Source organism: Triturus cristatus, chromosome 6 (genome assembly GCF_964204655.1).
Source record: "Triturus cristatus chromosome 6, aTriCri1.1, whole genome shotgun sequence".
NCBI classification, from domain to species: domain Eukaryota; kingdom Metazoa; phylum Chordata; class Amphibia; order Caudata; family Salamandridae; genus Triturus; species Triturus cristatus.
Window position 1 is genome coordinate 341,188,558 of NC_140589.1, and position 72,089 is coordinate 341,260,646.

Genomic DNA, 72,089 nt, shown 5'->3' on the forward strand with positions numbered 1-72,089 from the left:
GTTATAGTTAGGAATTAGCATTTAAAAAACCTTAGAAATTCAGTGAAAAAACCATAGGTTTCACACATGTTATAGTTAGCTGGACATTTTACTCGTAAAAAACCAATGAAATTGCCCCGTTATAGTTAGTTCAGCTAACTATAACTCGCGCGCCCGCAATGCACTGCTGATGACGTCACATATTACATCACTCATGACATGGTCAGTGACATCACTCATGACATCACTGATGACATCTCAAATGACATCACTGATGACATCACTGATGACATCATCCTTGTGATAGAGTGGCAGACCTCCTCTCACCCTAATATAACCTTTGACACACACATTCAAAAATAGAGACTAAAATTTTCAAAACAATGGACATACCAATACCAGTTACAACAACCTCTTCAGTAATTCTAAGATCCACATACACATCCACTCATTCACCAACAGTCCAATACAGTCACTCATACATGTACTCACTCATCATATGTACTCATACACCTATACATCCTGTTACACAATGCCACTCATCCATAGAGTTACTCACACACATAGTCACTCGTACTAATAAAGAATCAAACATACATTTACTTGCATATACAGTTATACACACACCACCATACTTACTTCTACGGAAACTTACACATACTTAGTCTTTTAAACAATCACTTATAGAAACACATACTTATTCATACAGGAACTCTTCCAATCTCTCACCCTTGCATATACTCACATATATACACCAATAGTCACATATACTAGTTTTAAACATATGTAGTTACTCATAAAGACACTATTGAGACAGTCATTCACTCACTAACACACCCATACACACACTCATCCACCCATGCAGTCCTGCACACATGGTCTGTTCAACACATACAAACAGTGAGTCACTCATTCATGCACCTATGCACTACGTAATACCCCCCACCGAACCATGCAGACACTCAGACTGATACTCAAAAAACCAACTAATAACCTATATAGACACCCATGTAGCTACTCACCAACCCATGCAGCCACTTATACACAAAGTGAGAGACTGATACAGATATATACATATTTAAGCATTACTCACTAAAACATGTATTCACTATGATACACTTAATCAGTCAGTTAAACAATCAATTTTTCAAAAACAAATCATCCATTTAGACACTTATATACCCATTTATTCTTCCATCGACCTTGAGATATACATATATAAAACATATTTAATTTTCAGAAAAACCCACATTCACTGGATGATGTCATCAGTGATGTCATTTGAGATGTCATCAGTGATGTCATGAGTGATGTCACTGACCATGTCATGAGTGATGTAATATGTGACGTCATCAGCAGTGCATTGCGGGCGCGCGAGTTATAGTTAGCTGAACTAACTATAACGGGGCAATTTCATTGGTTTTTTACGAGTAAAATGTCCAGCTAACTATAACATGTGTGAAACCTATGGTTTTTTCACTGAATTTCTAAGGTTTTTTAAATGCTAATTCCTAACTATAACGTGTGTGAAACCTATGGTTTTTTCACTGAATTTCTAAGGTTTTTTAAATGCTAATTCCTAACTATAACGTGTGTGAAACCCATGGTTTTTTCAGTGAATATATATATATATATATATTCACTGAAAAAACCATAGGTTTCAGACATGTTATAGTTAGCGGAAATTTTACTGATAAAAAACCAATGAAATTCCCCCGTTATAGTTAGTGCAGGCAACTATAACTCACGCGACCGCAATCCTCTGCTGATGCTAATACTGTATTTAGACACTTATTTGCCCATGTCTTCTTCCATAAATTTTTAGCTATACATATATTACAAATATTTTTTTTTCATAAAGACACATATGTCATCAGCAGAAGATTGCGGTCGCGTGAGTTATAGTTGCCTGCACTAACTATAACGGGGGAATTTCATTGGTTTTTTATCAGTAAAATTTCCGCTAACTATAACATGTCTGAAACCTATGGTTTTTTCAGTGATATATATATGTATATATATAATACATATATATATATATATATATATATATATAAATATAAATATTTATATATATATATAATGTATTTGAAAAACTATACATATATACATGGACACAAGCACACACACACACATATATATATTATAAATGAGTACCACTATTTATTTTAAATTATATAATTCTTTACTATTGTAATATGTTAAACTAATTGATTATAAATAAATATTTAATAAAATACATTATTCTTACATTTTTGACAATATTCTAGTCCACAATATTGTTGACACAATATTTTGGTACTTTACACTATAAGTATATAAACACGATATGTTTGTAAACAATATTTGTGGCATGATATTAATTTCAAACTGTATTGCTGTTCATGATATTCGTTCAGACAATTGGCATTCAAATGCTTGAGTTTGTGCCACCTCACCGCCGAGTAGACTAAACTTTGGACTGGCGCGCCACTATCAGGACCTCTTAACCCTTGCCCGTCTCTCACCATGCACACCACTTGAATTGCTCCTTCATTTTTGTGGCCTCTGATGGGGCAGTCCTCCTTTGCAGGGGTTCCCAATTGTCATCCCATGGCTTCTTCTCCAGTCGGGTTCACTCTGGATATTGTACAGAGGGCCTGTGCACACGTAGTAGTAGTCTGCAGAGCAAATTCTGCGTATCTGAAATTAATGAACTGTTTGAAAGACACCACAACAGTAGTCGAACATGTAATATGAAGGAACACTCCAAAAGTCGCGTATTCTCTGTATTTCATGTAGATCGATTGCCCAGCCAACACGTGTTTTGTCAGGGTGGAAAGCCCACGACTTCTTCAGGGCTATTGGACAAGGAAGCTGAGTGGTTATCGATCTCTCCGCTGGTTGTAATTCCGTCCCGGCTGGCGTGGGAAAGGTGCTCCAGAAGCTTGGTGTATAACTTGATACGTAGGGCCGTGAAAGCTAGAGTGTCACTCTAAAGTGTAGCATGGAAAGATTGCAGCGTACACAATAGAAGGAGCCGGGTAATGCTCATTCTTGGGAGCGCGGTCCTATATGCAGTCAGCAAGGGGGCAGCGAGTACGCTGCTGTGTCCATAGACATGCAGCAATACCCAGAAGTCCCTCTGTACAATAAACTTGGTGCCCTTGTGTCTGTCATGTGGGTTTAGGGTTATCCCCCTGCTTGTAGCACCGTACTTCACTGAAGAACTTCCCAATACTGACGTACACACGAGTAGGCGCCATCGCATACCGCATATGACTCGAAACCCTTCCTTGCCTTAACCCATGGGTTCACTCTGGATGTTCAAGATGAACACATGGCTGATCTGCACTGTTTCTGTAGAGTGTTGCAGCAGATCCGACATGTACATAGGGGCCTATTTACGAGTGGTTTGTGCTGCGTTTCCACCATGCAACATGGTACATGAGCGACTCAAACCTTAAGTTAGATTTATGAAGCTACACAAGGCCACTTTGTGTGGCCCTGAGTGACTCTACTCAGCACACATAGATATAGGAATATTCCTTTCAGGATTCTTTTTGAGCAGCAAGTTATCCCTTCCTGCACAAAACAATCCTGCATGCACCGCAACCATGGTGCAAGGGTGCATGTGTTGGTGCTAGGCTGCCAAAAGGTCGCCAGGGCAGAGGCAAATTCTCACAAACACAACCCCTTCTCTGCCGACGTGGACCAGGGTTACTAATATTTGAATACAAACAGCGTCCACTGTGGGACTCTTCCAAATAAGGAGCAACCCTCTACCCTCCATTTGGGGAAGCTCTCATTCAATGCATATACTCATAAATTCCAAGTGGAACTGTTGTTGCGTGCCTCGTGGGGGACTGTCTCGATCCCCCCCTTAACTGGTATGACACACAGACGTTTGGTGAGTTTGGATGTCTCTTTTTATTTATAAATGGCAACTGAAATAGAGTTTCTCTTCTCCTTGCTAAAGGATAACTCTAGACCGTCTCTTCGCCCCTCCTTGGCTTCCTTGTCTTCTGCTGGTACGAATTTCTGGTCCAGGTTGTGGCACTCGGGAGGGGAAAAAGAAAGGAAATACTTCAGGCTACTGCCTTTTACCACACAAAAGGGGGGGGAGTGCACCTCCACCAGTGTCCCTAACGGTGCAGTGCCTCGGTAAGGGATGTTAAGGTGCTGAGCTTGGTGTGGCCCCACTGCCCACCAGCCCCTTAAAGTAAATGTGCGCAGCTGGCACTTGCCTGAGCCGTCGCCCCTCCGGGGCCATGGTAGGGTGAGATCCCACCTCCTTGTCCCTCCTTGGAGTGCCAGTCTCGTTTGCGGTGCTGTGGGGGTCGTTTCCTGAAGTCTTGGGTTTCTCTGCCTCTCCGCAGTCGTCTCGCGCCTTGGGACGTCCTCGGGTGGATCACGTCTTCTTTCTTCTCCCTCGGTCGTGCTGTTTTCCTCCTCACATTGTTCCTCGTCTGCTTCATTCACCATTCGCCAGAGACGCCTGTCTTCTTGCTTTCGCGGGTTTTGTCTGTCCTCGATGGGATTGTTTCCTCGCGTCGAGTCGAGGAGTCTCTACTGCCACCGTTGCTTCCGGTTTGGGCCACCTCGGTGGCTATATTGGAATAGCCGCCACTCACGTGGTCGGAAAGGGGCAGCACCGGGAATCCATCACAGGTACCTACACACTTCGTTTTTTTTAAATCCAAAAGCCGGTGAATCAAATTGGGTAAGGAAATGCTCACAAAGGTTTCTGTATTATTTAGCAAAACACATTTCTTTTCATATGCAGATAATAATATAGTTAATAACATAAGTGCAGGCGATGCAGTGCTCTAGTTTGAAGAACATATACAATATATTCACATAAGACACAAACAAACAAAAAGTTCACTGGTTCTGTGTATAGCAGACACAGCACATGCGCATATCACATCACAGCATGTCACCTAATTAATAATTGAAGCAACTGAGTGAAACAAATATTGACGTTTCGACCCCTGTTGAGTCTCGGGGTCTCCTCATGACAATAGTCATCTGACTTATTATCAAAATTGAGTGGCCACCCATCCACAGTCCAATGTATGTGGTTAAAACTCATCCGAGTTAACCACCTCTGTTAAGTCGTGATTTTAATCTCATCAACAGTTCCAAAGCGGCATAAAGCAATCTGGCTAGGCGTTTGTCTTATTTACGAGGCTGCCTCCATAAGAGAATGTCCAGCTTTCTACACATTGAGATTCATGTGTGTCTCTCTGTGCTAGGTATTTTCATTTGTTAACCTTATTGTCAGGTAACTAGCGGACTCCCAACCTACATCTGTGATATAGATCCAGTGGCGAGGAATGTGCTGTGCATCTATCCATCCGGAGTGACCGTCAGTGACTAGTCACTGACAGTCAATCCGGATGTGTTTTTTATGCTTTTGGCTTTTTCATCCTGATAAAGTTGCATCTTCTTGAGGGCACTTGCCTACCACATGTTACAGTGTGTGGTACGCTTCCAGAAACAGTCACCTGTACATTGGACGGATTGCGGGTAAGTGTCTAGACCTGAAGAGAGATTTCATGGCTAAAATTGACCTTTATTATTTTGTTGTGTTTATGGGAGAAACTGGCAATTATGAAATTTCAGAAATGAATATGACCTTTTGAATCTGAAACCTGCAAAAATATTTATGTGACGTTCAAATTTAAAAATATTAAATGAGTATAAATTTACATTTAATATGTTTTCCTTCTCAAATAGCAAACAGGTCAATTTTAAGTCTCTGCTACAGACAGCTTTAGCTGTCTGTTGACCAGTAGACTTTGAGCTAGCCCCTTGTTCATGACTGATGGCTTTCTTTTCTAGCTCACTTCCCTGCTTCTGGTTCTAAAGTTTTACTCCCTACTCTTGTGGTTGTCCTGTCCCAGAGCAATTTGGTCTTGCATTGGTCTGATTGGATGAGTTATACTTTTCCACCGCATACATGAGTGGACTTTTTTTTATTATGTATGGAGCACTCCATGGGAGTGCAAGTGTTTCATTTTTCTCTTTCAGTTTCGGACTGCAGTGATTACTTTACCTTGACTTCAGAGCTGCTTGATGTTAGCACAATTCCTTCCTGTACCCATGGTACCACATGCACAGAGTAAACAATGCGTGGTAAGCTGTTGTCCTCAAGAAAGGTACAAGGAAGGAAAAACACCGCCCAATGCAGAAGAATTTGGAAGATGAGTATCAGAATATAAACACCCAAGACCATGTTGAAGAATTTGGAATAAGGAGATTTGAAGGAGGGAGTGGCAGAGGGTCTTGAATCCAAGAAAAAACAATGGGACAAAAATAAAAAGCAAGTTGGCAAAAAACGAGATAAATAATATTGGCTGTGTTGCAGTGCACCTTCCCTTGGATTCAGTAGCCTTTTATACTAAAAGACAGGAAGTGGCATCCAAGGAAGAACAGTAGCCTTCTTAGATTGGGAAGCAGCATGGGAGTTTACTTTACCCACTATCTTGAATGAACTGGGAATGATGACACAGTTCAGCTCTGCCTTTTCCTGGAGAACTATGGGACATAGAAGATTCCAGAAAACAGGACGTCACATCTACAGGAAGTACAGAAACTATCTAGGATTGGGAAGTAGTTATAGGAATCCACCGTGGCCACTATCTTGGATTAGGAAAGATGATACAGACCAACTCCTTCTCTTCATTGTGAACTCTGGGACATATATGGAAGATTCCAGAAGGTAAGTAAATGGCTTCCTCAGACAAATACGCTTTCACAAACACGTTTTTGTTCTAAGATATTTCTTACAGAAGTGTAGGCAAATAAATGGGTTGCACAAATTTGCAAATCTAGATTGCCAACATTACTTTCTCAGTGCCCTCAAGTCAAAACAGTTTCCCCTTTAGCCCTCAAGCACACTCGCTTGTTTTACATCCCCAATTGCAGCCGCCAGCCCATTCCACTCCCCATGTTTATGGGCGGCTCATTTTTTCATCTCCTCCCCCCCCCCCTCCTGCTCTCCGATGCTGCCCAGCCCACTCTACTCCTGCTCCCGGTAATGCAAAGAATATTTATGTATTTATTAACAATGGCTCATTAGCTAGAATGGAATTCTGGGCTGTTGTTTTGCGCTTTGCCCTATTTTTTTCAATTTTAATTTAATGGTCTAACATAGCATCAACCATGTTAGTCCAGTAAATTAAAAATGACCACATTGCCAGCCGCTTTGGAATGGTATTCCAAGATTGCCAGCCATACGTGCACATATGTCTTGACGAATGCAATTGGATAATAGGCATTGACAAAGTCAGTAGCTCGCCATTTTAGAGCGGAGATCTGCTGCTTTGTCGATGCTTGTTTAAAGTTATTGTTGAGTCTGAGGGCCTGATTTACAAAGGTAAATTTACACTTTTGGGTAAGTTTACGATTGTTTGCTAGTCACAAAATTATTTTACGAGTTGTATCTTTATGACTGCGGAGTCTCAGCACATGAAAAGACAGAAATGCACTATCTTTTTATGTGTCGCGACTTTGTACTCGTAAAGATACTATTCAACAAATACCTTTGTGAATAGCAAACATTTGTAAACTTACATAAACGTGTAAATTTAACTTTATGAATCAGGCCCTAAGTGATTAAGTTGCACTTGAAGGGTTTATTAAGGCATGCCTGAATTCTATGAAGATGACTGCCTATACAATTGTGTATTTAGAGAGATGGAAACATGAGTAAAGGGTGTATATTCGAGTTATAAAGGACCCAGATCAATTCTTTAAAATACCTATTCTGGCAGACCCCACCCCCTGCATTTGGGTGCAGTATACCTTTCACCTAAAACACAAAAAGCTTGGCACCAGCCCTGTCCATGCTAACCCAAAATCATGCACATAAGCCTTGCCCATTTCTCGAATTTGTTCCCTCCTCAGTCCAAATGATAAGTCTTCTTCCAAAGTTATAATTTCATTGGGTTTGTCATCCGAGACGACCAGTTACATCTGTAGCTTCTTAGCATATGAAAGTCGCCAATGTTACAAAAGGGGCCATTACCTGCATAACAATGTGCCTGGCATAATGACATGATCTGATTTGGGTATCCTAGCCCTAATCTTGCCCCCCTTTCATAATGGTGACTATCTTGGAAATATTTTAAGACTTCCTGCCCCAGTTATGACTACAGCTTTTTTTTTTAAGAACAGCATTAAGGGCCTTATTACGTTGTCGGGTGGACGCAAGTCTGCCCGACACCGTATCGGTATGGGAACCGCCCAACCATGGGTCGGCGGTTCCGCATACCTAATTACAATGCTACCGCACATCGTGCGGTCCCAAACTCCCATTTCCCTATGGGAGTTTCTGCTGCAGCCATAAACCTTCTATAGCACAAGCTCCCATAGAGAAATGGGAGTTTGTGTGAATCCCAGCCACATGGTGCAGGGATTCACCGGGGAGCACCATAGGTGCCCCCTCGACCCTAAACCAGAGGCCGCTGGGTTAAGGGGGCCCTAGCTTTCCGACAGGCTTTCCATGTCCAAATGCACGACATTGAAAGCCTGTCAGAAACCGACATCGTAATCCCAATGGCAGAAACGACGTCCATTGGTATTATGTGCCGGTCTCCTTGAGCCTGTCGGAATCCAGCCGGAATCACCGGTTGGTTTCAGCTTCAGCCGCCTGCATTGTAATGTGGCGGTAGAAACTGAAACCGCAATGAGGCTCAGAAAGCCTCTGACTCTCATTTTTATCGGGCCCTTTGTATTTGTTTTATTTATCAACATTGTCTGATACAGAAGTTTTACAAAATGCATTTCAAGTCTGTACAATCCTACATTTACAACAATTTTACATTAAGGGTATAAGTGAATAACATCCACATGCAGATTGTTCTTTAGTTGAGATGCTGCTGATGATCGGTTGTTGGGAATCAGCACAATCAGGTTGCAGTTTCACGTCGGTGCAAGCAGGCTAAATAGCAACTTTGAAACAATTTTTTTTTTTTAAACATTCCAGTTACAGCTCGAAAAGACAAAAATGGACACGATGCATGCAGTTTTAGAACTGAAGCAAGACCGCACACATGTTTAAATATTTAAAAGCAATGCCACCATATGAATGCTCCCATTTGTCCAGCACCTGTTCACATTTCCAAGAGTAGAAATGGTTGTGTTAACATTGTGGGTAAATGCTTCTTTTCTGGTGAAGAACGTACAGCCAGTTTTACTGTGCAAGGACACGTGATCACATTACATCCACATTTGAGATAGCACCAACATAGCACAAGGATCAAGTAATAAATGGCCGATGTGTTAATCTCAATGAATAAAAACTAAGGAGCATATCAGCAAGGCGAGGCGATAGAATTATCGCCGCTTTAGCGTCCGTTTTCGGACGAAAGGCGGCGATAATTTTATTGCCCTATCAGCATGGACACGCTAACGCGTGAATCCATGCCTTAGCGCCTATTTCCGGAACGCCCAGCTTCGCATCTCTAATGAGATGCAAAGTGTGCGTTCCTCCTCAAAATAACTGGAGAAATGTCACTAACCAACATTTCTCCAATTATCAAGCTTCACGCTAACAAGCAGAGCGATAAGAAAAGTAGCGCTAACCGTGGTTATCGCTACTTTTCTTACGCCTGCTTTTCTTCTGAGTTAGCCATGTAATCCAATGGGAGGTGAATTACATGGCTAAATCCACCTTGCCCTATCAGCAAATTATCGCCGGTCGCAGTGCGATTATTGCTGGATTTCCAGAGATAATCGCACTGTTTTCCAGCTACGCATGGATTTCTATCGCTTTGGAGATAAGCGTTGCTGATAGCACGCTATCTCCGCAATAGAATCCAGCGATAGCCGGCGATAATAATCCTAGCGCTAAGTGCACTTAGCGATAATTATCGCCTCCCCTTGCTGATATGCCCCTAACATTGCAGTAGCTGCGCTGATTAACTAAGAGCTTAACCACACAATAGCTCCAGTTAGGCATTCTGCTTAACACCCCCTACATAGATGTAACATTTTCCAGCATGTCAAATTAGGATGGATTGCTGAGTTTCGAAAAAGCCTAGGAACTTCTTTGTAATATCTGTCTTAGCCAATAGTGTTGTTCTGATAGTTAATCTGTTGCTGCCTTTGAATTAAAACATTTACATCTGTTTCAAACTGTGCCATCACAGAAGACTCTTTGGAATACAAAATTCCAGACAAACCTTGTCTTTCCCGCCAACAAAATCATTGATCAAGAGTTTTCTTTTGCACCTTCCAATTTCAGCATTCACATTTGCCCACATGTTTTCTTCCTCCACAGAACTTCCCCAATCTGCACTTCTGGAGATCGGCCTTGGGGCTTCAGGTGTAGTAAAACTGTCCAGCATTCGCCTTTCCTCGGTCTTTTCTTTGTCCTCTAACCCCAATCTGCCGGAATCGTCATTTCTTTTGCGACTGCCATCGGAGTAATGCTTTCTACCTTCACACCAACGTGATCATGGGAGAGACTTGATCTCCTTGCCACGAGGCTGAGCCGAGCCGTTGTTGGAAGGCCAGGGCATGGAAGGCGCCGGGCTCTGACGTTTCGCTTACGCTGATGTATGCTCAGTGACCTTCCGTGTTCTTACCGTCCTCTCTCCCAGCTTTAACTCCAGTTGTGACTACAGCTGGCATAAAGATGGCCATCCTTGCCATACTGTAAGCGTCCGTAGCATTGCCGTCTCCGTCTCTGGTATACTGCTAGCTTGTCACAGTAGTGGCCATTACAAGCATCCTGGCTTATTGCAAGTATCCTTGGCCAGATTGTGACCACATGTAGCATAAGGGTTGTCATCTTTTAAATACAGTGTGCATCGCTGGCCTAATTGTGGCCCTTCTTGACATATTATGGAAACCCTTGCCGTTAGGGTGGCCAGGCATTCCACAATGATGGAGAAGTGTGGCTCAATGATTAGAGCGGCAGACCCTGATTCAGAGGTCTAGCCCAGGACCAGGGTTCAATTCCCCGCCTCGGCGGGTCTTGGGCTCAAAAATTCCACAGACCTGATAATTCTTGCCTCGGTGCCTATTCCAATCATGGAGTCCCACTCTGCAACTCTGGGCAATAGCTTGCTTAATCTCCACAACGGCCCCCACAACGCTAAGGATGCCTGGCCTCCACCTTGGGGGTGCCCAGGAGTGGACGCCTCACAGGGAAAGCCAGGAGGGGTTCCACAGCGGTATTCGTAAAAGCGCCTTGAGACCCTTGCGGGTGAGTAGTGCGCTATACAAGTATCAATTTACATTTTACATGGCCCTGGCATAATGCTGGTGATATTGGGCATTTTGTGGGTATCTGGAAGTTTATGACCCCACCCCTAGCAAAATGGTGGTCGTCTTTGCCACACTCTGGATACCCTTGGCATTCAAATGTCTCTCCCTGGCATGTGATTGTCATGTGACTTAGAATCCGTGTAAGTGTGTTAGCCATACATGCTAATACTTGATAAAATGGCAGGCTAATGTGTGGGGACCACATTTGCATTTAGCTTAAATGAACACTGGTATTTCAAGGCAAAAATTGAGTTTTCTCAGGACAAGAATAGACGTTAGGGGGTGGGGTGGGGGATTTATGAGGTTTACCCAACATGAAAAGCTAAATGCTGATAGCAAAATAAGGGCTGATGTTTGGAGACAAAATTAGCGCATTTCCACATCAATTGTAAGGTGAAAAGCTATGGGACATATTTATAATGTCCTTGCGGCACTTATACGCATCGGAGCATCACTTTTGGAGTCGCAGTGTGTCGGTCCAGATTTACAAGGCCACGCAAAGCCACCCTGCGCGGCTTTCCATGGGCTTGTAAATATGGAGTAAGTGATGCCTTATTTTGCATGAAAGGGGCGTTCAAGGAGTGTTACTGTGGGTGTTCCCATGCAACACCCATGCTTTTTAACACTGCCCCAGATTTACAACATAGCGTGAATTTGGGACAGCGCCAAAACTAACGTCTCCCCAAAGCAGGCGTAACGAGGAGAAATATTTACATTTCTCACTGTTTTTTCCTCTTTCTACGTGTGCTGCATTCTGCAGCACACATAGAATGAGGAAAGCGCCTCCTTTGAATGTTTTTTTGCAGGAAGGTGTGCCTTCCCGCACAAAAACCAGTCATGCCAACAACATAGACACCCTTGAAACATAGTGCAAGGGTGCGTGTGTTGGCACTCGGCTGCAATGTGTGCCCCCTGCAGAAAGGACAGGAATGCATCATATCTTGTAGATACAGCGCTTATGATTCATGCTGAGTTGGTGATACTTATTGCTGATGTTATTTCCCTTGATGTCAGAAGACACAAGTTGTTATGTCTGTTATTTCATTACTCATAGCGAGGCATTTCATACTAACAAAGCTTTTATGACATTATTGTAGGTAACCATGGCTGCTGCGCTAGAATGTTCATTACTTTGATTTACTACTGGAGTGGTCACTATCGTAATCTTGCCCAAAAGGATGGCAAGTGGTAACACTGAGATTATTTGGTAGCAGATTGGAATGATTTTCATTGATCAAAAGTAGCTCTTAGAAAACTTTGGATACCCCTGGTTTCCTCAGCTGCTCTTGACCATCTCCAGCTGTTGATTCCTTTGTCTTTCAGTGAGGTATCCTCACTTCCCTGAGACACTGCATCATTTGGTAAGTGCCATTGTTTGCCCTCATAGACAGTTTAACAGGTTCAATGTATATAAGTCCATGTGTGTCATGAGGTGCCCCATGATGGTAGGGGTACAATGCAGTGAGATCCATGTTGCAGGGGGTGGTGCGGTGTTCTGAGATGCAGGTTCTTCAATTGATGAGACGAGTTTCATTATGAAACCATATCCAGCTTGTTGTGAGTGTGCGAGCAAATGATTGTGTGTGGCATTTTGAGTAAAAGCTGTTTTGACTCATGTCACTTCCTCCTTGTAGGATGAATCCTTGCTCCATCTCATCATTATGATCTTTAGTCTTCTATTTTCGAGACTAGGCACTACTTGTTTAAATCCAGTGTTTAATTTGAGCCGGCGGGTTCCCGTGCTCGGCACAGGCACTTAATTGTCAGCACCGTCTCTAGTGACAGTCACCTGCATGGTGGTGCTGTCTGAGATGTGCACAACAACTGTGTTTATTAAGTCAAATAGCATTGTAAATGAATAATACCAGCCTGTCACGCCATTATTATAGCTTTGTGTGGACTGAAATAGTCTGAATTGCCACACTTGTAGGAGTGTGATGGTTAGGTGTTATGTTGGTACTGTCCTACCTTCCGAGAAGGGCCCTAGCACTTAATTTTTTACAAATGAAGCACTGTTTAAATCCATCCATGTAATCAGGAGGTCTGCGTGTGTTTCGGGAACATCGGTATAGCATGGGCACTGAGTTAATTGCTCCTGATTGCTGGATGTCTACTTTCATTTCAGCCTTTCTTTGCGTGCTTTCCATGTTGCTGCTAGGTGTGTGCTCTAGGCACTTGCAATTTCTCCTTACTGGCTGGTGTATCATAGTGGTGTCTTACCCTGCTCGTTTTCAAGTGTGTGAGTGTGTGTGTGAGAAAGAGAGAGAGAGGGATGTATGTACTGTTCTGAATTAATGTATTCTGAACCCTCACTGGCGTCACATCTGTGAGATGCGAATCACTGACAGAATATGGAGGACACAAATATCTTGTGGACAGAATATTAGATCAAAAATATTGAGGATCAAAATATTGAGACAGTAAGTGCAATAGGTAAATACATATTTACTATTCTTAACTCCACATCTGCGTACCTTGGGGATAAATACACCCTCAAGCTACATAGATGCGGAGGTAAGTATACTAAAACTTTGCATAGCCATAGAAACTTACCTTTATAATATTCTTGTCCTCGATATTCTTGACACAATGTTTTATCCACACGATATTTTGGACTCAATATTTTGTCTAGACACTGTGAGATGTTCATACAACAACTACCATAGATAGCTGTATTGAATGCATAGTTGCATTGATATTTTTGCATTGTATTGCTCGCTCTTTTCCCATCACATTTCCAACTGTAGGCACCTACTATGGCTTTTTGTTCCTGTTTCCCATCACCTCTTCCTTTCATTTTTGTAGTGCTATCCCATATTCCCTCTCGACTCCACATTGTCTGCCTCTGATTCTTTCACTACTGCTGTTTACATTTTCTCCATCAATCTTTTGCATTCTTTCACCTCTGTGCCTACCATAAATTACTCCTCATTGATTTAGTTATTTAAAACACATCAATGAAGTCTGTAGATTTTATAAAACATGACCAAGCAATGATCTCATTGCGCCATTGAGAAGGAAGAAAGACAAAAGTGAAACGCATTTCAGGGTCATAGATGTGAGATGGGCGCAGGTGTAGGAACTGCAAAACAAAAATCCAGGGATGTCATGGTTATGGATTCCCTTTGCTCCCTATGCCGGTTTTCAGTCTGTGGGACTGACCTAGTCAAGTGCTCTGATGACCAGAGCTCCTGGTAGAGTGCATGGGCCTGATCATAAAACTGGGGACACAGCGTTTACAACGCTGTTGGTACAAAGTGGTGCCATTACAACACAGTCAGTACAACGACTGTGTTGTTACCACGCATACAAGGTGTTGGATTTTCAATCCAACACCTTCGCTACTGTTGCACAGACTGGAGTTGGAAAAGTAAATTATACTATTCCAAACTCCAGCATCCCGCCTACAGCAACTCGTTTTAATGACTTGCGTTGTAATGGTATGCGTGGTAACAACGCGGTCGTTGTACTGACCGCGTTGTAAAGGCATGCGTTGTAAACGCATGCATTGTAACGTCATATATTCGTAACCAGGCTACTTCAGATAAGTTCCATTGATCCACACTTGCCTTTGTGTCAGTGAGGCATCCCATTTCTAATTGGTGGCTCTCTCAAGTTGTGGTGGACTACCTCTTTCCTGAACAATGACTCCTATTTGTGGATGACCATGAATAATCCATGACAGCTGTTATTCATGGTCATCCAGAATTGCGAGTCATCTCTTGCTAATCGTGTTATGACCAAGGACAATGACATGCAGCAGGTACTATGACTTCAGCATATGATTGCACCAAGTGCTTATAGATGCCTCAATGAAGGTACTCAAAGTGTTGTTTAATATCCCAATGGCTTTCTCAATCAAGCATCCTGTCTGTATGAGCGCATGGTTATAGCTACTCTGATCCCTGGAGGTGTTCATGTGGTTGTTCATGATCACTCTTGTTTAGGGTGCAGCCACTCTCAAGCGTACAAGGGAAGTAGGGAGTGATGGGTGGTTGTGTTGTGAGTATGCAAGATGTCCTCTGTCTTTTCCTTTGCATCCATCTGTAGAAATATCTGTCATTAAAGATGGGCTTACCATGACACCACAAAGGAAATTATTTTAGAGTATATCCTACATTTTAGATTGTCCCATCAACATGCCAAATCGATACTGCTGCTGGTGGGCCTCTTACATTTGAAGTATACAAAGGGCATCTGTCAGGTTTTTTGTGGCAAGGTGTGCTCTGTGAATAATCTATAAGAAGAGTGGAAGAAACATAAGTCATGGACGTCTCTCTAGGCTAGTATGAGCTCCCTTTGCTGTGTGCTGAAAGGAGGGGTGATGTGGTTTCTAACAATGGAGGTTGCGTTTGTTGGTGACTGGCTACACTACCGTGCACCTAAAGGGCTATGAAATAAGGAATGTCTCCAGAGATTCTCTGAAACTCTCTGAGGCATTTTCATATTGGATGTGATACAAAGTATCACCATGAATTAGTCTGTACATGTACAGTGGTTGTGCTTTGTGTTTTGGAACCATTAAGGAGAGCTGAAGAAACACATAGACTAACTTGGAACCTTGGTTCAGTAAATGGATGCCATGAATGGTTTGGGTGAGTATACAATAGACAAACCAGTAACCCTTGAGAGCTGGGGTGTATACATACATAAAAAAGCAGTTGCCCCCAAAGGAATTATTTGTACAGCTAATTATGGCAAGTATTAGGCTGCTTCTACAAAAGGAAGGTGGAGTAACCCCACACCTCATACACTGCAATGAATGTAGAATTAATCCAACATCATATATAAATAAATAGATTGTGGCATATATATAAGAAAATGGTAATTATTTGCACTCATGTTATTTCAATGCTTAAAACATGAAACATAAGGAGGGGTTCAATTAAAGCATATGCACATGTTTGTACAGCAATAGAACATACTTCAATGTACAACCTTTTAAGTGCATATATGTGGTGATCCACTTGTGTATGTTATGCCGTTCATAAAGTGTACATGCGTTTACTTGAGTTGTAGGAAAGTTGGCTTGTAAGTATGTGCAAAGCAAGATGGGGGGGGGGTAGTGTTGACTTTTCATCCTATATACTAATAAACAAGTGAGACCATTCTCAAGACTATATGTTTAAATAAAATGGCCAACACCAGAATAAATAAAATAAAGAAAACGATCGTCCAAAATAATCTATCCAAACAAAAAGCAAAATATCAGAGTTCAAAAGCATCTAAGTAGCTGATTAAATCAATAGCAAGCGGAAATTGTAGCAGCCTCTGCAGAACCTAGGGTCCTGGAATCCCGCAAAATCTTCCACGGTTCCCCTTATGTTCCACGTTTTAAGTATTAAAATAACATGATTGTGAATAAATGAAATCTTCTATGTATGCCATAATCTATTTATTTATATATGATGATGGATTAGTTCTACATGAATTACAATTTATGAGGTATAACTCCACCATCTTCTTGTAGATTTACTCAAATATTTGCCATAATTAGTTGTGCAAATTCCTTTGGGAGCAACTACTTATTCGTGTATGAATGTTTACAGAGCACAAATGAATAAAGCTAGGGTCTGAGACAAAAAGAAGTCATGGGAAAGTCCATGAACTAGGACATTTTATCAAGGAACAATGCCACCTAAGGTGATTCAATAAAGTAACAACATGAAGTTTGACATTTTAATGTGTTGTCAACCCTTGATCCTCTGAAGATGAGCATCAAATTGTACTGTTGCATTTGTATAGTCCAGTCCCTTATACTCATATAAGGCCCTAAAGTTCTGCAGGGTGGACAAGTAAGTTTATTGTTCGTAGCCTGTGCCTTTATAGAGTGACCTATATGGGAAGAGTTTTTGGGGCATATTATCAAGAATGGCGTTAAAATTATCGCCGCTTTAGCGGCAGGAAACTGCCGCTAAATTGGCGATAATGGGCTTGATAATATGCCCTTGAGAATTCCAATAGAAGCCCATGTTCTGGTGTGAACCTGGGCTTCTATTAGAATTCTCTGTGGCATATTATCAAGCCCATTATCGCCGCTTTAGCGGCAGTTTCCTGCCGCTAAAGCGCGATAATTTTAACGCAGGTCTTGATAATATGCCCGCTTGTGTTGCGCTTGAGGTTCAATGGGGTACCCCAAATGAGTTGTGGAGAACTAATATCTGTGCTTAAGAATGGAGTGCAGTGATGAGGTGTGAGAGGATACAGTTGTTCTTTGGGTATACTTAAATTCATGAAAATGAGGCCATTCGCTCATTGTGCCTGGATAGAAGCAGGGGCATATCACAGGCCCCCACAGCCCCCGCTGTGCGGGGGGGCCCCGCAAGTACTCTCACTCTGGAGGGTGCCCCCATCCACTTCTGAAGCCCTCTCACATAGGCTGCAGGAAAATACACGGTAGCTGCTGCCTGGCTGAAGCTTGTTGTACGGGATGGGATATCCCAGCAGAGTGAAATATATATATCAAACTTTCAAAATCAATTGTTGGCAGAGGCCCCAGGGAAAATGGGCCTCCATGTCTTTTTATGTCAGCGGAAGGAACCACTGCAGAGCCCAGGGTGAGAGTCGGAGGCATTTGTTTTGGGTATTTTTTTTTTACTATACTCTTTCCATTTATGACTGTCATTTTTTTTGTCAGACTTCTTCGTGAAAGGCCATCTCTCCTGTTTCATCTGGAAACAATGTAGCAGACTCTGGGCCTGTAACAAGGGTGAGGACTTTTAACATCCTATATTTCCTGGGGCGGAAGGGCTATAATGCTGCTAGAACATACCAGCCTCAAGGGTAGAATGTTCCAAATTCAAAAGGGAGAAACAAAACCCAAGCGTTTGAATGTTTGACCAGAAGGCCTTTATCAGCCATTATCGGCCCTCAACCATTCCACTATCCTCAATACGGCTCCCAACGTTCCAATAATAATTATGCATATATGTAGCACTAAACAACAGCATTAACAAAGCAATAGGCGTAACAGTCAGTGGGTCCAAATCTATGCTACTCTCATCTCTACTTTGGAAGTATGAACGGGTGAGTCAGTCCTGTTTAGTTGTCCGCAGGTGGTGCACTATTAAAGTAAACTAATTTACATCAATTTTTCTTCTATTATGTCACGTCATGCATGCGAATACTACAGTTTACCTGCCAGGTGGATGGAAAGCAGCCAGAAGCCCAGAGAAAGAGGCAGAGGCGCTGCCTCCAGCCGCATCTCTTCATGTTGGCACGGCGCCGCTCAGCTCCCAGGACCCATGCCTTGATGGCAGCCGTCTGCGGTGGGGCACTGATGACAGGGGGTGAAGCCCTTCCATAGACACAGCCCAATGTGTTGTGAAGTAGTGCCATTGGCTAGCAGAGGTGCTGGTAGGGCTGGGGCCATTTCAGTCGCAAGTCGGACTCCACACAGCAGTCTTACAGAGGCATGTGGCAGCTATGAAATCACTCCTTTTTGCTAGAGGCAGTCCACCATTACCCTTTCACACTTCTGACTGATATTCCACTTTGTATTGTAATTGTGATTCCATTTCTATAGCGCTTCCTTCCCCTGACGAGGTGCCCCAAGAGTAGTATTTAATGTATACTGGTGGGTCCGGGCGGTGGGGACCAGCTATTCAGGATAACAAACCGGATTTTACATCATCAGACTTTGCCCCTGGGTTTAAAATGGACATATAGAAGTGTAGGTACTCACTCTCCGAGAGTACCTGTTTCCTACATAGATAAGTGCTGATGCTCTCATATTAAAAGTGTTGGACCTCTGCTGAGAAGTGCAGGTGGGTGCTCGCATTTTAAAATGAAGGAAGTGCAGGTACTCTAGGGCTTATTTTTTAGGCCCTTGCTACACTTTTGCATCGACGTTGCATCACTTTTCATGACGCAGCGTCGGTGTAAATAATGCGCCACGTTGTGCCATATTTACAAAGTGACGCATCAGGCAGATGCGTCACTTTGTAAACCCCTGCGCCACATTATACCTGCCTACAAGGGATTTGTTTATATAATTAATTTGGACTGATTCTTGCTTTTTACTTAAAGCAAGCTCTTATATATTGCTTGCAAATTAATTTCTTTATGAATAGTTTAAATTGTTCATGCACAAACAACCCATATACAATTTTAGTTTTCTAATGAAATATGAAAACATTAGATTATATCAGAATTTGCCCGAATATAATCTGATGTTTTCATATTTCATTAGAAAACTAAAATTGTATTTGAGTTGTTTGTGCATGAACAATTTAAACTATTCATAAAGAAATTAATTTGCAAGCAATATATAAGAGATTGGGTTAAGCAAAAAGCAAGAATCACTCCAAATTAATTATATAAACAAATCCCTTGTAGGCACATCTACCTGTTCATATTACATTGCCCAAGCTGTCAGGGTCGATTGGGTCCACCATTGTATTTGATACATTATACCTGCATCAGGTACAATGTATGCAGGGTGGGCGTTTCCCCGCAAGAAAGCCTCGTAGAATTGGCGCAGTGAAATCTATCAGGTATCACAATGCCACTTCTAGGATGCCACTGCGTCAAAACCTTACGTCTGCCTCATAGCAGGTGTAAGGGTGACACAGTGCAATAGGTATAGGCCTACTCCATGTATTGCTGGAGTTTTGTCATGCTTACGACACAATTCCAGCAATGTGTGAGTTTTGCACCGACAGATACGTACAGTAAATACGGCGCTTCCATGGTGTTCAAAGGAGGGCGTAGTGAAGAGTGTTGCATCGCTGTTTTAACACAGCGATGCAAAAGTTTTCCTAAATATGACACTCAGTGTGTGACTGTTGTTGCAAATTCCAAGCACTGCTTTGGACCAGAGCAAAAGAGGAAGGCATAAAAGTGAGGAAGAAGGGGAGAGAGAAAGAGAAGAAAACAAAGGAAGGAAACAGGAGTGAAGTGAGAACCTGCAAGAGTGAGAAGAAGAAGCAGGAAGTGTGGAGTGGTTCAAGGAACAGATTTGTTTTAATTGGGCCAGTACTCTGCGGTACTTAGTACCGGCACATCTACATTTTCTGTGCCTGTGTACCGGAACTTTTCCTTGTCCAAAGAGATTACCGGTACTCATGGGGCAGCAAGGTAAGCCCAGTGAAATGGGTATGTACAGAAAGAAGCGTAACACAGCAGACAAAGAGTCGATCCGTTTTCGTGAAACACTCTAATAATCGAGTGCCAATCTACCCTTACAAAGTGCTAATTGAGCAGCGCCCATATGCATTAATTCAGAACTGCAGGGAGTTTGGGAGGGGCCCGAGAAACACTGTGGTAACTGACACAGTGTCCATTCAGTGTACAGTTCCTGGTATATCAAAGAATGCCAGCATTTTTTTCGAGCCACATTGAGGAGGAAGGTGGTGAAAGTGAAGCTGAGACAGAGCAGGTGGGAATCAAGGTTTAGTAATGTGGACAGCAGCAAATGTAAGCATTTCTAAAACACATGTAGTGAGTGCCCTGTCTGCGTGCACCAGTTCTTCTATGTCCAAGTGCGTGTTCTTGCATGAGTGAGTGTTGTCTGCAGTGTCCAGCACGGCAGATATATACTTGGAAGCCCGTCAAGCCCTGCATTACCACACTCTGCCCCAATGACGTCCGCCACCATAAAGAGGTGGTGGGGTGGGTGGAGTGGGTGCGCGGGAGCACAGAAGGTGGAGCACGCATGGGGGAGCATGCATGGGGGGTTAATAAAAATAAAAATTAAAAGCGAGACACTCACCTGGAGCTGCCGCCCGCCTCCCGCCTCCCGCGTCGCGCTGGGCCTCATCCTTCCGGGTCCCAGCAAGCACTGGGGCCACGTCACGGGCTCCCTGCAATCCCTGCGTTGCTCTCATGCGAGAACAGCGCGGGAATTGGTCTGAGTGGGCTGGAAAGACGTTCTGCTCAGACCAGGGAGTCTCTGAGGGTCTCTCCAGCCCGGCTGTTCAATGGAGAAACCAAAATGCACACGTGTTCCTCCATGTGCAAGCTGGCTCAGAGCCGGCAAATGAAAGATAAAACAATTATATTGTTTTATTTTTCATTTGCCGGCTCTGAGCCAGACAGTGGAGCGACGCCCCTCCGCCATTGCGGCGGAGCCGCTGCTGCTCTGCCCATGAAGTGCACGAGAAAAAGTTTGTTTGTAGCAAGTGCTTGCCGACTCTAGTGTTTAAACACAATTGTGTTTCGATTTTTAGAGGCCTTTTTCTCTTGGATTATTGGAGGGGCTCTTGGAGGGGTAGAGGTGGGCGAACCGACAATTTAACAAGGAGAGCCCAGTCAGAGCCGAACCAGTAAGCCTGGCTTGGCCTTAAAAGCCAGTGCATAAGTCGACCATTGAAAACATTAACAGTGAAATAAAAGTGCATTCTCTAACACATGGAAGTATTTCACCTTGGTGCATTAGCTTATATCACAGCATTGAGAGGAGTTTGTGCTACCACCGTGACGACAATGCCACTAGTGAACTAGGAAACAAGTCACTATTCATGTGTACATTACATATGGGCTATTTTTTCATGATGAAGCAACATTATAGTGTAGTAAATCTAACACACAATGTGAATGTACAGCACACATCCTGAAATTGTGCATTTGAATATACTATCATATGTGCTAATGAAGAAAAAGGAGGTTTGGTGAGGTAAAATATTAGTCTAGAATCACACAGTTTGGTCAAATGGGGAAGCCGAGATTGAGCCCAGAAATTCTGCTTTCACGTTGTGCAATTCAGCCTCTACATCGCTAAATGTTTCTTTCTCTACTGCATTACAACAAAGGTCACTATTTTGTCTTTATTCTTTGCACATGAGATTAGAGTTTGGTAGGCAGTCAGACGCACCATCAAAGTTCAGTTCATTTTGGGTTTGAGGGTGCAAGAGGACCTGGAACTGAGTTATAGCCCACCTCCAGAAAGAGGGAATCAGACTTTACAGCAGGTAAGGAGCTTTGAGGCAAAGCTGTGCCATCTAGGAGGGGCTGGGAGATGTCTGCTAGGTGGCAGTGAGACAAGAGGGTTAACCATTGTGAAACATTTTCAAAAATGTTAAGGAAAATCGCTTGTGCAAGTCATATGTGATTTAAGGTTTTTACTATAAGAAGCCCACTTTAATTTTAAATGTACCCTTTTGTACGTATAAGGACAAAAGGAATACGCAAAATATACCAGAAATGCATTAGTATTGTTATGCACATCTGCACACCAATTAAATCTCAATCAAATTAAATGTGTGCTCCTGGTAGGGTCCCTTAGCACTGCCCTTAGCCCTGTCCCCAGACCCCAACCCCTAGTCCCCATCTCAATTTGGTGAGCACCTGCACTTCGTTTTTTCCATTTAAAGCACTTGACTTGAGGCGCCCCTGGCATTTATCAGCACCGGTAGCAGTCCCTACTGGACTAGCCCAGTGGCAGAAACACAGGGCAAGCTTCAGGGTCCCCCCTCAGCACAGTACCCTGGCCGGAGAGCTCCTGATCCTGTCCGGAGGGGGCCCCTCCACGTAGCTTGCAGAGGCGCCCCCTCAAGTTTTGTTACGCCACTGGATAGAAGAGTGTCTGTTTTTAAATTGTCCTATGTGGGAAGAGTATCGGTGTCATGCTGGGGATCTGGAGGAGTACTCCAAATGTGTTGTTAAGAGCCAGTGGTTTTGCATTGAGTGAAGTATAAATGTAAAACTACTAGATTGTGTTTTGCAAATACTTACCATCTTTCGGTTAGAAGGCAAGTAGGTCTCTATAGGTGTTTGGATGGTAGAGTGTGGGTATGCAGCCTGGAAGTAGTGAGAAGAGATGAATGTGTTGTGTGGTATTTCAAAGGGCCCCAGTCATGACATGCAATCTTATAGATACATCTGTGCCGCTAGTGTGGCGGTGAATGTGTGATGGATGGAATGTGATGATGCCAATCATGAGCTTGGTGAGGCACAACTCCTGTAAACATTTTGGTTCCCACACACAGTGAATGTTTATATTTTTTGGAGTATTCTTTTACTAAGAGGGCTCTATCTGATGTATTACATGTGGTTGGGGTCCAAACTGAGACGAATGGCAGACAACTTTATCTGGGTTGAGGGCTGGGACTGCTGACAAAACTAATTTATGCAGACTTCACAGGTATGGGTCTTCATAAGGGAGAAGATGAAGATTCCTGATGGAATGAAGAGTTTGATTAAGACATTTTATTTTAGGGGCTTAGGCTGTATTATGAAATGTTGACTGACCCTGATTACTGCTTCTTCTCCAACATTTCTTTCAACTTATATACATAGGCAAATCTGTTATGCAATGGCGAAGTACGGGTATTGATGAAATTGTTGTCATCATCAAGATAAGAAACACATTTCATCAAAATGCAGATGACAGTATAACTTGGTGATGATTACCTTTGTCATCAGAGTGATGGATTGCAGTTGGAAGGGTGATCATGTTTTTGTAGTTAGACCTCTTTTCCACAGTGTTGCTCAATGCCATGGTGTAATGTTAATCTATTTTGTAAAACATATATACCACCTAAAATAACATTGTACTGGTTTGAATTCACAGCCGTTACTTATCACAAAAACAATCAATGTTTTAATTTATAAATATTTCTTACTTGACAAAGTCACCAAATATTCCTATTGTAAAAGGTGATCAGACGAGTCATGAACTGTGAGGAACTAATATTGTTCTTTGAATGAAGAAACTATCATGAGAAGAAAGTTTCCAAATAAAGTAAGCCTGCACTCCCCGTCAGCCAAGAAACTTTGTACCTGCACTTGTGGGATCCACTGTGACACCTCCACAGGATCAGGCCTTCTCAGAATACATCTCTCTGCTTTCCTTTCTGGATCCAAGATTGAATTCCTAAAAAACAGAGGGGCATATTATCAAGGGAAACATTTTTTTATCACCCTATTCACAAGGACACGCTAACAAGCGTTAGCGCGTGTTTCCTTGCGATTTTGCATGTCAGCGATCAATATCGGTAATGACATGCAAAGTAGGCGTTCCTGAGCACAACAACATGGGAATCCTCGCTAACACGGCTTCGCAATATTTACAAGTCATGCAGCAGACCTGCGAAGCGATAAAAATAACCGCACTAACCACGGTTATCGCAGGAATGTAACACCTGCTTTTAAATTGACTTAGGTATACTGATAATGGGAAGTGGATTGCCAGGTTAGGTCCACACTCCCCTATCAGCAAGCTTCTCCTTAACGCTGTGAAATCATCGCTGGATTTCACGTGCTATTCCTGATAATCGGCCTTTATCGCTGGAATTACATCGCCTGTTAGCAAAACGTTGATAATACGTCGCTAACACTGCGATGTAATCCAGCGATAAAGTAAATCGATTTGTGATAATTATCGCATCTCCTTGATAATATGCCCCAGACTTTTTTCTTTCTTTCCCTAGACATGCAGCACCGGCAATGTAGCAGAGGGCGGCAGCTAAAGTGACTGACTAACAGATGCCATTTGCTTCTGACGTTGGAATTGTCTGTTCCTTCCTTCTTCCTGCAGAGGAACACGAACTGGGTACATCACTTCCTCAACTGAGAGAGTACACTATCAGAAGCAACCATCCAAACTCTTGAGGTAGCTGAAATATATGCACCCTACACTGCCACAAAAAGTCAAACCTGCTCTCTAGCACACCTAGGCTGTTTCTATCGACCTTTTGTGCCTAGTACTAAACTGTAGGTCCGCTGTCAACACTAACACAAACTTCATGACACAATTCTAGATCTACAATTAGACATTTGTTACCTGGTTGAATCATGGCTAACCATGGACATTTGATTTGTTATTTCCAACCTATCACCAGCTGGTTACCTGATACGTCAAGAGAGATAGGAAGGTAGACATGGGGGTTTCACAGTCCTGTTTAAAGGCTCTATGAACAACACCCATACCCCTGACCAGTTATCACGTTCTGCCTACCATATTCTGCCTCTCACACTCAAATCATCTCCCCATTGCTCCAATCTTAGCATGCTTGTTATCAGACTCTGTGTATCTACATGGCATTCCTAAAGAACTTGGCTAACACAGTTGGGGCTCTCTCAGCCAGGTTTTCCTCATTTAGGGGCATATTAACAAGCCAGGCGATAAAATTATCGCCGCTTTAGCGGCAGAAAACTGCCGCTATAACGGCGATAATGGGCTTGATAATATGCTCTATGGAATTCCAATTGAAACCCATGTTAGATGTGAAGGACATCTAACATGGGCTTCAACTTGAATTCCATAGAGCATATTATCAAGCCCATTATCACCGTTTTAGCTGCAGTTTTCTGCCGCTAAAGTGGCGATAATTTTATCGCCTGGCTTGTTAATATTCCCCTTAGTGTTCTGGGGAGTTTCATTCTTGTTTGGACACCCCCTAAAACCTTTTCTCTTTCAGCTTTGCCAGAACTCTGATCCCTTCCTGCAGCTTGTCCCATGAGTTTTTTCCATCAGTCACGAAGCACTTTTTTCCACACAGAACTAAACCATTAAAACATAGACAGCATCCCACCACGCTCCTTGTTTCTAATGCTCTCAAAATGATGAATTAAGCAAAGCGATATCGCAAAAGTAAATGGAACAAACACTTGCGCCCTGTAGACAAAGCAACTTAGTTGAGCATGCATAAAGAGACTATAAAATGCTATACAATAAGCAATACAATGCTAGTGGGCCGAAATAATTAACAAAGCACCCACAAAATAGGGAATTCCTTAAAAGTTAAAAAAATTAATCCTGAACAGTGTTTCCCAGGTGTTACTCTCTCTTTCCAACTTTGAGAATTGGTCAATTCTTTCTTCCTTTTTAAGATTAACACCACCTGGCAGGGGATGCCAATAAGTGCCAAACCTCCTCCCTCATCCTTTGCTGCCTTTCAGCCCACCCTGTTTTCTCACGGACTCCAATGCCTCATTGCAGATGTTATTAGCACACCAACAACACAATTCACCCAGACCCGGCTTCATTACTCCAAGACCATGCTGTACTGTGCATACCACAGGCAGTTGCGTAACGAAACTTGAGGTGGCCCCCCTGCAAGGTACGTGGAGGGGCCCCCTCCGGACAGGATCAGGAGCTCTCCGGCCAGGGTACTGTGCTGAGGGGGAACCCTAAAGCTTGCCCTGTGTTTCTGCCACTGGGCTAGTCCAGTAGGGACTGCTACCGGCGCTGATAAATGCCAGGGGCGCCTCAAGTCAAGTGCTTTAAATCGAAAAAACTAAATGCAGGTACTCACCAAATTGAGATGTGTACTAGGGGGTGGGGTCTGGGGACAGGGCTAGGGGCAGTGCTAAGGGACCCTACCAGGAGCACACATTTAATTTAATTGAGATTTAATTGGTGTGCAGATGTGCATAACAATACTAATGCATTTCTTATATATTTTGCGTATTCCTTTTGTCCTTATACGTACAAAAGGGTACATTTAAAATTAAAGTGGGCATCTTATGGTAAAAACCTTAAATCACATATGACTTGCACAAGCGATTTTCCTTAACATTTTTGAAAATGTTTCACAATGGTTAACCCTCTTGTCTCACTGCCACCTAGCAGACATCACCCAGCCCCTCCTTGATGGCACAGCTTTGCCTCAAAGCTCCTTACCTGTTGTAAAGTCTGATTCCCTCTTTCTGGAGTTGGACAAGCTGCTGAAAGCTCGAGCCAGGATGCCTGGCTCTAACTCAGTTCCAGGTCCTCTTGCACCCTCAAACCCAAAATGAACTGAACTTTGATGGTGCGTCTGACTGCCAACCAAACTCTAATCTCATGTGCAGAGAATAAAGACAAAATAGTGACCTTTGTTGTAATGCAGGAGAGAAAGAAACATTTAGCCATGTAGAGGCTGAATTGCACAACGTGAAAGCAGAAATTCTGGGCTCAATCTCGGCTTCCCCATTTGACCAAATTGTGTGATCCTAGACTAATATTTTACCTCACCAAACCTCCTTTTTCTTAATTAGCACATATGATAGTATATTCAAATGCACAATTTCAGGATGTGTGCTGTATATTCACATCGTGTGTTAGATTTACTGTACTATAATGTTGGTTCATCATGATAAAAGGCCATATATAATGTACACATGAAAAGTGACTTGTTTCCTAGTTCACTAATGGCATTGTCGTCACGGTGGTAGCACAAACTTCTCTCAATGCTGTGATATAAGCTAATGCACTAAGGTGAAATACTTCCACGTGTTAGAGAATACACTTTTATTTCACTGTAAATGTTTTCAATGGTTGACTTCTGCACTGGCTTTTAAGGCCAAGCCAGGCTTACTAGTTCGGCTCTGACTGGGGTCTCCTTGTTAAATTGTCGGTTCGCCCACCTTTACTCCTCCAAGAGCCCCTCCATTAATCCAAGAGAAAAAGGCCTCTACAAAATCAAAACACAATTGTGTTGAAACACTAGAGTCGACAAGCATTTGCTACAAGCCAACTTTTTCTCGTGCGCTTCATGGTCAGAGCAGCAGCGGCTCCGCCGCAATGGCGGAGGGGCGTCGCTCCACTGTCTGGCTCAGAGCCGGCAAATGAAAAATAAAACAATATAATTGTTTTATTTTTCATTTGCCGGCTCTGAGCCAGCTTGCGCAGGGAGGAGTGCTATGTGCACTCCCTAAGTGCGCATATGTATTTGGTTGGCCACCTCAGGTCGACCAAAACACACGTGTGCACTTTGGTTTCTCCAGCCCGGCTGCATTGAACAGCCGGGCTGGAGAAACCCCCAGAGACTCCCTGGTCTGAGCAGAGCGTCTTTCCAGCCCACTCAGACCAATCCCCGCGCTGCTCTCACATGAGAGCAACGCAGGGATTGCAGGGAGCCCGTGACGTAGCCCCAGTGCTTGCTGGGACCTGGAAGGATGAGGCCCAGCGCGACACGGGAGGCAGGCGGCAGCTCCAGGTGAGTGTCTCACTTTTATTTTTTATTTTTTTATTGACCCTCCCTGCATGCTCCCCCATGCATGCTCCACCTTCTGTGCTCCCGTGCACCCACTCCACCGACCCCACCACCTCTTTATGGTGGCGGCCGTCATTGGGGCAGAGTTTGGTAATGCAGGGCTTGACGGGCTTCCAAGTATATATCTCCTGTGCTGGACACTAGAGACAACACTCACTCATGCAAGAACACGCACTTGGACATAGAAGAACTGGTGCACTCAGACAGGGCACTCAGTACATGTGTTTTAGAAACGCTTACATTTGCTGCTGTCCACATTACTAAACCTTGATTCCCACCTGCTCTGCCTCAGCGTCACTTTCACCACCTTCCTCCTCAATCTGGCTCCAAACAAGTGCTGGCATACTTTGCTATACCAGGAACTGTACACTGAATGGACACTGTGTCAGTTACCACAGTGTTACTCGGGCCCCTCCCAAACTCCCTGCAGTTCTGAATTAATGCATATGGGCGCTGCTCAATTAGCACTTTGTAAGGGTAGATTAGCACTCGATTATTAGAGTGTTTCACGAAAACGGATCGACTCTTTGTCTGGCTGTGTTACGCTTCTTTCTGTACATACCCATTTCACTGGGCTTACATTGCTGCCCCATGAGTACCGGTAATCTCTTTGGACAAGGAAAAGTTCCGGTACACAGGCACAGAAAATGTAGAAGTGCCGATACTCAGTACCGCTGAGTACTGGCCCAATTAAAACAAGTCTGTTCCTTGAACCACTCCACACTTCCTGCTTCTTCTTCTCACTCTTGCAGGTTCTCACTTCACTCCTGTTTCCTTCCTTTGTTTTCTTCTCTTTCTCTCTCCCCTTCTTCCTCCCTTTTATGACTTCCTCTCTTGCTCTGGTCCAAAGCAGTGCTTGGAGTTTGCAAAAACAGTCACACACTGAGGGTCATATTTATGAAAAGTTTTGCATCGCTGTGTTAAAACAGCGATGCAACACTTTACACTACGTCCTCCTTTGAACACCATGGAAGCGCCGTATTTAGTGTACGTATCTGTCGGTGCAAAACTCACACATTGCTGGAATTGTGTCGTAAGCATGACACAACTCCAGCAATACATGGAGTAGACCTGTACCTATTGCACTGCGTCACCCTTACACCTGCTACTAGGCAGGCGTAAGGTTTTGACACAGTAGCATCCTAGAAGTGGCATTGTGAAACCTGATAGATTTCACTGCGCCACATCTACGAGGCTTTCTTGCGGGGGAACGCCCATCCTGCATACATTGTATCTGATGCAGGTATAATGTATTACATACAATGGGGGACCCAATCGACCCTGACAGCTTGGGCAATGTAATATGAACAGGTAGATGTGCCTACAAGGGATTTGTTTATATAATTAATTTGGACTGATTCTTGCTTTTTACTTAACTCAAACTCTTATATATTGCTTGCAAATAAATTTCTTTATGAATAGTTTAAATTGTTCATGCACAAACAACTCATATACAATTTTAGTTTTCTAATGAAATATGAAAACATCAGATTATATTCGGGCAAATTCTGATATAATCTGATGTTTTCATATTTCATTAGAAAACTAAAATTGTATATGGGTTGTTTGTGCATGAACAATTTAAACTATTCATAAAGAAATTATTTTGCAAGCAATATATAAGAGCTTGCTTTAAGTAAAAAGCAAGAATCAGTCCAAATTAATTATATAAACAAATTCCTAGTAGGCAGGTATAATGTGGCGCAGGGGTTCACAAAGTGACGCATCTGCCTGATGCGTCACTTTGTAAATATGGCTCAAAGTGGCGCATTATTTACACCGCCGCTGCGTCACGAAAAGTGATGCAACGGCGATGCAAAAGTGTAGCAAGGGCCTCAAAAATAAGCCCTAGAGTACCTGCACTTCCTTCATTTTAAAAGTGCGAGCACCCACCTGCACTTCTCAGCAGAGGTTCAACACATTTAATATGAGAGCATCAGTACTTATCTATGTAGGAAACAGGTACTCTCGGAGAGTGAGTACCTACACTTCTATATGTCCATTTTAAACCCCGGGGCAAAGTCTGATGATGTAAAATCCGGTTTGTTATCCTGAATAGCTGGTCCCCACCGCCCGGACCCACCAGAGAGATGGCCTTTCACGAAGAAGTCTGGCAATAAAAAATAAAGTCATAAATGGAAAGAGTATGGTAAGAAAAATACCCCAAATAAAGGCCTCTGACTCTCACCCTGGGCTCTGCAGTGGTTCCTTCTGCTGACATAAAGAGACGTGGAGGCCCATTTTCCCTGGGGCCTCCTCTGCCAACATTTGATTTTGAAAGTTTGATATATATGTTTCACTCTGCTAGGATATCCCATCCCGTACAACAAGCTTCAGCCAGGCAGCTGCTACCGTGTATTTTCCTGCAGCCTTTGCGAGAGGGCTTCAGAAGTGGATGGGGGCCCTCTCCAGAGTGAGAGTACTTGAGGGGGCCCCCCCGAACCGCGGGGGCTGCGGGGGCCTGTGTTATGCCCCTGACCACAGGCTTACTATCTGAGCAATATTTCAGTCCTACAAGGGCTAGTACCCTCTGACTGCATAAAAGGAAGTATCACACCTCTGATAACAAACATAAAACCCAAAAAGGGCTGTCCCAGCCAACTTCCTGCCTATTTTCTACTTACCATTCTCAGCACAAGTCCTTGGAAAAACTGATTGCCAAGCAATTATAATCATTTCTGGACATTAACATACTGTCTGTCCACTTTACAGCTTGGCTGCTGCCCTGGACTGACACCAAAAGTGCACTGATTGGGTTCTGGATGATGCCCTCAGCTTTGCATATGAAGGTGCTGTTAGACCGCACAGTGGCCTTTGATAACGTTGACCTGCCATCCTTCTAAACAGACTCACACTGGTTGTACAGGTTGATAACCTCACACTCATCTGGTTCTACTTTTCTCATTCAAACCAATCACAAAAGGTTTCAGTGGGCCATTTCCTTCATAAGATGTGGTACTCTTATTTGGTGTCCGCATGGCTCTCCTTCACAAATCCTTTTCAATATATACAGTTCTCCTCTGTTATCAATTTTCAGTAACTCAAGTGGGGTTCTAATCATACGCAGGTGACACTCAAGTATAGATTACGTTCTTCAGTAAGACTATCCATGTGGCTGACCTACAGAATATACTTCAAGTGTGGCAAAATGGATAGGTGAAAATCACCTCCAAATTAACAATGGCAAACTGATCTTATATTTTTGGAGGGAGATGAAAAAGCCAATTTAGCATCTCCTCCCATTCCAACTGTCTTGGGTCAATCTCTTACTTCTGCCCCAAAGATTAAAAACTTGTGGATTATCTTTGGTGCAGAGATGACACAACACCCAAATTTGCAATGTGGTTAATGGCTGTTTCCACTAACGTAACAAATGTACATTAATCTTGACCCTACTATTCCAGGCCCTCAACGGTTCACGCTTGGGACTCCATTGTTAACATCAAATGTGCACTCAAATTTAATTTGTCCAGTTAATGCATTATATATTAGTCTTTTAGTTCCTAGCGCCAAGACGCTTAGGTGTATATGTGCTTAATAAACAATAAGAAGGCGAAAAAGCATGTTACACACTTTCTGCACTCCCTGCACTGGCTGTCAGATTGAGAAATAATTTACTTCAAACTAGCCTCTTAAATGCAGGCACAACCTCGCCTCTTCACCTGCATCTCCCTGTAAGCTCCAAACAGGACCTTAAACAGTAAGGCACAGAACCCCTTTACATTGTCTGGTCCACTCAAATCCAAAGGAGGTTGAGCCTTTTCTGTCTAAGGCCCTCTGCTTTGGAATGCCCCAGAACTACTAAGACTGGCTACCAGATACCCTTGATTTCGTACAGCCCTAGCGACACACCTCTTCTAGATGGTACGATGAATGGCGCCAAGAGAGACTTCCGGGTAGTGTGTGCTTTACAAGTGTAATCACTCAAACTGCTAAGTTGGTACAGTGGGCTACAGCACACTGCATAAAACTGCTTGTAACTTAGAGGATCCAAATAGCTCATGGAAGCAACACCCCAGGTCACTAACACTAGCAGAACATGATCATGGGAGCCGGGCTGCCCTGAAACATAGCCCGCCCAGACATTTGCTGGGGTTCCAAGGAAACCGTTTCATCTGTCTTGATGACTCTATTGCCATGGTGTCTCTTTTTCAAAACATGTCAAAGTGGTCAGCATGTTGAAGACTTCTGCGATGCCTGTATTCTAGATGTCTTGGGATCTCAAAAAGAACAGAAAATACATTTCTACTCTTGTGAGCTGATTTTTGGAAAGATATGCACAGTTACACTGGGAAAAACCCACAGCTTAAGGAGTGGTTGAAAGCCTCTACCTTGTTGTAGACTAAGGCAAAATCATTACTTTTAATAACGTGATCCAATGTGAGCTCAAGTCTACTTATGGCAATTAGGGTCTCAGAGCTGAAAGAAAATCTCCCAAATAACATTTAGGAGAATAGCGTGAGATCGGCCATGGATCAACTACTTTCTATGTTCCTGCATGTTATGTTTGCACGTTAATTATTGCCTTCCATTTCACTGTAATCTTTCTAAGTAGAGTATTTTGGCTTTACAATACTCCCTAAAAGCATCGATTTAGCAGAATCGTGATTATCAGATTAAAAGAACAGTCTATTCAAAACAGAGATGTCTTTACAAATCTGTTGATCAGTCTATGGGAAAAGCCATGCCAAATATAACCCAAAAATGTATGTTTGCGATTTTTAAATAAGTCTTATTAAAACTTTGGAATGTTGGGAGCTCCATTGAAGACACTGGATTGTCTTGGGGCAAACATTTCAATGCTTGTTTTGTGTTTCTTTCTGTTTGTTTTAGATTGTAGTGAGTGGAATGATCTAACCGCATTATTGCTTCTGCCTGGTGCCAACTTGGTTGTTTCGGGCCTAAAACTCGGTTCGGGTTTTGTCACAACCATTCTAACATTTGGCAGCTGTTTATAATGCTATAATATTCCAGTTAGCGGTAGACAATAGGTCTACACGTTTTACTGTGTAAGCAACACAATTATGACAGCACGCAGAAGAGTCGAAATGGATTTGTAGTCAAATTATTTGTGACCTGTATTTGTAAAGAATTTAAAAAAGATTTTCCTATGTATGATAACTTAATGATACCCTGCCTTCTCATTAACGGTAGTGTCTAGAAATGAGTGTTATTAAATGACATTTTTAACGAGACCCTAAAGATGATGGATGGACAACAGAGAGGCTTGAGAAATGATTCTGATCGAGATCTCTCCTGCATTTGACACAGTTGATGACCCAATGCTTGTTAACATCTTGGAAAAAAGTATGAGCATTCTCTACTGGAATTCTCTCACATGGTTACAATGGAGTCCCTACTGAATCAACCCCCTACCAACTACTAAACTTGTAAAAGTAGTCTCTTGAAGATTTGACGAGAAACCTGAACAGTAGTATACACTCAAAAGTGATTAATGCAAAACAGTTTCTAGAACTTACTATGGTAGAAGACACTACTCACCTGTTCGACTGCCTCAGCCAAATTCAGAACTACATACAGTAGCGTAATTCTCTTATTTCTTGGTCTTTCTTCATTTCCTTTTAGAATGCCCCATGTAGGAAAGTAGGATCTGCTTTTATGGTTATGCCCACTTTTTGCCTAGTGGTATGCTGTTTCTGACTAGTCTGAATCTTGCTAACCAGGACCCCAGTCTCTCTGCTTTCTCCCCTAAATTGTTATGGTAAGTACTTAGGTACATCACAGATTGGATACTAGGGTACTCTTATAAATCCCTAGTATATGGTACAAAGGTACCCAGGGCATAGGTACCCCAGGTGTCCCACCATAGGCTGAAGCATGTATTATGCCCCCTATGGGAGACCATTCAAACTGTCACTACAGGCCTGCCATTGCAGCCTGTGTAAGCTGGTTCTAACACCAATTACGATAGATATATGTTCCCTATATAGGGTCACTGCACTTAAACCCTATAAGTCACCCCTACTGCAGGCCTTTCCAATCCTGAAGGCAGGGTGCTCGGTTCTAAGTGTGAGAGTGCCCCTGCATGAGCAGGACACCCCTACAGCCTTCGGAGTTCTTTCTTCCGGGTTGTAAGTGAGACAGCCATATAACATATAGAGGGGCATCGCGTCATTACCCAATGACCATCTCGAAACTGGCTGCAACGAATCCTATCATGTTTGGTATCAAACATGTTGGAATCATACCCCTACACCGTAAACAGTGTGGTAGGTTTGATTCCAAGCACTGTGAAGGCCCTCCGTTAGGCCCTCAGTGCTCCTGGTACTCGTCTTCTAGACCCGCACAACACTAAGGATAATGGGGCGAACCGAATAAATCCTTGGAGGAAGAACAGACGCACGTTGTTCTGAAGCACTCAACTTTATTTCTTGGCTGCTTTTACAAAGTGAAGGCTGTAGCCCAGGTCTCCAACCGGCTGCTGGATGTTGTGTGTTGCTGTGGCATCGCCCACGTTTAAGACTCCAACCTGATGGTGGAGAAATTCAGCTTTTCCAATTAGGAAGAATTCGCACTAATGATGCATTGCAACTGAACCAAACTATTTGAATTCACATTTTGGAGACCAATATTGGATCCCCACTACATCTTGGCTTTTTGGCTGTCCACCCCTTCCTTCATAGTCCTGAGGTAGACCCGCAGTGACGCTTACCATTCCGCGCCGTGTCCAGTTTCGAAACGTCGACACTTTCCAATCACACATGTCTGCCCAGTTCTCTTGACCAATAGTCAATCAGCATTGTGTCTTGCATTACATGTGTTAAATAACGAGACAGGACAGAAATTCAACAATTCTTTTTATTTATGTCACATATGTATATTTTGAATATAGTGTACTGCTCAAGGAGGGGAAGGCAGAACAATAAGTATCTTGTCACAGGGAGATGTGACCACCTCCCAGACAGGGTTTAGTATATTGGGGCCTGGTGGGAGCGCTTGCCAGCGCCACTCAGTCTGCTTAATAGGCACATTTGGTGCCCTCCTTGCATAGTCCAGTTCAAACCAGCCCAAGGAGCATTGGCTCCCGCTCTGGTGCGAAACTGGACAAAGGACCCTGCCCAACCCCTTCCCTGGGAGGTAACCCTGAATCGTCCCAACCTTTTCCTTAGGGTAATTAAGGGCATACCTGAGGGTGGGTCCCTAGATTCGTCGTGGAACACGATTCAATTCAGACACCACTTCAACTTCGATCATCGGGGCACACTGGACTTCACTGGACTTTGCTCTGGGCATCAAGGCTGCAACCGGGAAGATTCCTGTTGCTCTTGATCTCTCTGCCCTGCTCATCTGCTGCAACATTCGTGCCTGTGCTCCACACGGGAAACCTTCCAATGCCTGTGGGCATACAAGACACCGAAGGAATCTCCCTTGAAGTGAAGGAGTCACTTCCCTGCATCTGCAAGCACTGCAACTAAGCTGACTGGTCTGCTGATCCTGGGCTCCCACGGACTCTGAAAGGCTCAGCAACGCAGATGATGGTTCTTCATATCCCTTGAGGCCTGCCCTGTCCTCTCACCAAGTTTGAGGCCAGTATCCCTCGTCGGAGTCACAGGAACCGAACCCCTGTGCACTGCGTTGACTTGCTGTTGCAAAGGCTTGTTGGCTTCCTCCTATCAAGATCTTCGGGCTCTAAGTAGCCACAACCTCAGCATCTCCAGTGACCAGAACCTTTGACTACACTGCATTGCTTGCACTGTGGGCCTGCTTCTTTGGTGAGCTGCTCGTGCCTCCAGCCTGTGGGTCTTGTTGAGGGTCACCTTTGAATTCTTTTGGGCTTCCCTGATTGCTCGGATCTGCCCTGACTCCCCTACTTGTGGTGAGTTCCCTGGACCTTGCTGGTCCGACACTGCACCTTCTTCGCTTTCTACGTTGCTTGCAGTTACCAAGGCTTGTTGATGCTCCTGACGGACGTCGACCCCCTCAACTCTCAACATCTGACGTGGGACAGCTCGTGAATGGCTCCTGGTCTTCCACAGCGTCACCTGGTCCTCACAGCTGCAGCTCCAAGGGCACTGTCATCTTTCCTGCAACACCCGACACAGGTGGGCACTCGTCTTCCGTGCTCCCTGGTAACTCCCGAGTGACCTAGACTCTGTCCCCTATGCTTGCAGGTACTCTTCCCCTTGAATCCACCTTTGAGTTTCACCGGACACTTTCATCTTCTCCAGCAGCTGCATCTTCCTGAAGTCTCCCATTGAGTTTGACGACGATTTCCGACGCCAATTCACACCTATGCACCCAATTCCCCGGTGCAGGTAACCTGGTTCCAAGGGTATCTACAGGTGGGGTGGCTCTCCAACCTCTTGTCTTCCATGGGGTTTCCTCAGGGTCCCCTGGGAAGGGTCGTCTTTCTTTAAAATTTCAAACGCGACTTGCGCGTTAATTTGTATGGAGAACATGCTCGTATTCTTACACTGCACCCAACCTCTGTGGGGCTCGTAGATACTCACCTTTGGTGGTGTCCCTGGGTACCCAGCACTTCTACGTCCTCTGAGTATTGTCTTGACTCAAGTCGTGGTTCTCGTACCAATATTTTAGTATATGGTTTGGTCTCCCCCTGGGGACCACTGTGTATTCTGTGCTACTTACCTGTTTCTATTGCAAAGTATTGTGTGCATGGTGTATACCTCCAGCTAGGAGATATCTGTATGTGTTAGTGAATGCCCTTATAATAAATATATATTTTTTTAAATTCACTGTGTGGTTCTATTTCCCTTAATCTAATGGTAAAAGAAGCTGCTTTACACTCCTTCTGGACTAAGCCTGAAGGCTGCTCTCCACAGCTACTACTTAGCACTTATGCATGGAATAAGTGGAGCATTGCCACAAAGAGCAGAAAAAAGACTGGTAATGTGGCCTAATCTTTGAGAACTTTGAATGCCACAAAGAGGAGGTATGCTGTTATTGAAAATCCTTGTGTATCGGCCATAGAACATTTCAGAAATTATGTCATAGTTAGTCATGTTGTACTTTGCACTGGTCAAACATCTCTGGTAGGGATATTGTCCCCAGGAGGGGACGGAATTCCACGGCACATAGTGCTACGTTCACATATAACCTACAAGTGTATAGTTTCCCCTTAGAATACATACCAGGTAAAATCAATGTGCTTGTTCAGGCTCACTCAGATCAGACTCAGAAGTTCACTTCTTGGTGCAAGTTCTCTTTCAGATGCAGGTCTCAGGTTCCTTCTTTTCTGTCTCACAGGCCACGTTTCATCTGCGACATCTATCTTCCTTGACTGCACACGACCAGTTTCCTCACCACTCTTCTGTTGAGTCAGACTCTATACCACCCGCAATGTTACAGTCTTCCTCAGAGTCCATTTCAAGGTCTTGTGTAGTTTGACCCTCCTCAGTCTGATCTGGTGGGTATCCAATTCCTTCAGGAACCTCCACTGCTTGGCTTGCCTTCTCCGGTGTCCCCCTCGGTCACGGATGGAAATACTTCTGGGGTAGGAGCTGTTTCATCGGAGGAATGTGTGACTCATCGGGTTTGGGAAACGTGGACCCAGTTCGGCAGTCCTCCACACTTCACAGCAGTGCTCGTCACCAGTATCACCTGAGATGGTCCACGCCACTGAGAATCAAGACAGTTTTTCTCACATGCTTTTGGAAAAGCACAAAATCATCTGGGTTCAGGTCATGGCAGAGGTCTTTCGGAGTATGTGCAGTTTCTGCTTCAACCTAATGATACACAGACTGAGCCACATCAGCCAATCCTTTACAGTAGTCAAGGATCAAGTCATCTGTGTTATTAATCAATCTAGTGGTAGGCGCAGCAGGCTAACACATCGCTCTTCCCATCAAGATTTAATGTGGCAATGGGGGGCGTGGCGAGCAGCCAAGATGGAAACGCTCTGTGAACGAGCTCCGCAACCGATCCCCCGATTATCCTTACTGTCATTATATAAACAGATCTACTGATGGGGATAGCGTAGCTGAGCACCCCTTGCTTGCAGCGGTGAGCTTCAGTGTTTTTGGAGCCCCAGTAAAGTCAAAATTACTGGGGCGCAGCCTTTCCCACGCTCAGCCATGTGAGTGGGCCGCCCTTACTGCATTCTCTGACCCCTCCGTCGGGTGGTGAGAGGAGAATTCGCTCTCTGGTGGATGAACAACCAGAGCGCTGGCGGAGAATCACTCCCCTTCTGAGCATCCGGGGTGCCTGTAAAGCTGCAAATGCCCCAACGCCTAAGATCACGCTGGCCTCGTGTGAGCCTGTGGGCCTGAGGTGCACGCCAGGCCCCTCGTGATAGGCAAAGTGCATCTGCAGCGGAGAGCAGCCGTTCGTGCTACGCTTCAGAGACTTTCTTCAGGAGGCACAGGGGCACAGGGGCCCTATCAGGCTGTCACCTCCCCGCCATAGCCAAGACACGGCCTTCCCCTTGCTCTGGTAAGAGACCGAGCTTGCACTCCTTGCAATCTCGGACCCTTGCGTCGGGCGGTGTGGGAGAAACACGCTCCTGGGTGAAACAGCAACCAGAGCAGCGGTGGGGCATCGCGTTCCTTCTGGACGGCGAGGGTACCTGTGACACAACAAGTGCCCCAGCGCCTACAAATACGTTGGCTCCATGTGAGGGCGTGCCAGCTCCCTGCTCTGCGAGACGGGCCTTTGGTGCATGAGTGCGGGCCCACAACACAACCAAGAAGATGGCGGCAGAGCGGATGTCCCTCACTCCTGCTGCCTGATCAGATCATCCCCTCGTGAGTGCTGAGCCACAGGACGGCAACACCAGGTGGGACAAACCTGCATAGCGTTATTGGGACAGTCGGCCTTAAGGGGGGGCACAAGGATTGGTCAGGCCCAGGCCCCGCACGACAGGTGGAGTAAATCTGCAGCAGAGGGCAGTTCTTCACCCAAAGAAACAGAGGTTCTGTGAGAGGGAGGGGGCGGGCTGTATCGGGCCGATGTTGGCTGCACACCACCCAGCAGAGATCCACGCATGCAGGTTGTGGGAAGCCAAACAAGCACTGGTGCAGCAGTAATTTGAAGAGGAGGGACTCGGGGGCCTTTCAGGTCCAGGCTCACACGGCATATGTAACAAAGCACGGTGGAACACGACAGGACTGAGCTAAAGGACCACCGCTTGCACTGACGATCAGTTCCATTTTGTGGGTGGGACTCAGGCAGTCTCCTCTCCCAGCATTCACAATCACCACAACAGCGAATACTTAGCGGAGGGGAGTTCCAGGAGCAGGATCAGGCCTAGGCCCCCTCCATAGACATCTGGGTATGAATGGTCACACCCCAGGGAAACCTGTTCCGCCACTCCCCTCTTTAAGGAGGTCAGGACTAGATCTTTTTACTCCCTTGAATGGGACTATCTTTTTGCAGTGTTGCCCAGGTTTGGTTTGGGCTCTTTCTTTATTAGCATGGTTAAATTGCTGCATAAGAACCCAACAGTTCATGTTAAAACAGGTCCCTACATATCAACCCCATCAACATGGGCCGCGGGATCTCTCAAGGCTGCCCATTATCACCCCTCCTCCTCTCCTTAGCTGTAGAACCGTTGGCTACATACATACACTCACGGGTAGACATGGGCATTCCCCTGGGAGATGGCAGACATATCATTTAATGATATGATGACTACATCATGCTCCATGTGAGAGACCTCCACTCCCCCCTCTTAGATTTAGCGCTCACATCATTTGCCTAAGCAGCAGGATCGCAGGTCAATGCGGCAAAGTCCATCCTCTTCCCCTTCTTCTCAGACACCCGTGACCCTAGGTATTCACTGAACAGTGTTCAGGTGCTATGGTGCATTGATACTTTTTGCTACTTTGGGGTCCGCATATATCAGAGTAAGACTGACCTCTTCGATGGCAACATCGTCAGAACCACCACCGCTATTCAGTCGCAGATGGCCTTCTGGGGAACACTCCCGTTGTCCGTCTCTGGTAGAGTAGCTTTCACGAAGATGGTGACCCTTCCTCGCCTCCCCTACTATTTCTCTACGCTGCCCCTCTACATCTCTCCTTCCTTCTTTTGTAAACTTGAAAAGGTAATCAGGGACTTTGTCTGAGGGTCGTCTCGACATAGTGTGTCCATTAAGAAACTTTATCTGCCGGCGGGACAGGGTGGTCTCTCGTTACCCAACATTGAGCATTATTGCCTAGCTGCCCAATTTCTCTGGCTAGCCAGATGGCAAGCCTCCTGCCACCTACCTGATACTGCCACACAGAGCCCTCCCATAGCACACCACACATTGCTTCACATGGTACACCCCTGTGCAAAACCTCAGCGCCAGGATTCTTTTTTGCTCTCAATAGCCTACAGATGCTACCATAGAAGCCTCTTTCTCACTTGAGATATCCAGCCATGTGCCCCTACTATTCCCCTCCTTGGGACACCTAGGGGGCGGTCCCCTATCACTGCGGCCGAGTTGCATAGCTGGGATATGGCAGGAATCCATGAAGTAGGGGATCTGTATCAAGATGGCACCCTCATACCATGCACTGAGCTAATTTTGCAGGGAGGTCTCCACCCAGAGAATGTGGCGATAACCCAGTTCTCCTGTCAGGAATGCTGTGCAAACTAATTAAAACCAAAGGCAAAGCATCCGGCCATTTCAAAGATGTAGAAGCACACGCTTTAGCCAGTCTCGCTTTTAAGGTACAGTTGATCTGCTCCTCTAGACCAGATGCCTCCGGCCTATAGTTACAATACAGTCTTTGATCTACACTCAGGGTTGTATACAACAATTTCATAACTTCATTGTGGGAGTGCGTTCCTCTATCCAAGTCCAATGTAGTTGAAAATCCGAATCTAGGAATGAGCTCCCTCAGCAATAACTTTGCTACTGTGAGACTATCACTCCTTCTAGTTGGATAAGCTTCCACCCATCTAGAAAAGATGCACACAACAACCAAGATGCATCTCAATCCATTACACACAGGCATCTCAATAAAGTCCATTTGGATCCAATTGAAGGGACCCCCTGGTCTTTTTACCAGCATTCCCCTGTTGGCTCATGACACACCGATGACACACTGCTTCTGCAATCACGCGAAACCTCGTATTGAACCAAGTCTGCTTGAACAATCTCACCATTGCATCCCTTCCTATATGAGCTGCTCCATGAATTTGTCTTGCCATTGGGTTCAACAAACAATCAGGCAACAATGACCTGCTATCAGCTGCAACCATATGTCTTCTTTCCGTTTTTCACAACATGCCCTGATCCAACGCCCTTGTTCTTGGTCTGTGGTTTCCATTTGCAAATGCCTAACTTCATCCAATGTGTCTAGAACAGCTAGCATCATGCTGAGTTCGGTCTTCTCTGTACTCTCGCCAACATATTCCCCACTGAAAATACATGCATGTGTAGCACAAAAGCAAGCAACTTCGTCCGCATATCGGTTCCCTGTTGTAACAAGGTAATCTCCTCTTCCATGGGCTGCGCACTTGACGACAGTTCCCTCCCTTGGTAATTGCAAGGCTTTCAGCAGTTATCTCACATATTCTCCATTTCTAATGGGGGAGCCTGATGACGTTAGGATCCCTCTCTGTGACTGTAGCTGACCGATGTCATGAACCACACCCAAACCGTACTGGCTATCGGTGTAGATGGTGACTCGTATCTTTTCAGAAACAAGACATGCACGGGTCAAAGCCATGATTTCGGACACTTGTGCAGAGTGTACTCCCTGTAAAGAAGCAGCTTCCACCACTCCAGAGATGGTACAGACAGCAAACGCTGCTCTCAAAATTAGATTCATTGTCCCATAGACATGAACCATTAACAAAGAGGACTTGATTGGGATCAGACAATGGTTCATCGACAATGTCAGGTCTTGGCTTGGTGCAAAGTTCAGGAACATCCAGACAGTCATGGTCTTCACAATCTTCCCCATCAGCATTTGGAACAGGTAACAAGGTAGCAGGATTTAACACTGAACAGCGCTTCAGGGTCACATTCTCAGCAGCGAGCAAAACCTGCTCATATCTTTTCAACCAGTTGTTTGTCAAATGCTGCATTTTGGTTCTCGTCATCAGGAGCTCAACTGAATGTGGTTCATATACAGTAAATGAACGACCCATCACAATGTTCTCACATTGTTCAATACTTACACCTGTTGCAGCAATGGATTTGATACATCCGGGCAATGCTGAAACTACAGGATCTAATGTAGCTGAGAAATAGGCTACTGGTCTATGGGCACCTCCATGTGTCTGGGTGAGTACAGAAAGAGCGCAAACTTCTCGCTCATGACAGAATAATGAGAACCACTCAGCCTCGCAAGTAATCAGAAACAGGATCATAGATGGATACAGTACTACAGGGCACATGGAATCACGTTATTGATCTTTCTAAGGTCCTGAACAATACAATATTTTCTGCTTGGTTTCTGCAATCCCATGATGGACGAATTCCACAGACTCCCCATGATCTCTTTTAGAATGCCCTGCGCAATCATGCCACTGTTTCTGGGGTCAGGTTGTACTGAGGTGTTCTTGGGAATTCTGCAATAGGTTTTACCTGTATGCGGACCGGCTCAACTCCTCGAACCAATCCAATCTCCTCTCCTGAGAAGTCCCATACCACTGGAGAGACTGTGTCTCTCAGATCCAGCGGAATGTCTTCTACTGTTAGCAAAGGCAACATGGCTATGTAATGGTTCTGATTTACCAACTTGAAATCAATGTCCTTGTCAATAGTCTGCAATTCGATTCCCTTCCGTATACGCCACAATTAAATTTGCACAACAGGTCACACCCTAGCAAACAGACTGGACTCGAATCCCACACCACAAACTGATGGTGATCCTGAAAGGCTCCAATTTTCACCGGCACCTCTTCTGTCAAGGGGTTTGTCATTCTTTTGTTAGAGACTCCGACCACTTGGATGAATTTTTCAGAGAGGGGCAGGTTTGGGACTACTGCAGATCTCACAGTAGAATGGGTAGCACCAGTTTCAATCAAGAATATAATGGGATGACCATCTATGTCTGCTTTCACGTATGGTCCACTCTCGTCTAACTCTAAGACTGTGCCAAGAGTACAGTATGGAGCCCACCTTTTGTCGCCACATAATGTGCCAGAGTATCCTTGGGTGGAGCCTCTATTCCCACTCGATTAACAACCCATGATTTCAATTGCCATTTGCTGTTCAAAATGTTATAAAGGAACAATTCTTCCAATCACAACTTTCCAATGACTACCAACCAATCCCATTGCGGCATTACATCAACTGACCTATTGCAGTGCGACACTCTCTGACGTCAACTTCACTGCTCACAACGGCTCACCCTCCTTTACAATTTCTCTGTACGCATTCACTCACACAAGAGTCCTAAAATTCGTAATTGTCTTCCATATAAAAGATCAATAGAATTCAATCATCCAAAAACATTCACACACGGTGACTCTCAACCTGCACTGGTCAACTGAATCAGTATAGCTCACCCCTGTGCACAAAGTCCCCTAAACTATTCCCATACATCCCATTCACACAAAGTTCCCTGTCTTAGGTGGAACTGCTGATGACGTCTCATAACAACTTCTCAGTTCTTCGGTCAAACAATCACAATCTCAATCTTGGTGTATTCTACACCTTTAATATATATCCTAGGATCTTAGGCCACTTTGGGACCTGAAACTCAAATCTCAATTCTTGAACCACATCTGGCCTGAAACCACATTTACTCGACTCTCATGCTAACTCTGCGAGACATCACACAATCAAACCATTCCTGGAATCTACCACACACCCTATTATACTCACTCTTCAGCTTGCCGCTGATCTCGCCTCACTATCAAACTCCATCAGTCACCACCGTATTCCGTTGCCTTCTATTCTTGGTCTTTGGGCTCTAGTTCGAGGCTTTGGAGTTCTAGGTTTCATCTTTTCCAGACGAATTCAATTTCTCCCCTCATGTGCGAACCATCCTACACTGCTACTAACTGAAAGGGCCAGGCCCATATTTCTTGACCTTTTCTAGATTCACATACCTGGTGATATTTTTCGCAGTATGAAGGCGTAGAGGGGCCATGCTGTCACCAAACTGTGATCCATCTCGTGTATGAAATGAGAAGAATGTTGTCCTTCCACACACCCTGGTGCAACAGGCACACTATGTATGCTTGCAATGCTCAGCCTTCATGTAACAAGAGTATGTTTCCATTGTTATTAAGTGCTACCGTGCATTGACAGTACTATGAGTATATTACCTTTCATGTACATGTAACCTAAAAGTCAATAAAAACAGATTTAAACAAAACAAAAACAAAAATGAAGGCTTAGAGGGGAGAAAATGTGTTATTAAAGCGAATCTATTAACAATTTTCCCCGTGGACACATAGTAACCACAAACAACTTTGTAAGGTTAGTTTGATTTATTATAAAGCCCAAAAAATTGGACATAGAGACACCTCAATGTGAGAGTGTAGAAATACATCGGAATCAGCATAAAACCAAAATCTATTTATCCAATTGAGACGAAGTAGCATAAACGAAACAATTCAAGAAACAGAATGCAGAGGATCAAAAGCATGAGTCCAAGTTTCCCTGCATTGAGGGCTGATGAATGAAAAGCATTAATCTATCCCTACACTAACACTAAAGTGACAACCCTACTTAAGCATCCTCAGAAAGAAAGATAAAAGGTGTCAACATGTGGAGTCTTCCTAAGTAGTCTCTACATCGTCAATGGGTCATGTAGCATGATGCTACCGAGACAGACAGAGCTTGCTCTAAGATGCTCTCTCTCCAAAGCCAAAAGAAGTGGACTCTCTTTTCCGTTGTCACATTATGCAGGTAACTTTCCCAAGATTCATTGCGAATCACACCATCTGCTCTGGGTACAATACGATAGGTAGGGTTCCATGGGACAGCGATGTTCTTCCATTGCATCAATTTGTCCTTGGTTCCCAGGCCTTCTCCTGTGCAAAATCACAACGACCTTCCTTTATCAACTTAAGCAACACAATTGTAACTTCTTCTCTTCTTGCCTGCTTAGTAAAACAAAGACATTATTCTAGCTAACGAGAATGCTTCTTTCAACTCCAACACAAAGCGTGAAATAGAACAAACTCCACAGCACACATGAAATTCGACTTGTTCATTTTATATCCAGAGTTTCCAGGGAACTGCATTTCAGGCCAACAAGATTCAGCTAACATAAGAAAGCATCATGGAAACTTTATGAAACTGCATAGAAAAATAAGGCACCTTCGATTAATGCATTTATCTACATATAAATGACACGATTAAGAAACACATTTAGTGCAGGAATAACGGTCAGTCTCACAACACAAAGTCCTTATGTTAATGTTTTCTTCTAGTTACATCCACTTTCTACGTTACTACTCCCTGTTACTTTTCATTGGTCTAAGCACATCACATTTCATATTAATACATTTCAAAATTTTAACACTTCATGTTAATACAACAAATTACCATATGCGGGTGCGCTCCACACGTGTAATGATACTGAACCCCTACAACAAAATGTGGTTTCTGCTACATCATGACTTATTAATTATTGCTCTTGACAGTAAAGCAACACAGGTAGCCTCCAGGATGTTTTTTAATTTGTTCTTTGTGCATCAGATATTATTACAGGTCTATTTGCTGAAGACGTTTTGTGGGGCACTACAATGGGGTCTTAGGGCTTTTGGGGGGACATGGGAAACAGATGTTACATAGGATTGTTGGTTAGATTTTCAAGGAACATTCCCATGATCATTTTACCATGTTACTTGTGGATGTAAATGAGCAGGAGAATCAATTAGTGACTATAGATGGCAACGTAAATCACAACAGCTAGACTCCAATTAAAAATGTGGTGAGCCTTTAAAACACCCATCATTGGTTGATGTGGCTGATTTTAGGCTTTCTGATAATATACATTAATAGAAACTCACTGACAGTCAGTCAAACATCTTTATTCGGTTCAAAGGAACCATAATAGTGAGCAAGATAGATAATAAAAGCACAGTAAAATAAGTCACAGTGCAAAGGCGTAAGACAAAATTAAATATGTTTACAGAATTTCATTGCAATAAAATACCATTTGATTAAGACAAACCTGAGAAAACTAAAACCTCTAAATACTCCATGAAAGGTCACATAAAGTGTCCGTCAAGTTACCTGGGATGTCAGTCCGAAAAGAGTAAGGCAAAGGTATTAATCAGTTTTACTTGGGGCTCTATAAAACCGAAATGGCGAAAACCATGCCGCTTGAGCAAGACGTATTATATAATAGGCGGCACAAATAAAACCTGTAAATTAAATCAGTTGTAAACATATATAATGAGATAAAAAAGGGTCAATAATTAAAAAGCAGTGCAATGATACCTAATGTTAAGAAAGGTGCAGTTGTATTGAGCTAATTTTGTTTCTGAGAGTGTCTAATTTTCAAAGCCCCACGGATAAAACTGGCAATGGCAAAACAAGAAATTTTTGATTCTAGCCATAAAAGACGGCATAAACTTGCATTATAACTTCTGCTATTGAATGACAGCATGATGGGTCGTAGACAAGACCTTCTAGGTTGGAAATAAAACATGCAGAAAAACATAAAATGAACAAAAGATTATTTTGCGATGCCATCACAGGGACAAAGGGGTAAGCTATGAAACCATGAATCGTGTTGGAGGTAGCCTACCAAAAAGTGGACCATGCCTAATCTGAAACGGGTGAGGTAAAACCTATGTTTTATGATGGTGACCCAAAGGAGACAGCGTCCAACCCCCACCTCTTGCTTGAAACCAAAATAGCGCAAAAGTAAAGTTGAAGAGTGTTTGTTGTAAAATGTCAACTGGGATCTATGCTGAAATAGAATTGTTTTCATATCGCTTCCAGGAAGTTCATTTGGAGAGCGAAAGAAATAGGGAAGATCTAGTTTCAAACATATGACAACCAAGGACTGGCTTTAACTTTTTCTAATTTTAGGCAGCCCTTCAAAATTACTTTGGTGAAGGAACAAAAAGGGGAAGTCCAAACTTTAAACCACGAGAGCAAAGGGGCACCTAGGACTGCATCTTCAAGAAAGGAGAGGACCAGAGGGGTTATTATACCTGGCAGTGCTCCTGGGAGTGGCTAACAACCTACAAAGAAACGTATTCTCAATTGTTTGTAGGAGACCTGGAAAATGTAACCCCAGACTCCTGCTCCACAGGTTCCCAGTGGGATGCACTTCGCCTTGTACAAGATCATCAGCCCCTGGTTCAGTATATGACCTAATTTTTTTGAAAAATTGAACAGACCCTCAATTGCCCCCTTCATCTTACCTTCTTTTACTGTCAGTAGTTTCTCCTATTTTAAATTAGAGGAAAACAAGCTACCAAGATAATTAACATTTTGTACTCTGGTGATGGGAGTCCCAGCAACAGTATGTAGACGAGAAGGCGTCTTTTTGGGCCCACAAATCATGGAATGAGATTTGGTATGATTTGGATTGATTTTCAAATGTTATTCCTTCATAAAAATTTTAAAAATGTCCAATAAAAGCTATAGGCTGCTCGCAGTACGAGCTAAGAGGATCGCGCCGTCGGCATACAGAAGCACTGGGACGACACAGTACCTGACCCATTGGAAAGCATTACCTTTTAAAATTCATGTTTTCTCTAGGGCATTGATGTAAAAGAGAAAAAGAAAAGGAGCCAGAATACAGCCCTGTCTGATGCCTTTATTGGGGCTACAATCACAGCTGCCGTCAAAACGGACTTGTGCGTTTGTTCCTTTATGTAATCTGCCCAAAAGATCAAATAAAGCTGTGTGTGCACCGGCTTTACCCATCATTGACCAGAGCTTCTCACTGTCAACCTGATTGAAAGCACTGGACAAGTTCATAAAGACCACATGGATTGCCCAATCCTTGGCCTGGACGTATTTGCTAGTGATCATGAGGAGATTAAAAGATTGTTCAATTATGCCGACACCAGGACGGAAGCCGAATTGAGACTCCCCAAAACATTTGACGCTAGCACAGTCCTTAACAAGGTGGAGGAGTACCCTCCCATTGATTTTAGCTGAGGAGTCCAGGAGCGATATGGGCTTATAACAGATTGGTTAATTTCTATTGCCTGTTTAAAAAATTGGCATAATGATAGAATCCTTCCAGGAGGACGGGATTTGACCTAATATTACTGGACAAAAAACGTTTGTTAAAAGAGGCGCCCAGAATGCAGGGTTTTGTTAAAAGACATTGAAAGATACCCCATCTGGCCGTGGTGCTTTACCTGAGGACGACTTGGAGATGGCTAAAGTTGTCATATCAACAGTAATGTTGTTACTCAAAGCCAGCACTTTTGTTTGGCTTTGGATAAACTAGAATTACCAAAGATTTCTGAGAAATGGTGCAACCAGTTGGCAGCTGGATTATGACATTCAATCATGGGAGAGTTGGAATCACTAAAATAAGATCTATTGACAACCTCCCAGAAAGCTCTAGAATCGCGACACATGCCTGTCCTAGGAAGATAGTCCCATGCCTGGTCCCTCACTTCCTGTTTCCTGGCCGCGACAATTTTTTTATACGCGTTCCAACGAGAGTTAATTTGGGCAACATTGCGTGATGATTCCCTAAGTGCCTCCTTAAGTGACTTTAGAGCTGCTGTACACTCGGGGGGAAACCATTTAAAAGGACGACTCTCTTTGGGTTTATTCTGGATTGAAAATTGATTTACAGCTTGGTTGCAGAAAATCTCACAACTCTAGACCACATCAGCAGGATTAGCATCCTCTGCCAAGCAAACCATAATATCTTGGTAACTCTGGGAAATGAAGTTTTCACTTACACTCACTTACTCACCCTGCCGAAGGCTAAATGAAACATTAGAAAATGTGGAGCAGGCTTGAACTGAAAGTAACCAAGCTAGAAGGGGTTTAAAGCCTAGTTAACCTAAAATGGCTATTTTGAAGGTTAATTTGATATAGCCCCATCAGCTCAATACTAGTTTAAAGAAAATAATTCACCCATCATAAATTATTAAAGCTAGCTATATTCGTTGGTGACAGTGGTGGTGCATCACAAAATAGGGCAAGCGTACTCAGGTATCTTATTTTTGAATCACTAACAGAATATTGGAAACAGAAATATTGTGTGGACATAATATTGTGTTAAAAATATCCAGGACGAAACTATTGAGAAGGTATGTGCGAATAAGTAAGTATAGATGTCCTATTCTTAACTCCACATCTACGTACCTTGAAGATATATATATCATTAAGATGCATAGATGTGGATTTACATATTGTAAAACTTTGCTTACCTATAGAAACTTACTGACACAATATTTGTGTCTTCGATATCCTTAACACAATATTTCTGCTTCCGATATTTTTGTCTAAATACCTTGGGGCTTATTTACAAGCCCCTTGTGCCACTTTTGTGTCATTTTTTAAATGGGAAAAGTGAGGTACGGGTGGCGCAAGAGGCTTATAAATAAGCCCCCTTATTTTGGGCTCGAACATGAGTGAATGTGGCTCGAATAATACTTGTCTGTTTGCTCTTAATCAGCTTGAGCTGTAGTATGTTTGCATGTAACATATTTTTTGTGATTTACAAAGTGTTGTGGAAGTACTACCTGTAGATAGATATAAAGAAACAACAATAGCTCAACCGGTGTTATTGAGAGAATTATTTAGCAAGTATGTACATGACATTACAAGAGAAGGAAAAATTAGGGAGACTCATTACTGGTTTAAATGTGCTCAAGGCATCATATATTTGAAAAGATAAAGGACAAACAAGGTTGAAAAAGCAATTGGGAACAGTTGCACTAGCACTGTAAGCACTTATTGCAAGGGCAACCTGAAAACTTTGTGCACACAAGTGCTCGTGACACTCAAAGGTGAACGGCGCAGGTGACAAGTGGAAGAAACAGCGAGGGCGCAAAGTGAATAAGTGACTGATATGTACAATCACTTATGGTTCAACATACATTTTTCATGTAATTCAAACAATTTTGATTGAACCATAGAAAAAGAGGCACCGCAAATCGCGCTGGTGTGTCGGCGGCGTTTCGATCCTAATCAGTTGGGATCATCATCAGGACCAGGTTACCATTTGAAGGTGTTACACAGGAGAGGAAAGGGGAAAATGAGACAGGGGAAGGGAGGGGTGCGAGAACGTTAGAGGGGTGTGGGGGACACGGGGAACGCAGGCTAGAAGGCGGTACCTGAAGTAGGTACCCCCTCTTGTTTGTTGCTAACCTGTAGATAGATAGAAGCTGGTGCTTCCTTAAGCAAACAATAAGCGCACGCAACCCACTAACTGTACCTAGCCACTTTGACAGCAACCTCGAATGGAGTGAATGGCAGTGACCTTGTTCACCGATTGTGTGAAGCATGGCAGTTCAAGCAATGTAGTGGGAGCACATCCATCACGCTTTACAGGTGAGCTAAACATGGCTATTGTTACTCTGCCCTAACTGTAGACTGAGAGCCCGCCAAAACCCTGCTCTGAGGCGGCTTTCAGCTGCTGCAGAATTTCACAATGGCAATAAATAAACAGACACTCACTAAGGGCTCCAGCACATTATCTACATCCTTACAACCCTTAAACAAGCTGCCTGGAAAGCATTCGTTAGGTTGGAGACACTGAAACGCGTTGTGAAGAAGCTGTGCATTCCGACAAACCCCGGAAAATTAAGCAAGGCGAATAAGGCTTCTAGGAGGCCTCAGAGGGCTTTACATGTCTACACGAACTGCAAAAAAGAGGAAAGTGTTTGGAATAATATTTACAAAGGCGAGGCCAGTCTGAAAGTACAGGCGGTGTGTGCTCGCAAATGTGCGTCACAGCCTGCGACAGTCCTTCCCTGGATCACAGCTTGGTGCATGCATGCTGGAATGCAGCTGAGTCACACACTGTGAATGCGGACAAACCAGCAGGGGCAACTTTCTGTCAGTTTAGCAGACACAATGCCATGGCCACGAGATGCCAACACATACACCGCCTGCATGCAGAGAAAACATGGGACTCAAGAGGCATCTTGCAAGCTTAACCCCTCCAAAGCAGGGAGCCGAGCGCACGAGAGAAATTCAGAATCCAAGTGAATCAGCGCCATCTTCGTTTTGTCTTCTTTGACCACCTTCTCGGTATGAGCACAAGGGAATGGACAGAGAAGGAACTGTAAAGACGTCATACTCACACAACCTCAGTTAACTAGCAATGCAGTCAGTGCTAATTGCACAACTCCTGCTGCCCTCTTGACAAGACACGTGTAAGGGTGTGTGTGGATGTATGTTCTTTGGGGAAGATCAAGAGGAAATAGCAAAAAGGGAAGATGTTTGAAAGGGTACAGGGGGCAACTGTGTTCCTTTCTGGTATACATGGATCATGTCTCCGTCTGCCCCCACCCCCAGACTTGTGTTTTCCCGCCACCATACATTAACCCCAGCTGCATGGCTTATCTGTTTCAGATATTTTCTCTTCACCTTGGGAACAGATATCAACAAAAAGTTAAGATACGAACATGTTGACCTTTGTCTCCATAACGTCACGTTACTAGTCCAGTGCGTCCGTAACATCCGCCACTGCTCCTGCTGTGCCCCTGGTGCCATGCAAACTGGGCATTCATATCAGTGGGGTGACAAAGCCTCTTATGTCTACTTAACATAAACAAGTTAGTGTCACTGTACACTGTGAATACATGTACACCATAATGTTACTTAAGTAACATTATCATTTATTACATATATAATAAACGAATGTATGACGTTACAACGCGGACTTTACACTGCAATATTTTTACAACGCAGTCATTACAACGCTCGACTTGAGCTAGAGGCGCTGGACTTAGGAATAGTATGATTTACTTTTGCAACTCCAGCCTACGTAACTGTAGGGAAGGTGTCGGAATAGTAAATCATACTATTCCTTAGTGTATAGGGCCATCCAGCACAAGTCGTTGTAACGACTTGCGTTGTAATGGTCACGTAAACGTATTGCAGTGTAAAGACCACGTTGTAATGGATGTCTCCCATAATAAACATGTGGGTGTTTGATCATTTTTCATGTTTAAAGGGCCTCATTATGAGGTCCCTGTTATCTCCCTGGTAACTGTGTTCTCAGAGTTACCAATACCAAGTTTACCTGTAAGTGTGGGGGAAGGTACAGGGGTAGCAAGTGGTAGCAAGAGGGTATCTTAGAAATGAGGAAAGGGAAATCTGTAATTTCAGTCCCAATTCCTTCCACAACTGTTCATGTATCCCCAGCATTTCACCTGGAGACTGCACCGGCTTTGCACCATGGACATCAATCATAGCATCAAAAATTGTTTGTTTGTTAAGCGCGACTATTCACCCGTAAGGGTCCCACGGCGCTGGTGGTGGTGGGGGGGGGGTCGCAGGATGCAGTCCATTAAGGAGGGGGTCTGTTGAAGAGCCAGGTTTTGAGGTTTCTTGCGGAGATGGGGAGCGATGTTGTCTGTCTGAGGTGGAGCAGAAGGTCGTTCCAGGCTCTGGCCGTGCGGAAAGAGAAGGAGCGACCTCCCAATCTGGTCTTTCTGGTGCGGGGGACTATGGCGTAGGAGAGGTGGGCTGAATTGATTGTAGGGTCCTTTGGGGTGCGTGGAATTTGAGTCGGCTGTTCAGGTATGCTGGTCCTGTGTCGTGGAGGGCCTTGTGAGCGTGGGTTAGCATCTTGAAGGTGACTCTAGCTTCGATGGGGAGCCAGTGTAGTGTGCGCAGGTGCTGGGAGATGTGGCAGTGTCTTGGCAGGTTGAGGACCAGTCTTGCAGCGGCATTTTGGATGCTCTGTAGTTTGCGGGTGAGGTTTTTGTTTATTCCGGCATAGAGTGCGTTACCTGGTGACCAGAGCGTGAGTGACGGTCTTTCTGTGTTCGAGGGGGATCCATTTGAAGGTCTTACGTAGGAGGTGGAGGGTGTGGAAGCAGGAGGACGAGACGGAGTTGATCTGGCAGTCCATTTTGAGCTCTGAGTCCAGGATGATTCCCAGGATGCGTGTGTGGTCCGTGGAGGTGGGTGGGCTTCCGAGAGCGGGGGGCCACCAGGTGTCGTTCAAGGCATCGAGGTTTGGGCCCATGATGAGTACTTCCGTTTTGTTGGTGTTTAGTTGTAGGCAGCTATTTTTCATCCATTTGGCGATGGGTTCCATGCCTTCTCGAAAGTTGTGTCTGGCGGTGTTGGGTTCGTTGGATAGGGAGAGGATGAGTTAGGTGTCGTCTGCGTATGACACAATGTTTAAGTTTAATATGAATAGAAACGGCTCCTGCAAGGCAGTCATGATGCCGAGGACACAGGCTCCAACTTACGAAAATCATAGTAACCTGAACACTCAAAGGCTCAAATCATATTGAAATAAATACTAAGTAAAGCATCTCCTTCTAAAACTAAAGGCCTCATTATGATGCCGGTTGGACAAACCCTCCGACCACCATCCTCGCGAGTTCTATCTGACCACCGGGTCCCGGAAGCTTCCCCCTGCCGTATTACGATGCAACAGCTGCTACCACGGCGGTCGCATCTACAGCGGGTCACATTTCCCCAAATATGTTGCTGCAATTGCATATAAAACTCACATTAAATGTGAATTGCATACATATGCATGACGTGCGGGTTTGCCTTGTGCACCATATACTGCATTGCTGGAGTGTAGCAGAATGATCACAATCCAGTTAATGGGGATACATACTGCATAAGGACTTACCTGGATTCTAGTGCTCACAGGATCATAGTCATCGGGGTTCAGCAGCCCAGGTGTAAGGGGAACCTGGAGAAAGTGATCCACGGTGGAGACTACTGGAGAGAAGTGGATTTGAGTGAGCATGCCTTCAAAATCCTTAGTTTCCAGCGACTCGAGGCAACCGGTCAAACCGCCAAGGTTGGGTGTTTGGCAACCCTCAGGAAAATAGCGCTTGCAACGCTGCCATTACATCGCGTTCCTTTACAATGCTGTTGTTACAATGACCGTGGTGTTAGAATGCGATGCCTTTACATCGCAAGTCATTAGTTCGACTTGCTGTAGGGGGCACTCTAACCTAAGAAATAGTATAATTTACTATTCCAACACCTTCCCTACTGTTGCGCAGGCTGGAGTTGGAATTGTAAATTATACTATTCCTAAGTCCAGCGCGCCCCCTATAGCAAGTCGATCTAATGACTTGCATTGTAAAGGTATCGCGTTCTAACAACGCGGTCGTTGTAACGACCGCGTTGTAATAGAACGCGATGTGATAGCATGCGATGTAACATGCTATGTTCAACCTTCGTCATATTCCAGACGGCAGTCGGAGATCCAGGTACTGCCCTATGGATGCTGTTTTTCTCCGACTGCCGAGATGGCTATCGGAGTCGGCGGTCTTTCAGTGGTCGGTCAGACTACGGGATGCATGCATCGTAATCCGGCGGTTGGACGACTGCTTCCGACAAGACCGCTGCGGTCCAACTGCCTCCGACAAAACTGAAGAAGCCGGTCCGACCGGCATTGCAAGAAGGCCCTAAATTCTGATGCCACCTCTGCAAAACTCTGGAATTCCACCTTAAGGTGTTTATGATGTGCCAAAACCTTTAGGGTAACATTTTCCCCACCCGACAAGACTAAATGCTCTTTAAAGCTCTCATTTAATTCTTGTGAAGATACAGCATCTCTACACATCACCAGTGCATTCATGCAAACTATCACCCATTCAGTCTCAGAATTCTCTTTGGTAGGGTGGCCCCCTTATCCATGTCATTAAGGACACAATTTTCATCCCTGGACTTTTCACTTGTAAATTATTGGTATCAAGTGTGTTATTCTAAATACGTTAATGGAAGCAAAGCAAGACTTCAAAAGTCAGAATGCTTTAGGTTGCCACACACAAAAAAACAACACTGGAGCGAAGTGGTTACCCTAATCCTCGGTACCTTACATATTATGATTTAGCTTTCTCCACTTCATTCTCAATTAATATATAAATTGATGGTTCACAGTTTGTACACAGTATAAAGGACATACCATGCATATAGATTTACAACTTATCCATGACCCAAGTAGAAGCCAAGATTTCTATTTCTATGTTACAGTAATATTTCTCAACTTCTTCTAGGACATGAAAAATAAATGTCACAGTATTTTCTGTTCACTCAAAACACACAGGGTCTCCTACAGCCTGTAGTGCCTAGAAATAGCAATCCTTTATTGCTTTGATAACACAATCCAGTCTGATTAATACAAGGAATGCTTGACCGAACTGGAACTCATAAGGGTTTTTTTGTTAGACCCTCACCCACTCTAATAATATTGGGTCTCACCCTGTTCCGTTAAAACCAGGAACGGCTCAACCATGTTCAAGTGTACACTTTGGATAATATCCTGCTGGGGTCTTCTAGGAGATAAAAATATGTAGAAAAGTCAAAATTAGAATTAGTGAACATGGGAGTAATATCTCTTGTCTATGAAACACTACAAGACTGATAGCACACTACCTGGAGAACATTCACTCCGAGAATGATTTACAGAGGACAATCATTGAAAAAATTGCCACCAGCACAGACATGACCAAGACCCTTCTTGAACATGAGCAATGTTTGGTATATAAATTGTATACGAGATTCTTTTGTCTCATGACTTGTTTTTAAAGTAAGCATACACCAATTCTCGTTCATCTACCCTTCTGGTTTCATTGACCCTTGACATGGACTTTTTTTTCTTTATATATTAGACAAATGTCAAAGTTCTATTCTGATTGTATATAGTTGTCTATGGGAGCATGCCAGGGAAATTTCGATTCCCAGCTGGCATTACCTGTGCTGGTGAGGCATGCATCAGCACCCCTCATGCTGTTCTAATTCCATGGGAACTACATTTCCCATAAGGATCTCTTGAAAAAGTGAGTATGCATACAAACTACAGAAGCTATGAATACTTTTGACCTAGCAAACGTTCATAAAGACAACCTCCTGATATTTCCTCTTCTCCGCTACCATCAATCCTCGGACCCGTTGGACCTGTCTGATGACCTTTTTGGACAATATCTAATTATTTATTTTTGGTTCTCAGCTCAACAGAGACTATAGGTGCATGTTCCTTCCCACCCTATATGTGGCACTGAGTGGTCCCAAACCTGAGTAATGAGCATGAGAATTTCTCTTGTCCTCATTTGCAGTGCTTCTTGCAGTGTACCACTTACATGGTGTTATCCAGTCCTGTTATATGTTTAAAGGCACACCATTTTGTGTGTGGGTTTCAGTGGTCATATGGTCGGTGATGTGTTTTTTATGTTGAAACATGGAACTGTGTGATACCAGTACTGTTTTTATACATTTTTCATTTTATGAATCCAAACAAATAGTCACAGGTTCATGGCGAGTAGTCCCTGACCTTGCATGTTGTTTACATCCTGACTAAGATGGTTAGGTGGACAGACTGACTCTAAAATATAGATTCCAAGGCACAGTAGGTAAATCTTGAAGAAAGCCCAGGACCTGTTGAGTCAGTGAAATGGTGCTGAAACATGTAGGCGATGCAGACTGTTTAAGGTCATCATCTCCCAATAACACCCCAAACAATTATATATTTTTTTAATCATACCAGGAACACCAACTGATTAAATGGATACCTGGGGGTTCCGAGGTATTTTTTGTCTCCTAGAAGGCCCCAGCGGGATATTAGCCTAAGTGCTCCCTGTAACATGGTTACGCTCACCCTGCTTTTTAGGGAGGAACCAGGATGAGACCAGGTGATGAAGCATGCCACTAATGGAGTGGGTGAGGGTCTAACACAAAAACCTTTGAAGTTTTCATTGGGTCAAGCATTCCTTCTAATAACCAGACTGGCTTGCCTTACCTAGAAAAGAAAGATTTCTAGGCATTACAGGCTGTATGATACCCGGTGTTTTTGAGTATTATTTTAGGGAAGATGCATTCTATGATCCCTTAATTACCTCTATCCCCCTTCCCAGTCGATAACTACTATTATCGACAGGGCTATTTGATTCAGTAAACAGCATTTTCTGTGCCACTGACCCATTGCGTTAGACTGGCATCAAAGCTGATAGAGCTTGCTTACATGTTACTAAATATTGCATACCAGATTGAAATTGTTTTAGAGCTAGGCATACAAAATTAAATCCTTAACTTCTTTGAGCATAACATAGTTTTGTCTTTTGCTCAAAAGGTTTTTCAGAGGTTCACTTAATATTACTTAACAATATAAAAATTATGGTGTAAGATTTGCTTAACAAATGAATTATTTCTTCAATATCTACTGGTGGAGGAGCTTCAACAATTAATTTGGCTATATCAATTTTTACCTTTAAACGTTCAAATATCAATATTCAATATCTACTGGTGGAGCAGCTTCAACAATTAATTTGGTTATATCAATTTTTACCTTTAAACGTTCAAATGCATATATATGTTATATGCACTTTGTGATGTGAATGGAACACGTTCTTTGCAGCAGGCATATTAACGCTCTGCACTATGATGAGTCAAAATGTTCACTAGACGAAGCTCCGGTTCCTTTGCAGGAAGAACAGTAATCACCGGAGTTGTCATTTTTATTGATGCCTGAAAATTGCTTGGACAATGTACGTGACATCACATGCTTTTAAAATAGATGAACATGGCGCACCCACCCCAAGTCAGCGCCCGGTGCAATTGCACCGATCGCACCGCCCTAGAGCCGGTCCTGGTCACCCCTATGCGTGAATGTGTGTATCTGCAGTTTTAATGCAGGTTGGCATCAGCTGTCAGTGTGTTTAAGAAGTTTGTGTATTTGTAAGTTATTAGTGTGACATGGGTACACACATTTCAAGATGATATTTTGGTGTATGCCAACATTCAGGAAGACAATACTGATAGACTTTCTATGCTACTGTTTCTGCTAAAGGAAATGGGTATGAGAGTAAAGAAAATGTATGCTAATTAATAGCCACATGTTTTTACTGAATCCACTGATTACCATTGGAACGTTTACTGTGATGCTTGTGCATCCTAAACTCACACCTAAGACACTGCCCATTCAGTTTCTTGTACTCTTAATGGTCTCTCAAATTGACTACATTAACCCGTGAAGAATTGTAATTTTTTTTTTTTTTTTTGCAGTTTTATATAGCGCGAACTTGACTCGATTCCAATAGGGTATCAGAGCGCTTTACATAGCACCAGTTACGTTACATGAGGACACACATTCATCTTTTGCTAGGCACGGGGAGATTAAGTGATTTGCCCAGAATGACAGGATGTTCGACGTCATTACCGAGAATCTATCCCAGTTCCCCAGGTCCGAGGTCGAGCGCCTCAGCCGTTCGGCCAACTCCTCTCCCATCAATGTCATAATGCATTAGATGATATCATTGATCCTTTCACCCCTTTTGATATTGTTTGGCATGTCTCTCTCAGAGCATGAATGCCAGATTCTGAATTTGATCATTCACTGCTGCTACAGTACAGCAGTGGGAACCTAAAGTTCTTTCCAGCTGCTTTGGCATCATAGAAGCAAGTGCTTGCCTCCCCTGCCCTAACTGCTATAGTCACCTGTCACTAAGGCTCGCAGAGTTCATCAACGGGGAGGGGTAGGAAAGGCACAGAGGGAGGTGGGGTTGGTTGGCAGTAGGACAGGTATTTTTCTTTTGGAGTATTATGAGTAGGGGTCTCGGAGAAAAGCACGACTGAGTTACTTCAGTATCTAGCGTTAAATTAGTGCCTTGCCAAACGTAGTGTAGTTCCTATTTCCCTTACAGGCTCTGCGCATTGGAATAATATACACTATAGTTTTTGCATAGGACTAAGGTCAGTATGCTCCTATCGAGTACATTAAGCTTAATTACGTGTGTGTGCCAGCTAACTCAGAGGTCACTAGAAACTTCTCGAATGAACAAAGAGGGATTAGTTTCTGACAACCGCATAAGAATGACAACTTTGTTTCCCTTTGATTCAGAACGCGTCTCAGAATCGTGGAAACAATAGATAACAGTTTTACTCAGTCAATCGTGCATGCTTAGTTTCTCCAGAGGTACACAGAAATAGATGGACGGGCGTTTCAATAAAAGGATTTATTGAACGGTCTTGTTCCTTTGTAAGAGATATGAGCTGTTACATTCATTAGACAGTGATCAAGATATATAATAGGCACAGTGTAAGCAGTAAGAAGAAATAATACTACAATAGCATTGTCTTTTAGCTATGACATATATTCATATATACATACATAAATACACAGGGTAAAAAGTGAATACTCGTCTGATGCTTCTAAATAGTTCTACTCCAGTGTACCTAACCTAAGTGTAGTACGAGGTAAGAAGTAGGTGCTGCTTTCTTATAGTATGGTATATACTAAGCTTAGTATGCCAAGAGTCCCTCTAGGTTCTAGTCAGCTCCATACCTTTAGAATGAGAGAGGTGGGTATCTCTTTCTGGGTCTCAAACTCTAACACCCCGCGAAGGGAGTCAGAACACTGGAAGCTGGATTCTCTGCGAGCAGGGATGACAGCGTCTGGTCAGTGCGCCAGGGCGGGATATGGTCTCTTCTGAACTTGCCGTGGCGAACCGTGCAGTCAAGTCGTGCTGAGTCGTGCCGTGGTTTGCCATGGTAAGGGAAGGTATATTTATACCTGGAAGGTGTTTAGGAATACCTAGCATTGATGTACAGTCGGGCAAAGGAAAACGTCATGGATGAACCCCTAAGAAATAATAATTCATGCGTAATAGATGAGTTCTTGGAGAAATCAATAATCCTAGCTGGGGAAAGTCCAGTCGGCTTAAGGGTCTGGTTTTTAAGAACTCATTGTGACTTGGGATGGACGGATGTAGGTGACCATGCCTGTATTTGGATAGCATGGCTAATGCCTAAATAAGGACTGGGATTTCTTATGCCTAAATAAGGGCAATACGAATTGTGCCTATATAAGGACATGATTCAGGGAAACCTATACATGAGTATCTAAATCGAAACACAACAGTACAAGGGGCATGCAAATTACCAACAAAATGTAAAGAAAGTACTGAAGAATGTAACAAATTGATTGCATGTTAACAAAAGATGACAAATGATAGAAATGGACAATGCCCACCAATGTACTTACATTTATGGAAACAACAAACTAGGTAAGATAAAAATTGACTTTAAGAAAGCAAAAAGACTACACATACACACATCCTCTCCCTTTCTACACAAATCAGACAAAAATCTTCTACGTTTCCACACAAAACCAAACAAGCTCATCATCTACTACACCACACATAACCGACCAAACCCCTTATGCCACAAACATACCTGCTGGCCAGGCTGAAATGGACATGAACACACAGGGAACCAAACAAAAACGGTGCAGTAACAATCACCCACAACAAAACAAAAAAACACTATAGAAAATCATGCCACAACCACAAAAGAGTGGAAGGAACGCCAATACAAGCGCACAAATAAGCCGCATCCACACAAGAGTGGAAGGAATGCCAACACAAGTGCACAAATACACTAAAGTAAAACAATGCCACAACCACACAAGGGTGGAAGGAATGCAAACACAAGTGTACAAATACACGAAAGTAAAACCATGCCGCAACCACACAAGAGTGGAAGAAACGCCAACACGAGTGCACAAATACACTATCGTAAGACCATGCCGCAACCACACAAGAGTGGAAGGAATGCCAATACGAGTGGGTGTTACCAAAAGTTAGGTTAAGTTTCACTTAGTCTTAGCTTCTATAAAGTTCTCACACGCAGGGTCTTTTAAAAATCTTTGCCAGAAATGTTGTGAATAACTCCAGGGTATCTTTATGTAGTATTTATTATAATGGCAAGTTCAGAAGTAGAAGTACAGAGAGCCCCACCAGGAGCAGCCTTCCTCCTGCTCAGCCCATACACCAACTGACAGCCTCACTCATCCAACATTCCACAGCATCATCCACACAAACATTCCACACCACACTCACACTGGCTGAGCAGCAAGTATGGCAGAGGGTAAATGCGAAGGGTAGCAGGGGTGGTTGGCAAGAGCAGGATTGAGTGTAGTTGGCAGGAGGACAGGTATCATTAATTTGGCCAGAGGGAGGATAGGTGGTTCGGAGGGAGTGGTTGATAGGTTACCAGGTAGAATATTCTTTAAACTATTTCTAAAAGTGAGTGAAAACTGAAGTTGGTGTGGGAGGCTGGGAGGATGACAAGTACCTTTTTTAAACTTTACGTTGTAAGGGGAGGGATGGAAGAGGCTGATAAGGTGGGTGACAGGATACCAGATTTAATAAAGTGCAGATTTAATGAAGTGCAGGTGGGGCCATGATGTGAATTGCTTGTTTAAGACTCCTCTACTCCTGCACAGCTGATGTCAGCAGTGATAGATTCAATGGAAGAGTCATACATAATAGAAAATGATGTTTTTCAGCTCGGAGTTGTGAGTAGCATCATGGGCAGCTCAAGCTTCGCTTATGTTGGCGATCTGATGTCACTCAGAACCCCTCGGTAAAAAGTATCTCATTTATGCACAGCTTTCCATCCATAATTCTATATGTTTCTGAGTTTAGCAACACAACTGTCTCTTCTGTATTTTCTTGGATTTACAGTTCACAAGTTGTTGTTCCATTGGATATTGGCCTACGTGACCCTCAAATTCACAGGAGGATGCAGGAATCCATAACGCTGCAATATATTTATCCATAGTCTCAAAACATTGTGTTTCTCGATAACCACACTTGGGTCCTTTCCACAAAGGTATTTTATGGCCTAAGTTACCTCCATTCATGCCTGCAAGGATTTCACCAGCGCATTCCTAGCGCGTGTAAATGGATTGGCTACTGCACATTTTCACATTTGAAATGGGGTGTTCCAAGCCATAGTTTGCCTTGCAAGTTTGGTAACGCCCAAACATGTATTTTTGTGGGCACTCTAAACTTCGATCTGCACCTTTCTCACCCTGAGATTGGTCACAAAGTTACTCCAGCCAAGGTCTGGAGTAAATCCTCTTTCAGCACGGTTTGGATCGCTAAACCCAAAAAAAGGAGCGCATGTGGGGGCAAGCAACAAATATGGGAGGAAGCATGGAGGCATGGATGGTGGAAAGGAAAATGGAGGGCGCGGGTGGGAAGATTAAGAAGTAACGCAGAAGGTGGAGTGCGAGGACGCAACAACGTGGTGTGAGTGGTGGAAAGGGAAATAAAGAGGAGCAAGGTTGAGCGGAGGAAAGAAAGCTGACAAAAGAATAACGTAGAGAGGGAAAGTAAACATTAAAGACAGCAATGTGCAGCTGGGAAAGTAGCCCATGGATGAGAATGCAAGAGGGGGAGGCAGAAAAGTACATGAGGGCCAGTGGTTTTATTCATGCTGAACACAGTATCCTCAATACTGTGCAGCATGGCTGAAAAAGAGAAAAAAAGCCTTTGACGTCGCCGGCTGTGTCATTTTGTTGGACAAATAACAAGCACCTCCAAGATGAGACGAGCATTTTTTTCTTTTTGTTTACCAATCCAAGTTGGACCTGTAAAAAACATAAAGGAATAAAAATAGTGTGGGTAGGGGTCAAGCAACACAGAGAGAGAGCAGATGGAACATAGGGCCGTGAGTGAGGGAAATAACATGAGATGCAAGGTTTGGAGAATGCCACCCATGAGTGTGGGTGTGTGCGGGTGAAGCAAATGGAGAAAGAGCAACATGGAATGGGTAGAAGCCAACAGACAATAGAGCACAACGGAGTGGGGGAGGCGAAAAGCAAACGGACGAGAGAGCAACCTGGAACTAGGGGAGAAGCACACGTGCAAGAAAGCAACGCAGGGTGGTGAGAAATACATGAGGGTTAACGCATCACAGTGGGGGCGGGGAGAAGTATACAGGCAGTGAAAGAGCAACATGGAGCACAGCGGAGGAAGAGAAGCACACAAGGTAGATAGCTAGAAAACACATGCACTCTAATGGTGTGCTCATACATAAAGGAGAAAGTATCACCTGAAAAATTAGTAGTGGAAGGACACAAGTAATGTGTCCTATCTCCAGGGGAGGGACAAACACAAGAAGAGGATATACAGCCCACTTATCTAACGAGTAAGAAGTGAGCAAATAATAGTGACCATAAAGCCAAACAATGGTAAATAATGGATGGTCTCCAAGCTCACTGTAAGGAGACCATATGTCTTGCCACAAATAGCTTACGATGTATCTAGGAGGTGAGGTCTAAAATGCAGGGTTTTGTTGGGAATCCCTCATAATAAGTGTAAATAATATTCGTAAAATTAATAAACATTTAAACATGATTAATGTTTAATGTTTAAATGTAATAGTTCTGTTTAAAAATAATAAGCAAGTGTAAAGTCATTGTATTATCAGCATTTGCGATGTTAATTAATTAATTTATTTTTTCCTAAAATGCAACTTTTGAAATAAGTAATATTTTCATGGAAGACAGATAAGGCTATAATATGTCTTGTAGTGCTGTTGAACATAACATAACAATTATGAATGCTGAATTTTAAAATAAATACGGTAATTTAAAACCTGTAGAAAAATAGTTCGTTTTTAGAAGACTATACAAAAAAATATTGAGAATTTGTAAAAAAAAAAAAAAAAAGGAATATTTTTTAAAATGTCTTTTTCATTGAACGATGATCTGTAAAAATAGTAGACATAGTTAGAATTTAAAAAGAGATATGCACTCATAAATGCATGGTAAATTGAAAAAGTTGTGATTTCACAAAACAAGCATGAATGGAAATGTAGATTTTGAAATTACAACTTTGTCAATTTGTGTTTTTTCAACATTTAACACATTTATTAACATTAAAAAAATTATTTTGTGAAGTCTTTTATTTCAGTATATCTATTATTTATTTTTGGTACACAGATACTGCCATCAAGTATCTTTTCTAATGTTTTTCGTGTTCTGCAGACAGAGTATCTTATCAGAAGGTTGCAGTAGAGCTGACAAAGGTAAGTCTTTGTGTTTATAATGTTCGCTGGTGAAAGTTCAATTTGCGTAAATCTAAGGGTGTTTTATTAGCTTAATGGGCTTAAAGTAGTTAATATGGATGGTTGTGATATGCTTTCTTTAATTTGCAGATGAAGACTGTGGTGCAGAAGTTCCATCACTTAGGGTATTCTACACTGAAATGACAGAAATGACAGAGCCTTAACGTTTGGTTTGGAGGATTTCCTACAGTATTTTTTTATTTTTGCCACATTTTTCTGTTTTTTGTTTCCAGTAGCACTGTTTTTTTTTTTGCTACATTTTTCAGGTTTTAAAGGGTGTCTCTAGGGAGTTTTCTGGATTTTTGCAATATTTTCAGGTTTTAAGGGGTGCTTTCAGGGGAGTTTCTTGGATTTATTAAACAAAATTCGGATTTTTGGATTGCTTATGCATTGGATTTATTTGAAGTGCAGCTCAGTTACAAGCAACAAGTAAATGAAAATTGAGTGAACTTTAAAAAAAAAGTTGTAAGAGGTTGGCAATTTGATGATACATTGGCATATGTTGCATAATTTTGCTATCCATATGTGACTAGTATTTTTGAGACCAGTAAGGATTTTTAAGAACCAACTTATGTAGTAATAGATCCGTTCTTAAAAGTTTGAATAGTAGTGTGTTAGAATCTATCCTACCTCACCATCAAACAAGTAGGAGGCATTGCCAAAACCCTTCAAGGAAACCATCAGATGCACGATCACCAACGACGACCCCACATCCCTCGTGGAACACTTCCTACTACAGACAGACACAAAGACCATGATAAGAGGCACCCTCGCCTAAAGACCCCCGGGACCCCGACCAACTTTCTAGGACACCATCTCCAACCTCATCGCCCCCTGTCCATCGTCTCCCACCACTTCTTCCTACTCGGCCTTGCATTTGTGTGTTTGGGTATAGCTTTATTACTATGTTTATAGTAGGTAATTTCTAATCAATGCTTACTTAGGAGTTGAATTTTGTTAATTTGTCAAAGTACCCCAATTCACAAATGATTCTAAGCCTAAGTATTTTTATCAGACAGTACGCTGTAGATCAGTGGTATGTTATTTTCCTGTGTATAGTGTGAATTTGAGAAAAGGTTAGTTGATATTAAATGTACTAGCCTTTATCCAGATTTGACTTTGTTCTAGTGTTAACAGGTCTATAGTTGTGGTAAAGGTTAATATTCTTTTCCCACATGTTCACAGGCATAAATGAGGAAAGGTTCATCATTATGTATAACTTTTAATGTGTTAGAAATTTAGATTTGACTGCATGTTAGTGGTTGGGCAGGATATTCCTTTACTTGTTGCCTTTTGCAGTTAATGGTATCTTTTAAATTTGGGATGGAAGGTACTTGGCCATACTAAGGTTAGGTGAGCTAAGGCTCTGTTCACATCATATGGATCCTGAGGTTTCACTGGAGGTGGTTGCTTGTCATATCTTGGGTGCAATGTAGGAGAATAAGCGTCCTCTAGTTTTGGATTTGCAGGTGCGGGTAGTGTGTGACAGTTAGGCAAAGCATAGGTGTCTGGTGGGTTGGTGAAAGTGTATGCGGCTGTTGTGTAGGGTTTTGTATGTGTGTGTGAGAAATTTGAGTTGGCTGCGCTTGTGAATGGGGAGCCATTGAAGATGACGGAGGTGTGGTGTGATGTGGAAGCAACATGGGAGGTTGAGTATGAGTCTGTGGTGAGCAGTGCATAAAAGAGTGGGGCTGCGGGACGCTTCCTGTGGGACACGACATATCAGTTTCTTGGTCTCTGATGTGAAGGATGGCAGGCTGATCCTTTGGGTTCTTACTGTGAGGAAGGAAGAGATCTATATTGGAGCGGATTCCTGTATGCCAATCTCGTAGAGTCTTCTGATGAGGGTGTTTCTCCTCAGTCGAATGTCGTTGGTGGCCACGATGAGTTTCAGTGCTCTGGTCTTTCTAAAACCTGGTTGTGTGTTGTCTAGAAGATGGGGAAATTCAAGCAGTAGCGGCTCGTGGAGGGAATGCTGCGGGGCGGTGGGGCGGGGGAGGAGCACGGTGGGGGTAGTAAACTATGGAATACGGCCAAACGGAGATAAGTAAACAAATAAATAAAACGAATTTAGAGCGCGCGCAATGAAATTCGTTTTATTTATTCATTTGTTTACTTACCTCTGTTCGGCCGTATGCTGCAGTTTACTACCCCCAACCCTGCTCCTCCCCTGCCCCACCCCACCTCCCCGCAGCACTCCGTCCACGAGCCACTACTGAATTCAAGGTGGGTTGTGAGTTGCTTGTTAATGGCCTTCTCAATCACTTGGGCTTGATAGGGGAGCAGAGAGATGAGCTGGAAGTTGCTCAGTTGATTTAGGTCGGCTGTGTGCTTCTTAAGGAGGGCGTTGGTTTCTTAAAGTTTTCATTCATCCAGGAAAGTAGCGGGCGTGATGGAGGTGTTTATTTATTTAAGAGTTTTATATAGCGCTGGCAGGACCCGAGGGTATCAGAGCACTTTACATCAACAAGATTATACATACATTGAGTGTGGTAGGAGGACATCTGATAATGAGGGTCAAGGTGGTGCTGATTGCAGATGTTCCTAGGTTGTAGAGGTGGTGGAGGCATTGGTCCGTTGGGGCACCTGAGTGGGTGGTCTACATTATTGCTGCTGTGTCAATTCTGGTGAGAGTTGTCTATTCGGTCAGGTGGGCGTCTTGGTTGATGGTGGGTAGGTTAGCGAAGAGTTCTCTGGGGTTGGGTTGATGTGCAAAGGTGCTGTAGATGTTTGCGATTTTGCTGTAGAAGAAGTTGGATAAGTTGTCGCAGAGTTGTTGGGAGGCAGCAGTGTTGTAGACCGTGGCTGAGGTGAAATCCTGGACGATTGGGAAGATCTACCTACAGCTTTTGGAGCTTCGTTCGATGCGGTTCACTAGTGAATTTTTATTGGCGTCTTTAATTTCCTGGTGATAGCGTCTGAATGCAGCCTTGTAGGTGGTTCTGTCGGTGGTGTGGTGACTGGCTCTTCATTTCCTTTCTAGCTGTTTACAGTGTCATTTGGTGTTTCAGAGGTCTTCTGTGTACCAGTTGACCTGCTTGTTTTCTCTACTCTGCTTGTTGGGTTTGATGGGTTTGAGGGAGTCCGTGCAGTTCTTAATCCAGTTGTTGAAGTTATTGATGTCCTTGTTGAGGTTGGTAGTGGGGCTACACTGATCAGTGCTGAGAGCATGAGCCAGTCTGCTTCTGTGATTTTGCCCCAGCTGCGGTTTGGAATGCTGAATTTGGTAAGGGTGTTGACTTGAGGTGTGTTGATTTGTAAGTGATGATGGAGTGGTTGGTCCATGTGAGCTGTGTGTTGGAGTTGTATTTGATACTGTCACTTGTGGTAAAAAAAGGGGTCTAGTGTGTGTCCTACAGTGTGTGTTGGTTCTGTGACAAGCTGGGTGAGTCTGATGTTACTCTAGGTGCCATGATGTTATGTGCTGTGCTGATTGATAATGGATGGTGGGACATGAAGTCCTCGCTTTGCCCTTTTTAGTTTCTATTGTTTTTCACACTTCTTTTTCAACTACTTGGCTGCATGGTTATGATCTGCTGTTTTCAAAACCACATCTCCTAAAATAATGGCTTTCCTTGTACATTTCAAGCTAAGATAGTTTACACATCTCCCGTGAGCCCTTGGTTCTGGACTTCTTTGCCTACAATGTCCCTTGTTAGAAAGAAGTCTATTTTCATTCTTAGATCGGACAGAAGTACATTTCTCATCACTTTCCATAAACGATTTTGTGAATCAGCACATCACTGTTAATTATTTTTCAATTTTTACCTCACCTGATTTTCAAGGAAGGCTGGGCCTAATTTGAGCTAGTGTTTTCCGGTGTTCAGCACCAGCACTTAATTCTCAACACCAGCACTAATGACAGTCCACCACATGGTGGTGCTGTCTAATATAAATTTGAGATGAGCACAATAACAGTGTTTAATAATTCAATATACATTAAAACTGAATGATACCTGAAACCCTTGCCATTTTTATAGGTTTGGTTGGCCTGGAATAATCAAAATTGTCACACCTATAGGATAGTAGATATGTTGGTACTGTCATTGGCAGTGCAGGCAGTGGCAAAGAGTGGTGCAAGCTGCAGTGGCCTCCTGAGAAAGACACTGCTAATTACTATTTTGCAAATAAAGCACTGATGGTAGTTGGCGCATAATGACAATTTGGCTGACAGCAGAGTACGTGCAAGTTTCCTGTCACTCATGACAATGACACTCCTCGCATGTTTTTCGAAGTAGAATTATACTTAAAATAAAATACATGTTGTTATGGTATGTTTTGTTTTATGATTTGAGGGCCAGGTTGATATAACCTGAACATGAGCAAGCACAGCTATTAATAAGATATACTGCCTATTTAAATTAATTTTGCGCCTTATATTTATACAAAAAAATGTTTTAATTTGAATTTGTTAATTTGTAAACATTGTTTTTGCCAAAACGTTTTCATACATTTATTTCATTGCAATATGTGTATTCCACAATCACATTGTTTTATAACAATACAAAAAATCCAAACAAATTATACAAAAGATGAGAGTAATCATAATGAATTCATTTCTTGGTCTTCGCCCAATGCATTTCGGGACGACCTAGTCCCTTCGTCAGGGGCAATATCTGTGAAAAAACGTGTGTGTTTTATTAGCATGCTACGCATATTCATGTTCAATTCACACAGCACTGTTAAAGTCAGTCAATCTCTTTAAAACTGCCGTCCACCTGTGGTGCATATTAAATCATGAGTATATGTTCTGAAAATACCACTTCAAAAGCCACTACCAAGATCACCGGATCCTAGTGCCCAACACCTTAACACTGTATGGTGCGCTTACGTGAATTAGCGTAGAGCAGTCTTGAAGTTATTCAGCCTGTTAAACCAAATGAGAATATTTATAACCGAGTTCCATATTCAGTTTATGTTTTATCAACAACGGAAATACCAGTAGACCACGTCATACCTTGAATATGCAGTTTTCTGAGGATACATTAACGCCACACCGTCAAGTTCTTCGAAAATGCTGTCCGAGACCAGTATAACTCTCGTTTGTCTTTAGCGAACTAATCTGTAACAATATAGATATCCTTAACACCGCAAAACCACAAGCGCTTGCTCGCAACGTAATTCCAAACTTAAGGTCTTCCTTACCCGTATAGACAGTGTGTCACTAGCTGAATAAACCGCCAATCTGTCAGTAAACCTTTGTTATAATGCAAAAAAGGTACAGAGTTCCTCTAACGAAGACAAGAAAGGGAAGGGGGAGAAACAATGTTTTGTCATGTGTCAAGGGGATCACGTGGGCCTGGCTGTCAGTGGAGCAGGTCGAAACAAACAAAGGGGGGGAGTTCCTTTGTTGGAACTAGGGCTCTCAAACACCCAGCAAGCTAGGGGTCATGCTTCATCATATGAGCCTGCCTCTCGTCAGGTCGGTGCTGCAATACCTGACGGGCACCCAATATTGGGGCTCTTTGGCGGGGATCTTTTGTTCCTGCTGATGGGTGCAGTGGGGGTAAGGGGCCCTAGCGTGTGTAGACGTGAGTGATAAGTGTGTGAATATAAAATAGGTACTGTTAGTCCATAAGCAAAATTTTATTATGATGGTAAACAGCCTCAGTAAGAATTAATTGAGGTGGGTATTGTAACTAGAGGTTACAAAACTAGTTGTACATGCTCTAATCTCAAAGAGATCTACATGTTTCGTGCCATGGTAGCCATAAAGGTCAGGGCACTTCCTCAGGATCAGTGTTAGAACTATCTACAATTTGTGGGTACGTGAAAAATCTACATACCTAACAGGCTTCAGCAAGGTAACCTGGAACAAAAAGACGTGAAATGACAATGAACACTACATGTAGGTGCACTCACATAACGATAAAAGATCTTGTCTTCAATACGCAAAGGTAGAGAAGAAAGTATCATAATTAATGGTGAGGCAAAAAAAGGGGGGGTGGGGATGTTATAAGAACAGGGGATAAAGCGGTGCGTATAGACACCACAAAAATAAGTGAGTATATAAAAATATCTCATAGTAAAGATATGAGGGGTGCGGTTATTAAAACAAGGTGGAGACTCACCTATACAGCTAACAAGGACATCTTGCAGCAGTGACCGGCGGGCGTGTGAGGACTCCAATTTGGGTCCTAAAGGCGTATGCCGGTAGAGTAGAAACGTAAGTTTAGGGGAATAAAAGGTTGTTGATGTGAAAGTTAAAAAGGGAGCGTGTTGCTGCTAGGAGAGCTCCTGGGGAGAGAGAATGGGGATGGGAAACAACACTACCAAGGTACACACTCCCATATGCGATGCAGTGTGCAGCCATGTTGATCACGCACCCAGAGGCCGGCAGTCAATGGCCGATCATACCAGAGGAGACAGGGTGGAATGACCGAACTCTCCTCATGGCCCTGGACGCTTGAGCCGTCCCCCCTGAGTAACGAGAAAAACCATAGACGGTAGCGCCATACCAGTGCAGACCGCGGAGTACATTCCGTTTCTCGATTATGATCTCACCTAGGAGGGATTCCAAGTTGGAGCGCACACGAGGGGAGAAGAATATGGTACTCACCAGCGTGTAAGGACGTTATGGCTCGTAAACCTACCCCTGCCGCCGGACCTGGGATGGTGAAGGGTACACAATAGTGAGTGCCTAATGTGCTGCAGAATGATGACGTGCGTACGGTCATGTGACCGGAAGTACGGAGCGTCTCACTGCGCACAGTGGTTCTATGTCGATGGCGGCGGCCATATTGGAACGGGGTGGCGGTAAGGGCGTTACAGTGAGAAAATCCGAAACCGGATAATACCGTAGATGCACAAAGCGGTAAATAAGATTATTAAGCGAAAAAAGGAATGGACTACAAAATTATCTAAAAAAAACAAAAACCAGTGTGGTGTTTGACGTGGAATCACAAGTCATGAACACTGGTGGAGTATGTTTGTCGGGAAAGTAAGCAAGGGGGAGAGCAGTGCCTACTGGGCACCTGATCATGGAACCCTCAATAAGGTGTCATAAATAGTAAAGCGTGTCAGTGGATGAAAGTGTGTGTACTGACATAAGGGGGGGTATAGTCCCTCCATAGCGAGGCATGGAGGGGGTTCTCTGGAAGTAGGACATGTAAGGGGTGCAGAAAACAGTTCAATGCTAGGGGGAGCCCAGTGGGAAAGCTAGACCTAGGGACAGTAAGATCCAATCACGTGAGTGCACCCCACGGAATGTCATCATTCAAGCCCATCAAATGTGTAGATAATCTGAGGACCCATCTCTGTTCAAGCCTGAACAGTGCGTGTTTAGAAATCTGTGGATGAGCCTCTAGAACTAACCAGCTCATAGAGTCAGCGGGATGTCGTGCTTCCTTGAAATGTGTGTATAATCTAGTAGTAACTCTCTGACAGCGTATGTTACTCCTGTGTTCAGTTATCCTATTCTTTACCGTACGCATGGTCATACCTACATATTGTAGGCCACATGGACATGTAATCATGTAGATACATTTTTTTGTGTTACAGTTTGTGTGTTTAGTCAAGACCCAGTGAAAATCATTCTTGAAGGTAATGTCCTTAGTAGTAGTGGTTAAACTACATACCACACATGAGCCACAGGAAAAGTGACCAGTAACTATGGGTAGGTCCCACATAGTGCGTTGTTTGTTGGTTGTATTTTGCCTAGGTCTTGTATGGACCAGGAGGTCCTTGAGATTTTGTGTTCTTTTGTAAGCAAACCTAGGTTTCGGTATATTCAGACTACCTGTGTCTAAAATGTTCCAGTTTCTCAGGATGATTTTCTTAATTCTTGTAGAGTCTGGTGTAAAAGAGGTATGTCAGTGCTTGGTTTAGTTCGTGTTTCAAGTAGTGACTCCCGTGGGTTATTTCTAGCTCTTTTCATGGAATTGTGAACATGTCTCTCGGGATACCCTCTAGCCTTCAAATTAAATGATAGAACTCTTGCCTCTGTTCTGTAATCAGAAACCCTTGTGCAGTTTCGTCTAATGCGTAAAAATTGGCCAAAGGGTAGATTATCCCTCAACATTTTGGGATGGTGGCTGTCATAACGCAATAGACTG

At 43.4% G+C, this 72,089-nt stretch overlaps 1 pseudogene; it reads right to left on the reverse strand.

Moving 5' to 3' along the window:
• Positions 1-9,933: 9,933 nt before the first annotated feature.
• LOC146817152 (histone RNA hairpin-binding protein-like) lies at positions 9,934-53,920 on the reverse strand (annotated as a pseudogene).
• Between the last annotated feature and the right edge of the window lie 18,169 nt (positions 53,921-72,089).